Below are 72,089 nucleotides of genomic sequence, written 5' to 3' on the forward strand. Positions count from 1 at the left end.
TATTAAGAGCAGTGGTGCTATCCTGAAAATTAACACAATTCTGCCGTACGAAGAGATGTTAATTGACTGATAAAAAGTGCTGAGATGTGCAATTTTTCTTAATTGCCATAGCCTAGGACTCCTTGGCCTAATTACTTCGCTGTAGCAATTAAAAAGGAGTTGTTCCATGAGCAGTGGCAATATTGAAGCCTATCATTCTGTGATGTATGCCCTTTGTCCCTAACTGTATTCTCCCCCACCTTCCCCATAAATAATCTCAAGAAGCAGCGCTGTGGAGTCATTCTGCATAGTTGTGCATTTCTCCTTATAGAAATTAAAACCAACAGAGTTGGTTCTACTCTCCTTACCCAGCACAACCTGCAAAGATATAACTCAGTCTTAAGATTTTAAGTCTTCCAAAGTGCTCTGGAAGTGGATTCAGAGGTTTAGAAGCTTTGGGAGATTGACAGCTGTGGTCACAGCTCTTTTTCTGTGGCTTTCATTTTCAATTTGGCTTCCTTAAACTTCTCCTGGAATTCTGTATTTGCTGAGCAAATAGGAAATTGGTTAGCTTATCAGTCAGCATGGTAATCACTATTTCACACCAACATATCTGCACTGGGTTGTTGTTGATTTTTTGTTTTGTTTTGTTTTGTTTTTTTGTAGGCTGCTGATAGAATTGGGCTGAGCAGCCTGTCTCAACCAGTTGTGGGTTGATAGTGGCTGTTTGGTTCACTATGCCCCATGGGTGTATCTGTGACCGCATGGATGACATTGCTAAAAATTTCTTCCTGGAAGATTGCTTAGTGATGAAGACATCAGGCTGCAGCAAAGTAACAGATTTAATCTGCAGTACATCTACATTCAGTAAAAAATGTCTTGAAAGCCTGAATCAGGGCAGTTCAACATCCTTGGAGCAAATTATGTAGCAATCCTCTTCTATGGAATAATAAAAATAGCAGCAGGAGTCCGGGATACAAGGAGGAATCCATGAATCTTGCCAAAATCTTCCAGTTTAATTCAGTTTATCTTAAACCTCCATTTTAGTTCAACCAGGCATATATTACATGTTTTTAAAAAGCCAGTTTTTCATCTCTGTGTTTTCTGAAGGAAAGCAGGTGTGTGAACACAAGTTGATGGCTGATGGTTCTAGGTTCTTCCTGAGTCTGGCAATTAAAGTTTTGCTATCAGCCACTAACAGCCTTCTTCCTGCCCACTCCTTGTGCCACGTGGCCCTCATTCTGTCTCTTATCTCACCTTGTATTACCTGTGTCTAAACCCATGTTTATAATCTAACTCCTTTGGTCTGCTTCAGCTTCCTTCTTTCTGCCAATCTTAGTGCTGTGTCTCTCTGAAAAAAATATTACACAACCTTTGGTGAAGTTTAGTGTGTCAATTTGTTACGCAAAGAGACCTACTTGGAGGTATATGGTCCTTGACAGGTGTACTATGGAGAGCAGACTCTGTACTATAGATTCAATTATCTATTTCTGGACAAATCTCTTTGAAAAGAAAATAACCCTGTGAAGTGAGATAATGTTCAGCAAAAGGCTACAGCAAAAAAATGGAGTCATGTTTCACGGAAGTTCTTTCCAAGAAAAAGATTCTCAATCTGTATTCTGTCTTCCATACTAGCATTCTGCCTGAGCTTTGCACACCAGTTTGTACCGTGTCTCAGTGTGGGCATTTCCTCTGTTCTCCCCCTTAAAGAGCCATTCTGCATCCACATCTAGTGCCAGAGACATACCATGGTGTATCTGGAACTGCACACACTGCTCAGCATCTCAAATAAAATGCATGAGGGCTGGGTAAGGACTGTTATTCCCTTGGTGACAGCACTCACTTGGGACTCTGGGCTGCATGTGCACACCAGCCTTCACAGAAGCAGCATTTTACATTTGTTTATATCTTACACTGCTATCAAGTTTGCTTGGTGTTACCCAACAAATATTAAAGCAGTGAGGCTGATGGGCAATATGTTTGCATAAGACATGTTTCATTAGGAAAATAGACTAACAAACACCAAGTCAGAACTGTTGGCAATAAAGTGGAACTTGGATACAGTGCAGTCTCTACACTGCTATAAAAGCTAATGATCCATAGCATATAAGATCAACATCATTTACTGCTGGAGTCTTATGTTGTTTAATTACCAACTTCTTGCCATAATGTTATTGCTTGATGCAACATATATATTGATAATAATTGGTGGTAATCCAACAATCTATCATTTTTCAGTTTATAAATGCCTACTTTTTTTTTTCAGTAGAAAGGAAGATTATCAAGTAGAAAACTTAAACATGCCATGGGGCCTCTCTCTTCATATTGTATTCTGACAGACCTTACTTCACTCCCAGGGCAGGTTTCAAAGGAGTGATTAAAAGAAATGGGAACAACCAAAGTCCCACTTCCATTAACGTCCACTCCTCTGCAGATGACTCATTTGAACACTTGACCATTCATGCTACTTATGTCCTTTTTAAAGCTGACTAACTAACTTCTGCTTTTGGTATTAGATGGTGAGAATAAAGACTGCTACAAGTGCTGGAGGAAAAAAAATAAAAATAAAATCAAAATACTTCTGTCTCTAGAAAGGATAGATAAAAATACATATTTGTTATATATATATGTTATATTCAGTATAACAGAAGGCTTGTTTATAGCAATATCATCAAAATAGAAAGGCAGACCCCCAGGCTACACTTAATCTTTAGGCATGTTCATGAAAATAGGAAGTGTAAGTGAACTGAGATGACCGGCAGTCTAGAAGAACTGGCCTTGATTCAGCAGCTATTGGTAGCTAAACTGCATTTCCAAGTAGTACTAAGTGAAAATGTGCAAAGGCAGCTTGGGAGCAGAAAGGATTCTGATGAATCTAGAGTACACTGTAATGAGAAGGATGACATGGCAGTCATTTTGAGAAAACAAGCACGCTGCTGTTGGCACACTTTCTAATGCCCGAAATAGTAAAATAAGTCCTTGTAAGAGGAAACTATATCCTCAACAACTCAGATAAGAAAAAGCATTGAATTACATTGAATTACAAAGTGATCGTATGTCTGGGCTCTGTATCTCCATTACTACACCAACATCTAATGACTACACCTTTTTTTTTTTTCTTCACGAAAAATAAGGGGAAGGAATTTCTTAAAAATGTTGTCTATAAAAATACCAGGCAACATCAGAAGCTATGTGACAGTGCAGTCAATTTTACCTGAAAGATGACAAATCAGTGGTCACTGTTTAGGATTGGATGAGATACATATACACACAGATACATCACTTAAAGAGAGAACAGACCATTAAGTTTCAGTGATTGTACACAGCTGGGCCTAGATGCATTCTACCCACATCAGATTGCCTTTAAACACATTTTGAAGGCAACACAGAGCTTAGGTGGGTCTAACTGCTTTCACTTATCTCTACCACCTTCCCAATATGCCAGTTTGTGCCCATAGCTGCTTATCCTGGCACTGGGCTCCTCTGACAGGAGGAGGAGCTGTGTCTTCTGTGCACTCTTTCCTCAGGTATTTATGGACATTGCTGAGACCCGCCCGGAGCCTTCCCCATGCCCAGCAGCTCCAGTTCTTCCAGCCCCTCCTCACAGCAGAGGTGCTCCAGACCATTTCAATGGCCCTATGATGGACTCTCTTCAATATATCCATGCCCTGCTCGTACTGAGGAACCTCTATATAGGACTCAGCACTCCAGGTGAGGTCTGACCAGTGTCAAGTGCAGGGAAAAGACAACTCTCCTGGCATCCTGGCCTGCGTTAGAAATAGTGTGGCCAGCAGGAGCAGAGTTAATCATCCCCCTCTACTCAGCACTGGTGAGGCCGCACTTGGAGTGCTGTGTTCAGTTTTGGGCCTCTCACAAGAAAGACATCAAGGCCCTGGAGCATGTCCAGAGAAGGGCAACGAAACTGGTGAGGGGTCTGGAGCACAAGTCTGATGAGGAGCAGCTGAGGGAGCTGGGGTTGTTCAGTCTGGAGAAGAGGAGGCTCAGGGGAGACCGCATTGCACTCTACAACTTCCTGCAGGGAGGTTGTGGTGAGGAGGGGTTTGGCCTCTTCTCCCAGGCAACAAATAGGACCTGAGGAAACAGACACAAGTTGTACCAGAGGAGGTTTAGGTTAGACATAGGGAAGAACTTTTTCTCTCAGAGCGTGGCCAGGCACTGGAATGGCTGCCCAGGGAGGTGGTGGAGTCGCCGTCCCTGACAGTGTTCAAGAGGTGTCTGAATGAGGAGCTTGATTTAGTGCTTGTGGTAGCAGTGGTAATGGGAGGACAGTTGGACTAGATGATCTTGCAGGTCGTTTCCAACCTTGTGATTCTATGATTCTATAACATGCTGGGGCCACTTTGCTTAGCAGAGCCAAGAACGCTGTTGGTGTTCATGGTGGGAAACCCACATTGCTGACTCATGTTCAGCTTCATCTCTCCAGCTCCTCTCCTGCAGAGCAGCCTTCCAGCTGGGCGGCCCCAGCTGTTCTGCCAGCAGAACGACCACCCCTCATGCTCTCATCGTGCTCTCACCCCGCTCTCACCCCGCTCCCACCCGTACCAGCGCACCCGCAGAACCAAGCACACCTAAATCCCGCAACCAAAACAACCCCCCCCACTCTCGCGACACCTCCCCCTCCCTTTCAGTGTCTCACACATCACGTGAGGACGCGCGGGCGGGGCGAGTGACGTCAGAGGCCATATGACCGGCCGGGGCTGTCGCCTGCCTCCCTAGCGCGGTGCTGCGCCACCGCCCCCCGCTCCTTGCTGCCCTTCTGCCACCGCTTCGCGCCTCCTGCCCCGCTATGGCGCGGGCGCTGCTCGCGGCCGTTCTGCTCGGTAAGGGGGAGCGGGTAGGCAAACGGGCGGGCGGCCGTCAGCGGTAACGCCGGGCCCGGTAGGAGGGTAAAGGTGCACGGCGCTGAGAGGCCGCTCGCTCCTCCGTAGGGCTGGTCCCCTTATGGCTGCCGTGAGGGCAGCCTGGGGGGCCAGCAGCAACGGCAACAACAGCAGCGCGCTTCCCAAATAGCACGGCGCCCGGGAGCGCTGTGTCGCGGACTTGGGGATTGCGACAGCCTGGGCGGCGGGCAGCTGCGTGACTGTTGGCCGCGGCAGTTAGGCTGGGTGACACCCGACGGGTGTCGCTGAGGGGCACGGCTGCCAGCCCTGCTGCCTGCAGCCTGAGAGGCACAGAGCTGCTGCTTCGGTGAGGGCTTGTCGTACGGCTCCATTAGAGGTTCGCGACTTGTTTGCGTTCCAGTCAGACTGCAGTTCTAAAGGGATTCCGCCGCCGCCACTGCTGTGTTCTGGGGTTGTGATAACCCTCCTCTGATCAAATAGCAACTGTAAACATAGCTCAGTCTATTTAACTTCTTAGCATGTAATCTGTGTGCTCCTTCTGCTGTTGAAGCAACGGACAAGTTTACTTTACTACTAACAGTTTATTAACAGCCACGGCTTTATTCTAATGGATATACCGGCATCACTTCTCCCTAGGATCTTAGAACCACAGAAGCACAGAACGTCTTCAGTTGGAGGGGGCCTTAAAGCTGATCCAGTTCCAATCCTCTGCTGTGGGCAAGATCTTAAGGGAGAGCTTTGTGGTGTAAGCAGCACAGATAACATCCATTTTCCTGTGCAGGACAGAGGCTGGGGCAGTAGTGAGGAGCAGCACGGCCTTAGTGGTGCTCGTCAGGTGTTTGCACCCCTTAGTCATCAGAGGGAACGCTGATGAGGTTAAAGCAAGATCACAGGCAGCTGAGGGATTAGCATGGGTGGGTCCGGTGGGAAAGCATTCAGCAGGGCTTTGACCTGGGGATAAGAGATTGATATCTGCTCGATTTTTTTTTTTTTTTTTTCCTTTCTCCCTGCACGTTAGTTGCTCTTTCAGTTTCCTTTCACAGTGAGCAGCAGGCACTCAGCTGAATATTTCACGTGTCGGTGTTAAGCAATTCTTGATGATTTTCCTGACTGATAGTGAGATGGTGTTATGGAGAGATCTGTGCGCTGCTGAGCACAACATGTCAGCTGTGCTGTGTGTCAGGCCCAGCAGAGCTGCCTCTGCTTCTGCTATGCCAGAGCACCAGTAGTTCTTGTGCCAAAAAATGGGCATGGCAGAGAAAACGTTTCCAAAAAAAAAAAAAAAATCTAAGTTTAGTCAGATGTTGATTGATTCAGTGTCAGTGAGTAAATAATGTCTGAGACCCAGGGGGAAACAATGAGATAAAGGTACCATGATGCTGGCACAGGATTAGTGGTGCACAGTCCTCGTGCTCTAATTGCACAACCTTAGTCTGAAGGGGATTTTCAAACTTTGTACCAGTGTGTTTTGCTGTTTGTACTTGCATTGACTGTGCTGATTACAAGAGCTCTGGTAACCAAAGGAGGCCAAAACGCTCCTTTGGAATGGCAGCTTACAGAGAGAGAAACTTAGCTAGCAAATTATAGTTGCTAAATAATGTGGTGTTATACTGTTTTCCTGAGTCTTGGGTTTGCTAGTTATATGTGACTGTATATTGAGTGGTTTTCATGAAATGCAACTGCTTACGTGTTGTGCAACTTCTGAAATGTGGCTTTATCAAACGCTCCCTTAACTATTGTGCTTGCTTGATGGCTTCTTTGAGTGTATTGGCACAGTGTTAAGGGACCTGAATATGCATGTGGGTGCCAGGTCTGTCACCACGTGATGGCTTGCTCAGTCCTGACTCGTGCAGCTCTTCTGGCTCACAAGTCCGGGGCTCTGCCAGGTCTTGTCACACAGTTTGTCTGAGGCATGCTCCTTTCAGCTTAGCCTGGCTTGAAGATTTTACTTTTTGTATAACCTGCTTCCAGATTATTCTGTAGTGAGTAGGATGGTTTTTAATCGTGTTTGCTATGTGTCTAACTTCAAGATGCACTGCTGATGCTGCTGCACTCAGATTCAGCAGGACATCGTCTTTGCCCTCTTTGACACCTGGCAGCGCTGCTGCTTGCCAGTGCTGCTTTCCAAGGGTGAGAGCAGGGGCAGTGGCCCTGCCAGAAGTGGATGGAGTTTCAGACGTGGCTCAGCATTGCATAGGGGCATGTGGCTTAGCTGCTGTTTCTCCAGTGTGGGCTTGGGCATGTGATCCTTATTTAATTATTGGGGCTGTCAGCTTTGTTGAGGGACATGTTAGCTGAGTGGTGTGACATAGCAGTGCTAGGCAGTGCAAGTGCGAAAGGAACTCACGTGAGTGCTGGGGTGTCTCGCCATGGTAGGTCAGCCCTCCCGCAGGACTTGAAGCATCAGCTACTGTAGAGCTATCTCAAGACTTCCTTCCTCTAGACTGTAAACCATAAGAAGCTTCATGTGACTAAGCTGGATGCAACTATCTGGCCAAATGGCAAGTGTACAGATGCAAAGCATCTTTTCTATTATAATGCTCCTATGCTGTCATGTTTATGAATGCAGAGGTCATTCATCCACCTGCTTGTTTGAATTGAGAAACAAGATGTCAACTGTCTTAATGTAAATCAGCAATGCTAAAAAGATAGTTTGAGACTGACTGATGAATTCACCCCTGTAAGTTGGCAGGGATGTGTCTTTGGGACTGGGTGTGGAACTCAGCAGGTGCTGCGCTGCACAAGTGCAGTTTATCCCGTTCTCTCCTACAGTACTCACCCACATCCTGGAGTTGAACTCTGGTCTCTGGTCTCTCTTTTTCCATTATCTATTCTGAAGCATGTCAGAACAGCAGCTGAAGTGTGCCCAGCCTTATCTCTTCCTGTTGTTGAAACCCTGCACCCAGTCTGAGTCCATTGGTGGCAGGTAAATGCTAAGTCAGAGGTTTGTTGTTTATTTTTTTTGAAGACCAGCTTGTCTTGGGAGAAGCAATTCAAGCATTGAGTCTGCTTTGCTTTCATTCATTCCCTGGAAACAGGAGAGTGGGTAAATACTGTGATCTTTAAAGATAAATGTATTTTTAAAGTTCTTGGTTTTTTTTCCTGTACTCTCCTGAAGTTGTACAGGTCCAGGATCAAAGCAAGTGATATTGCTTGCTCTTCCAGTTGTTCAAGGTGTCCTCCTGGGATTGGTGGCTACATTAGAAGGTGTGATTAGAGGAAAGAATTAACTCCTCAGGAATTCTTCCATTCTCGTGTCTGGCATAGACATTACAAGTTCTGAAGAAGGAAGGTCACCTTTCTGCTCCCAAAATGGCACTGAGTTGACAGGATCCTTCCAAACCAGCAAAGGGAGTGAATTACTTGGTACTTCTGTTTGCTTCTCCAGTGAGAAATAAACCTTCTCTGGATAAGAAGCAGCATTCTTAGCTCTTCATGTTGGTGCCCCATGGATAGCAGGTACCTGTGTCACTTTGTGCTGGGGATGTGTCTGACTGAATTGGGATGGATTGCTGCCCTTTCCTCACACCCCGTAGCACAGAAATACTGAAGAAGGTTATATTTATGCAGGAGAACATGGTAGCAAGCCCCAAATTGTATAAAAGTAGTTTTGTTTTGCTGTCTTTATCAGTGGTCATTGTTTCTAGTGCGACTTGGAGACAGTGAATCATTAACTATTGTAACCGAAGTCCTCTTTGCAGGCAGCCAGTGTAAACAATTGCCATTAATAATAGGTGCTTGCTTTCTTTTCTAGAGCACAACAGGTATTCATCTTTCTCCTTTAATAGGTTTCCATTATGCAGGAGAGTAGCTGAAGTGTTGTTGTGCTTGACTAACAGGATTTGAATCATGAAAAGGTTGAGACCTGAAATCATCGTGGTGTGGGCAGGAATGGGTCAAGAATCCCAGCTTTCTCTGAACTGTGTTCAGAAGGCTCAGATTCAGATTGTTCAGCTGTGCCAGATTGTTTTGCAACTGTTGTAGTTTTCAGTTTAAAGCAAACTGTGGTAGATCACTGAGACAAATTGTTACATAAGAAAGGAGGTTTCAATTTTCCTTGACTTTATTCCATCTTGGAGTGTTAATATACACTGCTTGTTTTTTTTTTCCTCATGTAGGAGTGTTAGATAAGGATGGATGTTGGATTTAAAGCAACGTTTCATATGTTTCATAAACATTTCTAGCTTCAATCTTTCTTGCATGACAGGATAACCAGAAATGAGCTCTAAAGGGAGATATCTTATGATGTTTCAACTGAAAATACGCCGCTGGAATAAATGTAAACAGCCCTTTTGTAGGAGCCTACTGGGACACAAAGGAAGCATCTGGACTACGTGAGGTTTCTTTGATGCGAGTGCGTTTCTGGTGATTCTTCTGCCAGATACTCATACCATTTCCAGCTGAATGAATAATGAACTTCACAAAAGTGGCTTTTTTTTTTTTCTATTGAGATTCTGTGAGCTGTTGAGCTGTGGGAATCTGAAGTGCTGCTGCTGCTCTGGCACAGGTAGTAGTCAAGTAGGGTGCTGTGGTTGATTGAGAAGAACGTTCAAAGTCCAAAGAGAAGAAGCTGGAGGTTGTGTCAGATTTTGCACGACATATCAAATGGCAGTGTTGTTGTGAGAAGTACAAGCAATATTCCCAACTTGTAGATATGTTGTAATAAAATTGTGTGTTACTTTATGTGACTGAATAAGAAATAATCCCAGGACAGATCGATTCAGCATCAGTTTGCTTTTTTGTATTCTTGACATTTTGACTGTAGGCTCTTACTATATGTGGGCTGGTGATGATTCATGCCTTAATCACTGGTCTGCACTGAAGCAGCCTTCTCAAACTCAACAGCTGCTTTCCTCCCAAACCCCATGAGCTGCTCTGAGCTGGCTGGCTGGAGCAGAGAGTAGGCAGGAACTTCTTTCCTTCAGTGCCTTCATCTGTTCCTCTATGCTTTTGCTAATTTCTTTGCCCTCCTGTCCCATATTCCCTCAGTCTGTTCTGTGTTCCTCTGTACTTCTGCCCCAGGAGCAAGGGTGTGTGTCGTGCTGCCAGCAAAGTGCTTGCACTGGTCACCATCCTCATGAATGCCCATGTGCTTGCAGGGGAACAGCTTGCTTCACCCCTTCATCAAGGTCAGCTTGCTGTCTCGTGCCTGACGCATGGCTTTTGTTGCTCTGACACTGCAAATCCAGCAGCTGTTGAACAGTTCTAAGGAGGCAGTGAGGCTTTATGGTTTTTGTTTCGATCTAACCACACTGGGTTTCATATCATGGTGTGAACTTAGCATTGCAAAAATCTAGTAGCTATGCAGGTGGAATGTTCTAATGTTTGCTCAGACCACTTATTGTCTATTACTTGTTGAGAATGATTTGTCAGCTGTTCATTCCCACAATCTGTGCTCCACTCAGTGCTTTCTCTGATACCTTTGCATTGTCTTTTGTTCTCTGAATCATCTGGAACAGGTAGGACTCATATTTTCCTTTTGGTCAGCAGTGTTTCCTTAATGCTGTTTCAGTTCTTTCTTTCCACTGCATTTCTCTTTAAAACTTATTTTTTTGTTTGTTTGTTTGTTTCTTTTCTGCTGCATGTTGCTTGTTTTTAGGTCTAAAATCACCAAACTCTTTTAGTAGCTATCAAACAAGCAATCAGCATGCATACTGGAGATGTTCATTCTGTCACATTTTCCATCGGTAGTGTTAGTTTAAGCACAGTTCAAGCCGTCACAGACGGCTGTTTTCTGCCTCTGCTGTTTTCTGTGCAGTGCTAGGAAACTTCAAGAAAGTGTAAGCAGCTCTATTCTTGAGAAAACAAGTGCTTGAGTACCGTGTAAACAGTTCCAAGAGTAAATTCAACTTGAAGGAAACTTTGCAAAGTGAAACTGCTGTGTGGAGGAGCATCAATTATTTCTAGTACTGTACTGAATTGTTTTGGTCACCTTTTTTTTGTGGGAGATGCATTCCTGTCCCTGGAGATGAAGGGAACTGTTGCTGAGGAAGAACAACAAGGGAAAATGCTTACTGAGTGCCAGAGAAATTGTTTCCAGTGTGTCCTTACAACTGAAGTGCTTTCTATGTGTGCTGATGACCTTAGTGGCCTTTCATGATAGTTACAGCGTCAGTGGGTAAAGGAAGAGTAACTGATGTCATCTACCTGGACTTGTGTGAAGTGTTGACATTGTCCTGCACGACATCCTGGTCACCAAATTGGAGAAAAAGGGATGTGGTAGATGGAGCACTGGCTGGATAAGGACTTGGCTGGATGGTCACACTCAGAGTTGCAGTCAATGTCTCGATGCCCAAGTGGAGACAGGTGATGAGTGGTGTTCCTCAGGGATCTGTGCTGGCACTGGTGTTATTAAATATCTTTGTAAGTGACATGGCAGTGAAATTGAGTGAACCCTTAGCAAGTTTGCAGCTGGCACCAAGCTCTGGGTGATGCAGTTGATGCTAGAGGGAAGGGATGCTATCCAGAGGGACGTGGACAGATTTGAGAAGTGGGCCCTTGCCAACCTTATGAAGTTCAGCAAGGCCAAGTGCAAGGTCCTGCACCTGGGTTGGGTCAACCCCATGCACAGACACAGGTTGGGTGGAGAATGACTTGAGAGCAGCTCTGAGGAGAAGGATTTAGGGGTGTCAGTTGATGAAAGATTCAACATGAGCCAGCATTGTGCACTTGCCCCCCAAGGCTAACCACATCCTGGATTGCATCAAGAGAAATGTGACCAGCAGGTCAAGGGAGGTGATTCTGCCCCTCTGCTCTTGTGAGACTCCACCTGGGAAATGGCTTTAAACTGTAAGAGGGTAGATTTGGACCAGATATTAGGAAGGAACTCTTTACAATGAGGGTGGTGAGACACTGGAACAGGTTGCCCAGTGAGGCTGTGGATGCCCCTTCCCTGGAAGCATTCAAGTCCAGGCTGGATGGGGCTGTGAGCAACCGGGTCTAGAGGGAGGTGTCCCTGCCATAGCAGAGGGGTGGAATTACAGGTGGTTTAAAGGTCCCTTCCAACCTAAACCATTCTATGATTCTGCCCTGTCCAGATGATAAAAGCCCAGTTTGTCCTGATTGCCATAATGCTATTGTATGCACTGTAGTCCTGTAGCAAAAAGTTTTCAGGTTGTGATTTGCTTTTTTAGAAACCTCTTGAGAATGGGAAAGCCAGCTAATGGATAATCCCTATGCTGGATCTTTTTGCTATATCAGCAGTTGAATGGATTAGCATGTTTGACTCTTCAAAGCTTATTTGCTTGTGATAAATGGAGTGGTTTGTCTTACAGCTGCTTTTTTTCAGGCTTTCTGCGAGGTGACAAAGCACTAGCAGAAAACAGCGCAGGCGTGGTGAGATTTGTTTTGGGTGTGTGGGGGCAATCAGGAACATGAAGAAAAGGCTCTGCAGTGAAGAGCTTTGAGCAGGTGCAGTTGAGCACAGAAGCAGGAACACTGTCCATGGGGCTTTTAGTGCAAATGAAGTTGAGGATAACCAGCACTCTGCTGGTACACGTGCCCCAGGTGAAGGTCATCAGTGGCAGCCTGTGCAAAAGTCCCTCCTGCTGTCAGAGGATGATCCCATGCTCCTCCAACCACACAGTCCTTCCCTGCACAGGCAGTAGTAGCGTGTGAGGCTCCAAGCAGAGGAGAAGCCCTGCTTTAGTCAGCAGCTCTACCTGAGATTAGCTTAAAGGCAGGAAACTGTGACCTCTGTCTGTGTCAAGGTCTTGGCCCCCATCTTTCTCTCAAGTGCAGGGAGTGTGATGGCAGACAGGAGAGGCGTTCCTGGCAAACAGGGCACTCTCCATCATGCTGCCTTTGGCAATGCCTCCCAAACATCTGCAGTCAGTCCAAGCCCACTAACTAGTGCATTCAGCATGTGTGCAGCTGAGTGTCTTGGTGCAGAGGGAAGAGAGGATTTTTGAGGGGTGGCTGAGCAGTACAGGGCTGCAGGACCTCATGTGTTAAGTTGGTTCTGGCTGAAGCTTGCAAAACAGCTGCTGTGCAGGGTGAACGTGGAGTTGCTGCCTTGAACAGCATGACTGATGCACTTGTTACAAGCTTTTCTTATGCTTTGAGGATCCAGCATGTCAACAGCTTTGGTCTGGGCAGCTTTGTCTTTTATAAATGGGGTGTTAAATATGTTCTCTTGGTTATTGATGCTGAGGCTGCTATGGAAACTTAGTCGTTACAGTCTCTAAATGCAACTGCTGTTCAGGATATGTCTTCAAAATGGAGTTGTACATGCTTATCTTTGCTTGGATTGAAAAATCGAATCTTATGTGACCCCCATTTACTTGTCCCTCTTACAGGCTTTTTACAGGCTTCCTCTTCATTTGATGTGAGAGATTCAACAGGCAAAGTCTGCATAATTGCTAACCTGACAGTAGCCTTCTCAGTGGAATACAAAAGCAATGGGCAAAAGCAGGTAATGGGAGGCATCTCCCTTCTTGTCTTGTGTATTTTGTACCATGTGTGGGGTCTTTTTGTGAGTGTGCACTACTGAAACTTTGAACAAATATTTAAGCTTGAAAAACTACTTCTGCAAACATTCCCCTCTTCCAGTCATGTTGCATCAACTTCTCCTTTATTACTGATGTTTCCTGTAATTGAAGAACAGGCTGTCTGAAATTACCACAGTAAGAGGTGTGGAACTCAGACTGAAATTCCACACAAGTCCTATTGGTAGCTGAAATGGTTTTCATCGTAACTGTAAATGAAACAAATGCTACCAGTTTTTTTAGTTGTGAATGTGATCATCGCGAGTTACTTAGATTGACTAAATCTGAAGTGAAATGGCCACTAGCAAGGAGCTTTCAAACTCTGAAACCTGTGATCTGCTCCCTTAGCTGGTCTCTGTAGGTTCCAGTATGTCTGCAGGCTTGCAGTCTACTAACAAAGTTAAACTGAAAAGTTAAGAATCTTTATTTGCAAATATTCAGCTTTTGAATTTACTGACTCTGGCATCTTTACTACTAGGCAGGAATCGCTGATTATTTATAATCCTATTGAGGTGGTGTGTTTTAAGGCACTCCTGTTGAAATTTTTTCCTTTGTTGTCAAAGTTGTCAAGTTAATATGAAATTAAAACATCCACTGCTTTGCCAGTGTTGATACTTTTCTGTAAGTGATTTGAGTTATGTAGTCCATTTTCCAGCACTGATGGTCTGAAATCCTGCTGATGGTGCTGTACAAGTTTGCATTCAGAAGTAATTGCTTTCATAACAGGCTTTGGCTGTTTCTTGTTAAGCCATAAACTCAAACTTTCCAGTGAATGCTGTTTGTCTTCAGGTGTCAAGTTACTTTGCCAATATGTATTAAACTCAGAGAATTATATCCAAACTGCATAGACTGCCATTTGCTTTTGTTCTTTCTCAGTCACACTACAGGAAGCAAAACTTAAAGCTCTCCCACCTTTTGCGTGTCCAGAATTTGCAATTTGATTTACCTGGTGTGGGTGCACCTGCAAATTCATTGCCCTGGCTTAAGGGGGGAAGTCTAAGAGGTGATGTGAGGGCGTACAGTTTTTTGTCCTCAAATTTCAGAGAGCATGATTCTTAGAAATCTGAGTGCCATTAATATGCTACTTGCTATATACTGGGTAAGTAAGTAGACGCCTTATAATATATGTGAAAGTCACTTGTATGTTTTGTAGCAGGTTATTTGAAAAGCAGTAAGGAAAAGCTGTAATGTTGTCCCTTCTGTGTGTTCTGTTTTCTTACCCCACAGTTTGCACATTTCTTTCTTCCCCAAAATGCCACATCACAGTCACACAGCTCGTGTGGTGAAGGTAACACATCTCATCCCATTCTAGCATTGAGTTTTGGAGCAGGACACTTGATAAGTCTGAATTTCTCAAAAACTCTGGATGAGTACCAAGTTGAAGAGCTGACTTTCCACTACAATCTGTCTGATGAAACTTTATTCCCTAATGCATCTGAAGGTAAAATGAAAACTTCCTGTTCTTATTATGTCACCCTTGCAGATGCAATACTGATTTGTTTCCATAAAATCTGTTACATACTAATGCCATGTGATCTGTTCACAGGAAGAGTGATGGAAGTGACACACAAATCTGTTATTCAGGCCCGTATTGGCACAGAATACAGATGCATCAACTCCAAGTACATCCATATGAGGCATGTGAACGTTACTTTCAGCAATGTTACTTTGGAAGCCTATCCCACAAATGGCACTTTCAGTACAAACAGTAGGTATCTCATAACAGAAACTTGTACTTGGTGGGCTAATATTTCCAATAGTAGGTGTTACTTTTGAGTCTTGATTCTACCTATTTAGGCAGCTGTTGTCTTGAAGCTGGGCCTGGAGCATCTCTCTTATGAAGAAAGGCTGAGTGAGCTGGGTCTGTTCAGCCTTGAGAAAAGAAGACTGAGAGGGGACCTGATCCAGGTCTATAAATATCTAAGGTGTGGGGGGCAGAATGGCGAGGACGGACTGTTTTCAGTGGTGAGTGGAGACAGGACAAGGGGAAAGGGCTGGAAACTGCAGCATAGGAAGTTCTGCACAAACATGCGCAAGAACTTCTTTACAGTGAGGGTGACGGAGCACTGGAACAGGCTGCCCAGGGAGGTGGTGGAGTCTCCTTCTCTGGAGATGTTCAAGACCTGCCTGGATGCCTACCTGTGCGACCTGGTGTAGGGAACCTGCTTTGGCAGGGGGGTTGGACTCGATGATCTCTGGAGGTCCCTTCCAACCCTTACAATTCTGTGATTCTGTGAAGCTGATAGCAGAATCTGCTGAAATGAATAAACTTGCTTCAGGTTTCCTCTGGGTGTGTCAATGTTCATGGCTTACAGATCCAAGCACTCTGTTTCTGGGAGTTCTGTGCAGGCATCAGGGAACATTTCTCCTGCTTGTGATCCCTTCAGGCTGTAAACACCTGCTGCTGTAGGAAGTCAGCTGGGCACGTGGCCCAGATCCTGGTTTGGAGAGCATCTCATCCCTTCGAAGAGTTACTCTTTACCCAAGTAATGTGAACTGGTTACTGTGTGCCCTGGGGAAGATAGGTGGTAGAGGACAGCTGTGAGTTGGTCTGTAGGGAGAGGGTATCTAAAACTTCCTGTAGATGGGTTTATACAAGCTATGGAAATGTTATGTCAGCCACAATCCCCAAAGGCTTTTTGTCCCGATTTGCTTGTATTAAAAAGCATTACAGAATTTAACTTTCGTAATGAATAGAAAACAGGCTACTTCACAGTGTGTTCATGCTCTGTTTTTGTGGCAGCGTTCTTCAGTTTACAAGGCTCTTGTTGCCCATGGCGTTTTAGGGAGCAGTAAGTCTTTTAGGGCAAGAAGCCTTCATGTTCTCAAGGTAGCTTGGAACTCTTCTTTCCTATGCTGCTAATCCCATTTGTGCACTTGTGAAGTTGAAGGAATCTTAAAACCAGAGTAGTCAATGCTGGCATACAGTGATGCATTGAACAAGTGCCTTCTATGGGAGTATTTGTACTTTGTCCCATCTCTGCAAAATACTTGGTCTGATGCATGGTAATACTAGAGTTGACTTTTTTTATGGCTGTCTCATGTTACTGAGTTGGTTTTCAACATGTATCCTTTCCTCAATCAGAATTTTCCCTTCAGTGAGCTAGTCTGCAGCACAACTGTGGACATGTTTGTAATTTAAAAAATATGGTTTCTATTACTCCAGTCTTCAGAACGATCCAATTTTAAGTGTCTTGGTGCAGTTATCCAGGCATACTGGGTAAGCATGTGAGCAGTTACAAGGAGGCTTCAACAAGAGCCATGATGTTGGGAAAAGCTACTTCTTAACTTCGCAAAACTTCAATAAAATCTCCTTCCTGCCTATTTGGCACCACCTCTTTATTGTCTATTCTTACAGTCCTTCAGTTAAACTGCAAGGCAATATTGTATTATCTTGGGTGGGTGTTCCTTATGGAACACAAGTTCATCAACATCTGCTTTACTAGTTACTTCATTTTCTCTTTTTTTCTTTTTTCTGTCTGGTAGTATCACTGTCTTGATGAAGCCATCGATGTTTGGCAATATGATTTCATCATCTGGTGATACTGTTTGGTTTTAGTTCATGCTACTGGTTTTGGAGTGTGGTTTTTTTTTTTTTTTTTCCCCTTCCACATTACTGTAATCCACACTGCCATGCTCAGCTTTTTCTTTTTAATTAATATCTTCCTTTATTTTCTTTTAATTTCCTGAGACTGCACACAGTACTTTTGTAGTTTTTCCATTCGTACTGCATCATGAGCTATCTCCATTACTTATTTCTAATTCAGATAGTTAAAGAGTTCTTTATCATTTTTGTCTTGATCCTGAAAACAACTTGTTCTCTCCAGGTCAGTTCCTTCTTTCCACTCTCAGGCTTGTGACTTCCCCATGCCTTTTGGCAGCTCATTATTGATCAACTTGCAACCTTGAATTCTCCTTTAGCTTTCTTTTTTTTGTTTTATCAACAGTTCTTTCATTAGTTCTTTCATTCCTGCTAGTGATCTGAGCAGTGATCACTGAAAGGAAGTACAGTCAGTAGTCAGTGCATCTGTAATAGTAGTAGTTATTTCTGGCAGCGTATCTCCAAGTTAATGTCTGAGGTTGCTGCAGTGATTCTCAGCTCTGAAGAAAGAGAGCTTTAATTTTATCTGTTGGTAGAATTGTCAGCTGCTTTCCTGTAACTGTCAGAAAAAGACAAGAGCATTTTGCCTGCACATCTGTTTTGCAGAGCTAGTAGGAGCTGTGCTGTAAGTTAGTCCAGTAAAAAACACTATATCAAAATTCCACCTAGAACAAACTACCACTTGAAGTCCGTGTCTGCCAAGTTTAGTAAGAGGCTGTATATGTTGAGGCTTTGCAGACAGTAGGAAATTGCCCACTGAAGTAGCATTTAAACTGGCTGCCTGGTTTATTTGGACATCACTGCGTTCTGGGGCCTGAACAGTATCCGATGAACTGACAGAAGGTAGAGTCACTCCTCCGTTCATCCTTCTCTCTGCTCTTCTCTCCTTCCAGAAATGGGAGTAGAAAGTGGAGTAGGAAATAGAGTTGTTCTGTGATGGAGTTCGTGTGAGTTCACAAGATGTAGTTAGGCTATGTTTAGAGTCATAATGAAATGCTAAGTTGCTTTTAAGTACAGAGGCTATTCATTACTTATCCATTATCTGCAAGATAGGTATGGACTGTGAGGCTGTTGCAGTTACTGACATCCTTACAAAGTTGCAAGTTGTTCTCCCTAAAACAGGGAAATGACCTTGACTTGGAAGTCAGGGAAGCCTGTGCTACAGTAATGCCTTTGCTATGACCTTTGGTTTTGGCTTAGATCCTCAATGCAGGAAGCTTTTTGGCTATCCACAAGCTCAGTTCCTGCTGCCAGGTATTTGTGAATACTCTGGCAAATGAAGCCACTGTTCTGTCTCTCCTTTTACTGTGGAAGCTTATACTGAAGCTGGATGAGAAGTCAGGCAGTCATCTTCACTCAGCCATGCACTTCAGGTGGTAGGTAGCTGTAAATACAAGAGTGCAGGGAAGGTGGACGTGAGACCCAAATGTAAAGGATAGAGGAGAGCCCTTGCCATCAGAACCAGTGTCTTGCAATTACATTGGAGATGGAAGTGTCACAGCTTTGCTGAGTGTCGAGTGAGAACTTGACAGGTCCAGTATGGTATTTCTTATGTTACTGTGAGTATTGACACAATGAAAGAAGTAGGGTTCTCATGACTTGGTAGCATACAGAGGGAAACAAGAACAACACAGCCCTGGGAGACTGCTTTTGATGCTAGGCATGAGAATTACTCCTCTGCTTCTGACACACGGCTGCCTAGGATGTCCAACAGGGGGAGTCGTTAAAGCCTCGCAGTGAGCAGACAGCAGGAATGCTGGCTCTGTCAACATGGAATCTCTTGTTTGTACTGATTTGATTGTGAAGTAAAACTATAGAAATCAATAAAACAGATGCAGGCACCGTGAACTTCTGTAAATAAAAGCAGAGGTATGATTTTCATATGCTAGGTTTTAAGAGATTCTTAAACTTTGAAACAGAGTTCAAGTAATGTTTTTGTTATTGTTTGTCACCTTTTATTACCTTTTGTTAGGAAGAGCTACTTGAAATTGTCCTCCTTTCCCTCGAGGATGAGAAAGGCAGATAATCCTGTAACTGTTCGGTGGTGACTGTATGTTTTCCTTTCTTTTCAGAGACAGAATGTAGTGAAGATATGGTCTCTACTACCACTGTAGCACCAACAACTCCAAAACACACTACTAGCCAGGTTCCAGTAACTAGCCCAGCACCAACTGCAGCACCCTCGAATCCTGCAGTTGGTAAATACAACGTGACTGGTGCAAATGGAACCTGTGTCCTTGCCTCCATGGGGTTACAACTTAACATCACCTATCTGAAAAAAGATGAGAAGGTACATTTTTCTTCACAACCTTCAGATTCTTTAGAGAACACTTGCCAAATTATTACAGGGTATTTCTTTTCCGTAAAACATATTTATTTTTGTTTGTTTCTTCATAGGGTTCATCCATGATTGCCCTCTATTTGAATTGCTTAGCTTGGCTTACGCTTGGGTCTGGTTAAACTCAGTAGTGCTGGAAGAGGTCATTTAAAGATTTTTTTTTCTTCAGTAAGAGTACTAAACTTGTCTGTCAAATCCAGTTTAGTGTACATGGCCATTCCACAGGAACAGTAAAAATGATAAAAATATGACTAGGTGGATCCTATATCAAAGATTCCATCTAAACAAGGCATCTGAACTGTGAAATACAAGAATTTAGCCTGAGGTGCCTAAGTGAAACAGTGAAGCAATGTTAGAAGGGAACATAATTGCCATTGTAAAACAAGACAGTTGACAAAATTTTAGGGGACCCAGAACCACCTGAAAATTACTTCTTTAACTTGCAGCTGATACCAGCAGAATATTTGACTCAACTGTAATGATGTAATCTAGCGGATGGCAGCCCTGCCCACAGGTTCCAGTGTTGGAACTGGATGGACTTTGGGGTCCTTTCCAGCACAAGCCGTTCTATGATTCAGAGTTACTTAATTTCAAGAACTAATTTAATTTCAGTGGTGAAAGTGCTGCATGGATTGCATAAGTTGCAGCCTTGGGGTTAGGCTCCTTGATTCCGCTGGTGTTACAAGGCATGGCTTGCCAGCCTTGTATACGAACCTGTTTCCCATTAGCCAGTAAGGCAAAGTTATGAGCCATAATCCCAGGGGTTGCTGAAGGCCTTGATAGGAAACAGCAACAACCAAGGCTCAGTAAACCTACATGTTTACTGTACAGAGCTTCTGTTGTGTGCTTGTTCCCCCTATCCTGTGGCTTTAATCTGAGTTGATGTTGGGTGACGGTGGGCAAACAAATGAAGGCTGCAAATTTAAGTTGGATCCCAGCTGATGTGTGGCTGTACAGTAGATAGCTATGTTGGCAACTGTGTTTAAGCCACGTGGTGCCACGTTCCCTGAGCTGCTTCCCGTTGCATGGCATTCTCACACAGCTGGACTGGCTGATAGCTGATCTATCAATCAGTGAGGAGGTGGTAAAATTGATTTTCCAAAGTCACGAGAGGTTTAGCTAATGTCTCAGAGCTGCTGCTGATTTGTTTCGTTGTTCAGCAAGTGCATTTAACGTGTAGTTGTCTGCAGATGCAGGACAATATAAAATCATTTACTGTGAGCAAAACTAAAGCATTCTGTGCAGAAGTGACTTGCAGGGTGGCAACTTTTAATGGCAGCATTTTGTAGCTTGTTGCTCCCACTGTAGTGGTGGTAACTGATGTTTCTCTGTGCTGCAGGAGCAAAGAAGTTTAGCGTGGAGAAAGCAGCAGCTGGGGCTGTGGGGAGCTTCAGCAAGAATGCAGATATGCCTGCTGTTCTATGCCAGCCCGGTAGCTCTAGCACAAATTATCTCAGGTGTAATTTACATGCATATCTGCCCTTTTGCCCTTAAAGCATGTAGGTCAGTATAGCATTGTATACATGTGAGTGCAGGCAAACTAGAAGTTTCCTAATGATGTAGTGGTGTGCTAGTTTCTTAAAGAATAGATATCATGATTGGTCCTCTTTTCCCATAGATGGGGTTGGATCTACTGAATTTTGTACCACATAATACAAATGCTTCTGGAACATGTGACAATACATCTGCCTTCTTGAATCTGGCTTTTGAGAAAACAAAGATCACCTTCCACTTTGTATTGGTAAGGATCTCTAGACAAAGCACGTAAGATCTCTGCAGTATTTCTGATGTGGGCATATTAACCTGGGCAATTACTATAGCAAAAAGCTCCAATTATGGGAGGGGGAATGAGTAACGACTTTGGTTTTAATACTACAATAGAGGGGATTTAATTCTTAGTAACTCTTATAAGGAAAGAATGTACAGATATTCTGCTTGGATCAGGAATTTCTTTCCTTTGGATTGATGAGCCTGTAAAGGTTTTTTTACCCAAGCTGGGAACAGTTCTGGTGTAGCAGATGAATAGCCTCACACAACAAAGGTTGGGTTGAACAGCACTATTTTCAATGAAAACTACTGGTGTCTTTTTCTTTGTTTAAAAGAATGCAAGTAGTGAGAAATTCTTCCTGCAAGGTGTGAATGTCAGCACAACTCTGCCTTCTGAAGCAAAAGGTAGGGACTTTTTAAGTGTATTTTCAGTGACCGCTTCCTTAAATATTAAAGGCTGCCTGCATCAAGGAACACATTAGGAATGCTGGGGAGGAATGTCTTTTGAATTTAAAGCTCAGTGAGCTCCCAGCTTCTGCTTTTCAGGATTCTTTAATAAGACTTTCTCTTACACAGCTCCAATGTTTGAAGCATCAAATGACAGCATGAGTGAACTGAGAGCTACGGTGGGGAATTCCTACAAATGCAGTGCAGAGGAGAATCTCCAGGTCACAGACAAAGCTCTTGTCAATGTATTTAATGTTCAGGTCCAGGCTTTCAAGGTTGATGGAGACAAGTTTGGGACAGGTAAGAGGTTTGTATTTTGATACGTGGGTGGAGGGAACTGCAATCTATGAGAAACCCAAGTCTGTAGTCAAGGAAGAAGGTGCTATGCTTAGTCTGTGTGCTGTATTGCAGGTGCTGTGGGAGTTGATAAGGTGTTTGAATTGAGGCTAGTGTGACAAGTCTGTAAAAAGCAGCTTTGGAATAACTGGGACTCATTATAACGAGTTAAGGAGGAGCATTAATGGACCTTCCTAACAGTGCTCAGACAGTTGTGTGAGAGGGGAAAAGGTCTGGGAAGTTCCTTGGTGCTCTGCTTAGTGCTGTTCTTTGTGACTGTGGTTAAAAGAAACAACTGGAGGTAGGTGTCTGCCTGGACTGGTGCCTAACGTAACTCTTTCTCTCTCTTCAGTGGAAGAATGTCAGCTGGATGAAAACAACATGCTGATCCCTATAATAGTTGGTGCAGCCCTTGCTGGTCTGGTTCTAATTGTCCTGATTGCTTACTTGATTGGCAGAAAGAGGAGCCACGCTGGGTACCAGACAATTTAATGACTTGCACTAAATTCCAGTGTAGGTAAAAAGCAATTGCAAGAAGCTGGAAAAACAAACAAACAAACCACCCCTATCTCTCCCTGAGCTAAGATCGATATTGTAAGGGAACACCTTATCTTGCAAATTGCTTCTAAAAGTCTGCTTTATTAAATGTGAAATCATCTTGCAGCATTTAACTATGCACAAAAATAACTTCTGAAAATTCTGGTGTTTAATTTTGCTAACTAGTTGAAATATTTACCCACTTAGAAACAAGCTAAAAGTTTTTGGGTTTGTTTTTTTTTTTTAAAGGATGATTTATTTTTTTTTTTAATTGGAAGGTAAAGTCAGCATAAAGATGCTGGAAAGAGATGCAACTAATCTACATTGACTCAATTTCAGAGCTCTTAACAAAGGGAAAACATTCACGATCGGCACTGCTGCCATCCAGTGATGATAACAATACTGATGGTGCATTGACAGGAATTCAGTAACAACTGACAAAAACGAAATTGATCTAAACCCCACCTCATCTCTAGGGTGTGTATTTTGTATTACTAAGCTTTAAACACGATGCCTGGCATATGCAGGGTGTGAACAACGCAATACTCAACCCTTACAGGAACTCTGTGCGATTGGACAGCTCCCCTGTTTGATATTTCCGATGCTCTGCCAGCTCCTTAGGAGCTGGTCCTTTTTTAAAATGGGTGTTATTTTTATTTACATTTTTTTGTAAAGTGATTTCAGTCTCTTCTGTTGGAAGGTCCAGAGAGATCCTGTTACTGCACATGTGTACAATATAGGTCTCAATCTGCTGATTCTCTTGCTTTAAACTTGGCTGGGGGGTTGTACACTTTAAGGATCAGTTCTTATGTATGCATTGCCTGTAACAATGCTAATAAAGACACTTTTTTTCTGTATACCCTTGCGTTGCTTGTCAGTTTCTAAAACACAGTTGGCCACTTAATGTGTGCATGGTCTTGGTTTGGCTCTACTTCTGGAGCTCTTAGTGTGGGATTGTTAAACCAGAGCTTTGTCCCTCCTTCTCTGTCACCAACCTGTATACAGTGGTTTGAAATGGCACTTCCTGCTGCTGTGGAGGTTGTCCTTGGCAACAGGGAAGGCTGCTGCATGTCAGTAAGCTGGGGCCCGGAGAGGATGATGCTTACGTGAAATTGTAGCTTGCTGAGAGACATCAGCACAAAGGCCTGCCCTGCTCAGCACTGCTTTCTGAAAATGGTGCTAGGATACTCAGTACGAGCGCTCCCTGCGAAGCCAGCTTCTTGCCAGCTTCTTACCAGCTGCTGGGATGTGTGCCTGCTCAGGTTTTGGTGTGCTGAACTGTATTCAGAATGACACCTTTCCCTTTAAAGCAGGAAGGTGAGGGAAGGGATGTGGCCACGAGAGGGCTCTGTGAGGACAGAGCCATTCAGCAGGGGCAGGGCTGCTGCTTTGCTTCTTCCTGCTAGGAGATAGAAGGATGCTTGGACTTGCGTTCAAGTATGGCTTTGGAGCTGGCTGCTGCTTTGTCCTGTTAAGAAGGAAGTCTGTTGACAGCTGGCTGGGCAAGTGCATCCTTCCCAAGGGCACAGCTATGTGAGGATAGAGCATCTGTAGTGTAACCTTAGAATAAAGCAGCAGTGTGGAACAAAGCAGAAGTACAGTGTCTGCCTACAGCCTCCCCTACACAGAGTGAGAAATGTTACTTCTTCCACATTTGAGTCAAATCTTTTATTATGCGCTGTGCCCTTGAAGCTTTTGAGCCAGAAAACCTTTACGAGTATACAAAACACCAGGAAAAAAAAACAGGCTCTGACAAATTAAATTAGATTTATTTTGTACAAATGGAAAGAGGTGTCATAGTTAATACAATACGAAGGATATGTAATTCTATACACCTGTTTCAACATTACAAAACGCCCTGAAAAGACAAGGACAGTGACTTCAAGAAGAGTGTCCTTACACTGATCACATTCTACTCTGAAAACACTTGAATTCTTAAAAAATAATAATGACAAATTCATCAGTTGCAGTAGTTCCAGTTATCAAGTCTGACATACAGTACAAAGCGTTAAAAACACTTACATGGAAGGCAGGAAAAAAATTGGTCAAGTGTCAGTTAACTCTTGGAAAGCTTAAAGTGTGCTTTAGTCGGTGCAAAAAGAGGAATGTGTCCATTTCTGGAGTCTGAGCGCCTGGTTCCTGCTGCTGAGTTATCCCTGAGAAAGCACCTTCTCTCTGCACGTCTCTCGGAGTTTGTCAATTGTTGCCATGGACAGACTGCCAGGTTCTGTGAATATTTTCTAGGGGCAAAAATGAGAAAATCCTGTTAAAATGGAGCCTTTAGCCAACGTGCAGGAACTCTCACAAAGCCCCCTGTGAGATGTGCAAGATCTTTCCTTTGCTGGTAGCCATGATATGAAATTGCTTACTGCTGTTTGGCCTCCTCAAAACAGGGAAGAATCTTTATCTACTCCTTTGTAAAGATATGCTGGAGCACTCGCTCTGAGCTGCTGCTTTACAATTTATGCAAAAACAATGGTACAAAGGCTAGTTTGAGTGTAAGCCTCCAGTTAACCTTCTTTTAGAAGGTATTTGTAGCACTGGATGCTATGCATAGTCACAGACAGAGTCCTGAGTTGGAAGGGATCCACACAGATCATCCGGTCCAACTCCTGGCTCCACAAAGAACCACTCCAAAGTTAAAACACCTCTCTGGACTCAGAATATATGAAGCTATCCTGGGTAATTCATTTTTCACATACAACAGTCTGTTGCCAACAGAAAAATGCAGTGTTACTCCCATACTGTGCTACCTTTGTCCTGTTCTTAGTAGGCTTTTGGGGGTAGCGCATACATGGACGCAAGGATTTGAGACAATTTAAATGCTATCAAAAACTTCTATAATTGCTCTTGTTATAGCTTGTGGCTTTTAGGATCTCAAGAATAATACATTTTTCACTGCTTGATTTAAAACCTCTGACTGAACAGAATGTGAGGCAAGCTGCAAGTTTATGGGCTTAAGTCTACAGCTGAGATGTGTGGGCTCTCTTCTCTGTACTTATACTGACAGCTCTGAAGATGAGGTTATAAACGTGCCAGTTCTGAACAGCATCTGATAACAAAGTCTGCGTAGCTTTAAATTGAAAACGATGAGCTTGTTCAAGAGGGAGACGTAAAATACCCACTGTCATCACCACCTCCTGTACTACTGTCTGTACTTCTGCAAGGAACGAAACCAAAGCACGTGCTTCAGTGGCACACAGGAACCTGAGCTATGCTGGTTATCTGCCTGCCACGAAAGCCCGCTCCTGACATTCACCACTTCAACAGGAAAAGAAAAAAATGTCCTTCAGGGACAGGTGTTTGCATTGGCCTCTGAGCTGGTATTCTCATGACGATTAACATTTAACAAACCTCTTATTCTAGACTCTTTATGGAAGGGAAAGTCCTTCAACCATCTGCCTTTTAAATTAAGCTACCCCTGTGATTTACCTTTCCACTCAACTCTCTAATTAGAAGACTCATAAGCACTCATAGTTAAATTTAGTTTCCTTATCTATAAGTGAAAATGAAACCTACCACAGCCTTGCTAGAGCTGTGCATGGAGCTCTGAAAGGGGCACCGAACTTCAGGGGGCAAAAAGCCACCTCCTGCTTTGTGCTCAATGCACTGCAGTAACAGCAGTGGCAGAGCTCACTGAGTGGGTGGTGGCAGACCTGCTCCTGGTGTCCTTACATTTCAGTCTTCTGAGTTCAGCTCTGAATCTTCTATACGCACCTGGCATTCATTCTATTCATAACTTACAAGAATAGTTCTTAGTCTGCAGGTTGCCATAAGGCTCTGGTAATTAAGGCTTTCAGACTGGAGGTTAAGAGCTGGGTGCTGCCTTTTTGTTCTGACAGTGCTTTAGATCCTTCTACTACAAAGATTTATCCATGCACATTTAGAGTTCACTTGTGTCTGTCCTACACCCATCTCCTGCAATTCACCTGAGGAAAACCACAGGAACGGGCAATCCACAGTTCACCAAAATTCTGTTCTTGTCAAGATCCCTTCTTACCTCAGCTAGTAAGAAGGATGGGAGAGTATGAACCTTTTTGAATGCAAGAAACATCTCTAAGTCAGTCCCATTCATACCTAACTAAAGGTTGTGGAGAATTTACCTGCATGAAAGTGTGACACTCCGTTACAAACGTTCCTTTGGTGATCTGCTTAAATTTGTCACAAATGTCAGGGAAATTCGTGGCTTCCAAAATAAAAGCTTGATGTTGCTTAATTAATGTTAAGGCCACGCGGAAGATGATCTTTGACCCTTCGTAGAACAAGCAATCCCATATTCGGAGCACAGTCTGCAGGAAAGGGGAGAATCCAGATTACAGCTTGTAGGTAATTACTGCTAACGTGCTACAAAGGAAACCACATTGAGATGAATGGAACGTCAGGAATTACCTCTACTGGAAGGATGTCAATGAACAAGCAGATGAACCAGCGTGACACCACAAGGGTCCACATGACTCCGTGTCTTTCCATCAGCTCGGCCACAGCTGGAACTTTCATCTTCACCAGCTCCCCCAGGACTTCCTGGTCGGTTTTCAGGCCCAGCATTGCAGGACTGTAATAATCTTGGAGAGAAGCAGCCATTGTTCAGTAGGCAGTAGAAATTATTTTCCACAGAACTGAAGAGAATGCCCACATACAGCTGAACGTACAAAGGCACATCCAACCCATGTGTCCCAAGTTCCAGTAAATTAAACCACAGAGTGAAGATGCCTGCACTGTAGTCATACAGCTCTGCTCTTAGCCAAGGATCATCTCTGTACACAAAACAACATGCATGCCTACCAAATCGTCTCCTATTAAGTTTATCAGAGCTCAGGTGGCCCAGCGGAGGACAAGAGTCGCATGGATGCCCAAGGAACCCACATGCTGAAGTGTCCACCAATACAATGAAGGCTTGAACGGGCAGCTTTTACCTCACGAAGCAAACCTGGAAGGTGCCCTCGTGCTGTGCTGGCTGCCTCAGTACGAGCCAGGAGAACTAAGCGGTACTGCACCATCCCAGCTGCAGAACATGCACTGCGCTTCTCATGGCACAAAGCAGCATTACACTCAACCCTCAGGAACTGGAACTCCGCTGTCTGTCTGCGACCCTTACTTTCTTTGTTCTCACTGAGGAGTGACGAGCAAATTCTGTCCACGAACAGGAGCCACTGCCACAGGATGCACTGCTTCACCCGCCTGCCTCTGACATGCTCCACAAAGCAACGAGGAAGTACACTGAAAACAAACACAGAGCTACACCCTGAGCTCACAGCCAACACCAGAACTCTCTGCACACACGTTAGTGCTGTGTGCATTTGTGAACTGGAGCACAGGAAGAGTAATGTTGACTCGTGAAGTAAACTTTGCTTAAAATGCTGCTTTCATGCAAGAAAAAGGAAAGGAATCCAACTCAAGACAAAAGAACAAGCCTGCTGCTCTTTGCTCCCCGTCTTGCTCCACTCATGCATCTGCAAACTGTTTATTTTTGGTGTTCCTGAGACAGGAGCACAAACTTCTTCACATCGTCACCAGTGAGTGTCCTTGGGAGGAACAAGGACCCTGTGCCATCACCTGATACCCCAAAATCAACAGCAGCCGCTATTTTTAATCAGTGCAGCAGAGCAAATGCCAGCATCGCAGTGAGAATGCAACCAGACACCACACTGTGCTCCAGGAGCTGCCCAGCAAAAAGCTCACAGCCAGAGACCATGTGTCCATCGCTCCTTGAATGAGCAGAGCTACGAGCAGCTGAGAAGCCTCAGCATAAACTCCAGTTGTGTTCAGGTTTCTTAGATGGAGGCCAGGCAGCTGGGCTGCATGCAGCGCTCAGCTGGGATACTGCTGCCAGATCACAGCAGGGAGAAGTCACGTACAAGGGGCAGCATCCACAATGGCTTTCTATGCATGCACTTACTGTATATTAATTAGAGCTACCAGGGATATTAATATCGTTCTCTATATCATGGTATGTGTATTTGTGCCTCTGAAATGTCCCCTCAGCAAAGCTCTGCAGTTCTGGCTCTCCTCCCCCATCGCTAACGCCGCTCTGTGTGCCTCCTTGTCCTGATCTTCTGTAGCTGGCTGCTCTGCCCAGTCTCTCCCAGGCCAAAATGCACTTGTTTATAAACAAGCCTACACAGAGCCTTTCTGCACAAGGATGCTGTGCAGCAAATGATTTCCACTCACCTGCCACCCAGACACCCCAGCTTTATATCCTTTTGCGTTGTGCCACAAACAATTTGAAATGTCTCAGTCTGCATTACCCAGACACAATTAGCATATTCATTAGCATCCCCTCTCTGGGGAGCACTGCACAGTTTATGACCTGGAACGGACCTAAGCCAGCATCTGCTCCCAATCTGCCACTCACTAATGAAAAATAAATAAGTAACCAGCAAGCATAGGTCAACAGTGTCACCCATTGATCTGGGCTGCTTTGCAGGAGTGTCCTCAGATGAGAGGTGATCTCCTGAGAAAACACAGTGTCAGATCACTTCCTTTTATTTCTGCACTGAAAGATGGAAGTGATTTAGGCAATCACATGCTACATTACTTTTCACGTACCAGAAGGCAACAAACAAAATACTCTACTAGAAATTATTCCTCTAATTTATTGTTCGTTACTAAATTCCAGAAACTCATCTGGATGAAAACCAACTTTCCCAATATGAATCGCAGAATATCCTGAGTTGGAAGGGATCCTTAAGGATGATCGAGTCATAGAATGGCTTAAGGCTGGAGGGGACCTCAAAGACCATCCAGTTCAGGCTTCCCATTTCCAAGCTCTTTGGGCAAGCCGCCCATAGGCTTCCCTTGCTTTCCCCACATCTTCTTCACCTGCTCTGCATCCCTGGAACAGCACACAGCGAGCGGCACCTCTCCGCATCCCGCTCCACATACGGCTGCCTGCCAGCGTCCCCCAGCAGTAATGAGATTTGCAGGAAATAAGGATTTGTGAGGACTGCACGTCCTTGTGAGGTGTTACAGCTAGATTAAGCGGTTCCAAAAATAAAAGTTTAAGATGCAATACTCTGCTAGCCTTGAATTACCTCCCCGAGTCAGAGCTGCAGAAGTTATAAAAGAATCCTTCGAGTCTGTCGTGCATATGTCAGGTTAAATATAAACACTCCTTCTGCAAGAAGCAGCCTAGGAATTATTCTTAGTATTGCAGAAATACCCAAGGCACGACCTGAGCCCTGCTGCACGTCTTCCAGCATTTCTAACTATTATTTCAAGAGCCTACATAACTCAGCCTGGGACTAACCGAGTGATTTGTATTTATAAGTGTATTTATAATTGTCATGGGAGACAAAGAGGAAAAAGATCGACCCCTACCATTTTAGAAGACGAAGTTCTTTGCAAAGTGACCTCTGCAGTACAATAATCTGCAGCTCCTCAGTCTGCCCACTGATCCCATCAGCAGGTAAAAGAGCGGAAGAATTGCAGTGTGCTGTGCAGCCACCACACCTACCCATCTAAAGCTGCACTCTCCTTTGTAAAGTTTTCTCTCTCCACACAGAACCAAAACTGGTTCATTTTCACACCATTCTGCAGCACTCTTACATGGCTCCTTGTTGCAAGAGCAGTGGGTTTGTAGCCAGACTTCCCTCAAGGCCTGAGCAGATAAGCAGAACAGGCTTTGGGCAAGAGCAGGCTGCCAACTGCAACTGGCTGGCTTCACAAAGAGGATTCACTTCTACATTTCCAATTGCAACAGAATCAAATTCTATTGCAAGCTTTCGTGGAAAAAGAAAAACCAAACCTTTCCAGCATTCTTTCACTGTTTGCTCCCTATTGGCGACGCTCAGCCTGCTTTGGCCAGAAAGGCAGGGCAGCGTTCTGCTCTTCTGTTACCACCATGGGATAATTCAAAAAGGTGAGACAGGTCTTGTAAGAACCTGTTTTGTGAGACTCTGAGTAAAAAAGCTGAACAACACATGTTTGGGAGGAAATCAGAAAATCACAACAGGAAAAGGAGGAAAACCATGAGTACTGCCAACTCTTTTTGCACTATCGGGTCGAAGTGACCCCCTGCAGATGTCCTGGCCACAGTGATATCCTGCAGATACGTGCTTTAGTGGCAAGTTGAACTCTTACACTCATGTCATTTTAAAAACAAGATCCCCAACCTCCATGGGAAGATGAGCAAAACCCCCAAATAGGCTCAAGCCATCATTTTTAATTCATTGGGTCAAAGCAAACAAGAACTTCTGTTCTGGAGTTCTGAACTGCAGCAGCAGCAGCCATCCGCTCACCACTGAGGATCAGCTCCAAAACAAACACAAATATAAGCAAGTCCAATTCATTTTAGATGGCTACCACCTTAAAATAGGGAGAATACAGGCACTCTATAGATGCTTACTGGCTGTGATACTGGCGTTACGCAACAATTTTAGATTATGCTGCTCTGAGATATTATTTAACACCTTTTCAGCAAGCACAAACAGGCGGTGTTTTATTTTTCCTGCATAACCCCATTTGTTCATATTCTTCTCTTGCCTCTAATCCCAAATTTGGGAAATGGATGCTAGGGTATAGAAAGAACTGTCTGGTTTCTTTGCTTTTCAGGCAGCACAACGGGATACTGAGCAGATGTGGCAGCTAGCGTTTAGAAACAGAAGAGAGATGCTCTTAAAAATAAAGACTGCAGAAAGAAAAGCAAAGATGATATTGTTCTTGACTTTACAGTGAACAAAAATGAAATACGAAGGAGCAAAGACTCTGTATGCAAGCTCAGAGAAACAAAGCAAAGTTGGCAGCATGTTAGAAAGCACAAACACAGTTCAGCCATTCCAGTTACAAGGAATGAAACAGGCTGGGTTTGCCTTTAATAGTAACTCACTGTTGTATGTTTGATGCAGCTGTGCATCATTAGAAACCAATCTAGATTAAAGACGTAGCTATCAAAGCACACTGCACGCAGCAGAACAAAATGCTGTTGGTCAGTTTTCCTCTCTGACACAGGGTTCGGATTTTGGGTGGTCTTATGTGGAGCCAGGAGCTGCACTCGATGATCCTTGTGGGTCCCTTCTAACTCGGGATGTTCTGTAATCGTGATTCTATGAAATTTCTTCCATTGGAGAGGAACTCATGACCAAACACAGTAGATTACCATGACTGCTTGCTCTACCCGTAGCGGAAGCAAACACTTACAGCTCTATCATGAGTCTTACAGGACTGGCAAACGCTGCTGAACAAGGACTCTGGATTTCTGGTTAATTCCTATATGGGATTAGGAAGAGGAACTACTTTATCAGTTCCCTGCACTGACAAGATTATTCTTTACCTCTCAGCATAAAACACACACTTGTATTATCTTGCACTTAAAAATAACCTCACAGCATTCAATTTTCTTCAGCTCCTTATAACAATGCTAAAAATCACAGCGGGAACTCCCTACTAAATCACTTAAAAGACCTGGACAGATGCAGGAGGCTTAACTAGAAAGCTGAGCAGACACACACGGTTCTGGCCTGATACTTGGAAAGGAATCCACACGTCCAACCCTTCAGCTTGAAGAGAAAGGGAACAAAATCCACAGTTCTCTTACTTCAAGTCCTCTTCTGATGGAGCCCAGGATCCCATTTGCTTTCCGAGCTGCAAGAGCACACTGCTGACTCATGTTAAGTTTTTTCATCCATCAGGACCCCAGGTCCTTCTCTGCAGGGCTGCTCTCAAGGACACTCCTCCCAATCTGTATGGATGCCTGGGATTCCTCCAGTCCAAGTGCAGAACTCTGCACTCTGCTGTGTTGAACCTCATCAGGTTCACCCAGGCCCACCTTTCAAGCCTGTTGAGGTCTCTCTGAATGGCATCCCTTCCTTCTACAGTGTCAACTGCACCACTCAGCTTGGTGTTGTCAGCAAACTTGCTGAGGGTGCGCTTGATTCCATCATCAATGTCATTGATAAAGATGTTAAAGAGCACCGCTCCCAAGACAGACCCCTGGGGAGACGCCGCTCTTTACTGGCCTCCACCTGGACATAGAGCCACTGATGACCACCCTCTGTCTGCGGCCTCTCAACCAGTTTCTTATCCATCGAGTGGTCCACCCATCAAATCCACATCCCTCCAGTTTGGAGATAAGGATGTGATGGGGGACCATGTCAAAAGCCTTGATCAAGTCCAGGTAATTGACACAGGTCGCCTTCCCTTTGTCCACCAATGCCGTCACTCCACCAATCTTGAAGCAAACTATAAAAGGCACAAGTGAAAGAAGAAGCACATCCCTCTGCTAGCCACAAACTGAGAAGTAGGTAAAGCATTCAAATCTTCTGAACATAAAACATATGAAATAACCACGCATCTCTCAAAAAAAGATGCCACTTCTATACATTCAGGTGGACAAAAGCCACTATGGGCACTGCTCACAATTTCCTTCATATCATTCCTTTACTTCCAAAGCACATATCCTTCCACAAACACATTATGTTATTACTGATGCTGTAGGATACATCATACTGTGTTTTGATATAACGTCCAAGCTTGCTGTAGCCAACCAACTTCAAAACAAAACAAAAGCACTCCAATATCTTAAGTTACAAACAAATCCACAATAAGCAGGTTTTAGCTCAGGAAAAGCCCAAGTAATCCTTGGATACATTCACTACTGGAGGAGAGAGTATGTCACTTCACTCTGTGACATTAACCCAACCTACATCAGAAACCTGCAGCTAGGTTTGATATTCGCATTTAATGCAGAAAGTTGACTTGAAGGCACACAAAAGAAAGGGTTATCAGCTCTACTTACAGAAATGGAGCTCTGTAAGGAACTTCTGTTTGTGGTTTTTATCCAAGGAATAAAAAGCGACTTTGACTACTTCACAGAGAAAATACCCCATAGATCTCTATGGGCTTTTCAACATAGTAAAACGAAGTCTTAAAAGAAGCATGAGCTGCAACCATTTGGATGTGGTGCTCAGGGACGTGATTTTGCAGAGGGTTGTTAGTTAGAGTAGTATGGTTAGGTTGCAGTTAGATTCAATGATATTTAAGGTCTTTTCCAACCCCAGTAATTCTATGATTCTATGATTTAAGCTCTGCTCCCACAGGGTAAATACAGCCATGCTGAGGAATACAATGTTCTTCAGCATTTTTAAATATGTTGGGTCCTTTTGTTGCGCACAGCCAAAGTTTAGCATGTTCCCACACAAAAGCAAGACTGAGAACATGAATACTTGGTCACACACAAGAGACCTGCGGCTTAGGCAAAACTGCAGCATTCCTACCCAGCCACCTAAAGCACACATACTCAACAATGAGCTTGCTCTTTTACTGATGAGTCTTGCAATTTGCAAGGGATGTTTCAAGGAAATATTATTCCAAAGTATAAGTATACTTATCATTTGAATGAAGAATAGCCCCAGTTCCTTGTTTCCTGCTGTCTCCCATCTCCCTCTTGCCTAGCAGTTCAGATTCGTAAGTAATAAACATTTCAGGCTTATCAAGGTTTCTAAATATACGCACACGATGACCCCAACATTCCACTTTCAGCTTATCAGGACACGGCATGCTTAACTTCTAGATAAGTACAACTGACCTCTAACGTTCAGAGATGAATCCTTTCATTGTGCAGCTGACTAGCAGCAGAGTATGTCCAAGTCTCACATTTTCAAACTCCTGACTACTCAGCCTCTCTCCTTGGGGCAGATGTGATGTTGTACCTCAGAGCTGCACGTGAGTATCGCTTCATGCATGATCAGAGGAATACTGTGTGGGTTTGTGAGGACTTTGCCAGCACGCAGCCCTGCAGCTGGGTGCTACCTGTAGAGCATGATGAGGAAGCAGCCGAGAAGCAATGCTATAAAAAGGATTACTTATCAAAAATGACTTTGCAAACATGACGTCATGCACATTATGCACAGCTTTGCAAGCTCTCCACACATGCTTGCAGTGCTCAAACACTCCCTCTGAAAGGACATGTTTTTCATTATGTGACAGTCTCCTCCTAAGCTGCAAATTCAGCTCAGCGTTACTCCACTCAGGTCCCACAGTGCCTTTTACCTGCACAGCTGACTAAATTCTCCATATGGAACCAAGTTCCACTTCCCCCTGGAGAAGCAGGTCTTCAAAGACATGGCTGTCTTGCCAGCTCTGCATTCTGAAGTTCCAAAGCAATCCCTCTGGGTATTCATTCAGTCACCAAAAGGAAACAAATGCACGCTTACTTGCAACTAAAAGAAAAACAAGCAGTCTACATAGAAATACTTTATAGGTAGTAGTGCATTCTGTATTCCTTCAGTGGCTCCTTCCTTAAAACCTGAAGCCTGTATGACAGGACTTCTAAGAAGGTCATAACATTGATCAGAAGAAAGATGAGGATATGCAAAAGCTGGATGAGCAATTACGGTTCTGTTACTCAGTTGAAATACTCTCGTCTCTTGCATTATGCAACAATACCTGCAAGCCTGTGATTGATACAACTGCAAACCAGAAACGTGTCAGATATCACTTATCCAAACACACAGATGTTTGCCTTAACCAGCAGTGGCTAAGCTGCACACCAGAGCAGTATCTTGCACTGCACTTTTTGTCCTTGCAGATAATGCCCGTTAATGCGGTCTGCCAGTCTGGTGGTCATCATTCAAAACTCTGTTCTTACTTGACATTACTTATAAACAACCAGGCATCATAACAGTTAAACAAACCAACCATTTTAAAAAGCACCAGGCTGAAGGAAGGTCTCTAGACTGACCCCTGAGGAGTACTTGCAGGCTAAACCTAAATGAAGAACTTAATTATTAACAGTGTTGGGGAAAGAGAAAAAGGTGGTGTTTGTTAATGTGCCCTGACATGAGATTGCCTCATGTCAGGGCACACAAAAAAATGTGTTCTACATATATTAAGTCCTGATACCTGCATATGATATATGTATAGCAGAGTGAATAACCGCCATATTTTTCCCCTGTTAAATTCCCAATTTATTCACAAATACATAAAACATGACTACTATGCTCCTTAGATTACATACCAAGGTACCACATTTGAAAATTACTTCCTACCTGCTGCTCTCTAAAGTAATCCAGCCTCCCCAGTATTTCCCCAACTGAACAAAAAAGTGTGCCAGCAAGCACAGTTGTAATGAACAGAAGTTGCAGACACTTGAACTCTCGATTTGAACTGAATTCTTACTGGTTCCTGCGGGCTCCAGCATCTTCTGACTGAACCTGGGAATAAAAAGATCTTGGAAACCACCTACAACTTCAGTTAAACAATTCAATTCTCCCATACTATGGGGTGGAGATGTATTTCTAATCCTTCCAAAGCCCTTGCTGAGCAGCTGGCAGACACAACAGGCTGTGGGACTGCCTTCAGCAGAAGAATGACTCTCTCTGGCTTCATTCAGCTGTATCGGCTGATGTGTGGCACACAACCAGCTCCAGTCCTGCTAAACTTTTGCTGAGTCAGAAGGTTTTTGAGGGGTATAATAAGGTAATTCAGCCATAAAACCTTTACTTAAATTGCCCCATTGCCAAACTGTCCCCTTCTGCCAGGGCAGAGGAGCTGCACTTCCATCACACCCTATGGCACATGCGTCCCCCTCATCCTAAAGACCAGTAACAAGCAGGGAGGTGAGCCCTGGTTTCAGGAACATGATCTGTGGCTGGTTGGCTTCACCTGCTGGCCAAAAATCCTGCCAGTAGCCAGATACCAGTGTGGATGTTGAGTGCAATTAAATGTGTGTGGGCAGGGGCAAGGAAGCATTCATTTTAACACTGCAGAGGGCAGAGAAGGGATTTCCAAATTGTCCTAAATATCCACCAATTTAATCAGCAGTGACAGGACGTAAGCAGAAATGAGGACATGATTTGGAGGTATATCTCTTGCAGTGAAAGGGGAAAGCATAGACTGTAATTGAATTGACCCACAGAAGAGAAACGAAACTAAGGGAAAAGATTGGCTCATCAACCTCTTGGCATCCAACAAAACTGACTCTTCCCTCTAAAAACCTGGAGAATGTACAGTATTTCTCTTCTTCCCCAACAAGTAATTATATGGCTTTAAACTGAAAGGCACTGTACTCAGCACTACTAACACAAGGGAGGTGCTCACCTGAGCAAGTTTCCTCATGGACATAGTCTGCCTCTCTCTCTCTCATACATACATAACATTTCACTGAAATTATGCAGCTGTCTTACTCACCACGCTATGAATTTTATCAGATGTTTTTACTATACAAAAGCTTCACTCTGCTAACTTGGGCTCTTGCTGAGTCAGCCGAGGTGGAAGAAGCATCTCAAGCTCACTCAAAGGTGACTGTGAAGAAGAGAAGGCCTGCCCAGCATAACCATTCTGAGCAGATATCCCTTTCCCAACTGGAAGTTGAGAGCCTCTGCACTGAATGTCTAGAGAAGAGGAGGCTCAAGGAGACCTTATTGCTCTCCTGAAGGGTTGTGGTGAAGTTGGAATCACCCTCTTCTCCCATGTAACTAGTGATAGGACTACAGGGAATGCTCTCAAGTTGTGCCAGGGGAGGGACTTATCCCCCCCAGGGACATCAATGGCATTCAGGCAGTGACAGGTCACATGGCACAGGGCAGCTTTCAGTCCCCTACTTGTTGGCACAGCTTACAGTTCTCAAGGCTGAGCCAAAACAAGACAGTTGATTTCTTCAGGCTATTCTTACAGCTTGAAAGTAAACTTTGGGGCTGTAAAATCTCAAATATTTGCAAACTGATTCACAAGTCAAAGTGCTCCTCACCTGTCTCTAATCCAGCAATTTGCAAATGAAGTCCAACCATTCCGTCTATGTTTAAAAAAAAACTCAGCTCCTATATGATGTATTCAGTGTAAAAGTTATTTTCTTACACTTGGTCAAATAATTTTAAAAACTCTCACAGCTTTCTTCCCCAGAGTCTTTCTCTTCTGTTCAGAAGGCAGCAAAAATGAAAAAAAAAAAAAAAAAAGATACATTAAAAAAAAAATCTTAAACCAAACCAGAGAAACATGGTATCAGTTTTGATGCCTCTGACCAGCATTTAGATGACATTGTCCTACTGTACTCAGCCTCCAACCACCTGGGAAAAACATCAGTTCAAAAGCAAAACTGGGCCAACAGCGAATTTCAAAGCTTCCTTATAGAAAAACAAGTTTCTCAACATGGCTTTACACTGAGGGTGTAGCTGCAGTCATTCCCATGCAATGCTCGTGGGAATTCCTGACAAAGCCATTCTTCCTCTAGAACTAAATTCCTAGAATGTATGTTCCCAAATATATTTTCTAAGAGTATAACACGTAACTGTGTCCGATGTCTGCTCGTGGTTATAAGCTAGTCCACACACATGGTGAGATTCAGCTTATATACAAGGCAAAATTCAGCAAGTAAGCTCCTGCTGCAAAGCCAGGCAAGCAGGCAAGAGAATGTAGGGAGCTGCTGAGCTGACCAGTCGTAAACGCCATGTGTACCTTACGGTGTGCTGTACTGCCCTCAAGGCTCTACTGACCAGCCTGGCTAGATCCTGTAATTGTTTATAAGAGCTGTGATAAGAAAGTCACATGCGCACACAGACAGGGCGACATTTGTTTGCCTTGCTGTGCAATACTGCTGCATGGACAGTGCCCAAGGCACGCCTGCTCAGAGGTCTCCTGTCTGGCAGAAACCCACACTACCTTGCAGCTACTTCTGAAGAAAGGTCACGCTGCCTCCTGCCAAATCACTGGGAATCACTGCTGCAGACTGAGCACTCGAGCTGTGTGCATCACCCATCTTCGTGCTCTGCAATCACTGCTTCTTCTGTGCCTCAGCTCATATTCCTGCAAACAAATCCCAGACACTATCCAAGCCCTGTTCTCCAACATCACACTGGCATAGGAAGACACCTACCAAACAGGTATAGCAGGGAGTGAGAAATAACAAAACCAAGGCTGAAGTCTGACTGCAAAGCACGCAAGTTTGGCCTCTGTGTTGTCCTTGCCTTGTTTCCAGGTCCCTAAAATGTCTTCAGTCCACATCAGCCAATTTAACATCTAAAATCTTGAAAAATGGACTAAAAAGCAAAGATCAAAGAAAAGCCAGGCTTTGGTATACAAAGATAACTGTGTAAGCTCTTAGCATACCAGGCAATATTCTTCCAATAAGGGCATCTAGCAACCAAAAGGACTCCTCTTCATTCTTTGTAATAAGAATCAGATATCCAGCTATGAAATTCATGCCCTGAAAGAAAGAGAAGAATTTTAAGATGCAGGCATTTACCTTAAGACTTTCTATGTAATTTCTTTTGATTATGGACTAACTTACTGCCATTCTACACAGTTGGAACATTAGGTGAAGTTCAGTAATAAAAGGCACTGGTTGAATAAGCTGTTAAATCTCCATGGTGATGGCTACCAAGAATTACTTTAAAAAGCTCAGAGAGAGAAAACTGAAAGAAAAAACTTAGTAGTATATGATTTATTTCCAATTTTCCCTTAAAAAATAATAATCCCAAAGCCCTGTCCCAGTGTAGTCAATGAGTGCTCTGGCCAGAACCAAAACATGGCTGGTGTGGATGTGCAACACACCTGCAGGTGGACCATGAATCTGCAGTAGAACGTTTGAGCCAAAGAATCATGAGTAAAAAGTTGAAACTCCAGTAGCTTTAATGAGCTGTTGCTCATATTCACCATAACACTGCTATAGAAATATCACTAATCTACTTTCTTTCTATTCCTCAGCTTTCAGTTGTCTCAAGTATGCCTGTTCTACTGCAAACAAGACAATACTTACAACAATACAGAAAGCAAACTAGCGCAACAATTTACAAAAGATGTCCCTGGGGTGCAAGCTCCCCTGGAAGTCTTCCTAGGCTAGCAGAAAATTACATTATCTTTAAATATTTACAGGCTATGAAAGCCAGTGCTGGTTACATTGTCTTCTTCAGTTTCACCCCTTTATTTGTCTTTCTCCCTGCTGTCTCCCATTCTAAGCTCAGCTTCTGCAGCATTGCCAGTGGCTACAGGCAGCAGCGCTGTCACGGCTCTGAGGAGGATGACAGCCACCAAGAAGCCAGAAGCCTGTATGGAAACCAAGATCTCATTTCTTCAATTCACCTGCCCCACTGCAGCACTCCCAGAACATGGAAATATTAGGACACTGCACCTTACCCAATGGCTCATTTTCAAGCTTTGAGTCACAGCAGCTCAGACAGACCTTGCACGGCCTTACACGGTGCTTGGCCTCCTAGCCAGGACATCAACTATTTGTTTCTAGGCTGATAGCTTAGTAATTGCATCCATCTATGGTGACACGAGACTGCTTGGCATTTAGCACTGCACACACAGAAAACTTCTCTGAAGCGTAAATTCGCAGGGCTCTGAACTTCACTGGTTGTACCAGGGCAAGCAGTGCCATGCTGCTGTCTCAGCAAATACCAGAAATGTAGTAGCACTATGAAAATGCTCCCCCCCAGAGAATCTGAGAGGGCAAAAATTGCAGAGTTCTACTTATTTATGTCATGCCTCAGAAAGCAGTTGCTAGCATTTGGTTTAAGTTCTGTTTGCAAAGCAGACTCTTCACAGTTCTATATCTTCTGTTGTTCCCATAACATTAAACATTTTAATAAATATGCAATACCGAGAGCAATAACATTGAAAAATCATGCAATTTTTTAATTGCCATGTTTCAAACAATCTCTGTGTACAGCTGGTTAGCATACATGAGGGTTAGGGTTGCATTTGTGTCTTCAGTGCAGAAGGGGAAGAGAACAGAGGACTTTATGAAGTGAACTTCAAACAAATTTTCTTCCCACTTGCCACCTATACTAGGAGGAGGCACCAAAAAAAAAAAATAGTTATCACATACCTGACAATACCCTACTGCTTTATTGTGATGTCCATAGGCCACTAACACGTTGTAGAGTGTGTGCTGCAAGCAGGGATCAGCCGTTTTACGGAATTTCACATTATCTGGAAATGTTCTGTTCATGTCTAGACAGAAGGGGAAAAAAGACCAAAGTTAAGAGCTGCTCCTTCCTTTGCCTTCCAGAGAAACTTTTGCAGCTTTCCAGAAGTACAATCAAAACCTCATTAAACCGTGGTTTTGGCGGATGAATTTTAACAGGAGCAGCTTTACCCCCATTTTGGCTAAAAGGCCATCTGCATTTGCAGATAATCTATTCCTAGAAAGACTGATCTTATTAGTGCACAGAAATCAATTCCAGGAGCACTACAGGAATTCTGCAGAATGGGTTCTCTCATGGTGTGACTGCAAAGGCTAAATGAGAGCAAACCACTCAGGTCAATAAAAAAAACAATGTTATTGAGCCAAACAGCACAAAATGAGCTGCAGCTCTAGGAAAGCATATTCCATAACAAACCAAATCAGCTGACTTATCACCCAGGGGGCTTCCACCAAACATTCCCAAACTATTAAAAAAAAATAAACAAATAGAAGACCTATTCTTGCAACTGATCACTTTCACTTGAAATCACAATTTCTTTGTAATTTGGTTTGGTTTTGATTGTTTGGGGTTTTTTTTATGATTTTTTTTTCCTCTAGGAGGTGACCATTAGACAGTCTGTTCCTTCCTTTGTGCAAGAACACTGAGAAGGAGACTACACGCATCCCACATGCTTAGCTCAATGCCGGACCAAGGACTGTGCAATTATTGGCATTTCAAAACTCTGCTTTCTTCCAGATCAAACACAAATCTTTACAAAGGACCAAAAAAAGGCACGCAGGTTTGAGCCAGTCACCCCAACACTCTTTGGTGCTTGGAAAGAAAAAGGCGGAGTTAAGTTTTTAGCCAGCTTCACCCTGTAGAGGGGTGAGCAAAGATCACCCAGTCCACTCACACATCTGATCTGTAGAAGCACAAGTTGGGGAGAAAAATTCTATTTAAAAGCAACGTTGCTTTGAAGATTTTCAAAATCTGAGACATTAATAAACTAACAGTTATGTTGGTTATATGTAACAACAACATAACAGTGACAGTCAGCAAAAAAAAAAAAAAAAGTTCAGTGTGAACATTACTGCACAGATGTTTGTGTTCTATGAGTTATCAGATCTTATCAGCTGTTTCTGTATAAAGGACAAAGTCTATCACAGCCTTGACACGAGCTGGAGCTGCACGCAACTAAAAGCAGGAGTCCCTCAAAATCTTGTTTAGTCTCATGGAAATCGAAAGCATTAAGAAATCATCACACAAATCACCATTTTTTTTTTTTCCTTTTAAAGTCAATAAATCATTTACAGAAATGGGAAGGTTAGAAAATATTTCACCTCCCATGTGACCTGCAAGAAAAGCAAAAGGAAAAAGATAATTTTAAAAGGACTTGAGCAGCGGCCAGGCAGTTATAGGATAACTATGTTTGTTTCCTCTTGGTAGGAAGAGCAGCATTGTATTTGCATAATCAGAATAATTTGTTGTTTATTCAAGTATATGCTGGACTTAACAGAAAAGATGAAAGCTGACATTCCAGCTGTGGCTCTTCTCAACAGCTGTGCAGAGTAAGGATGAAAAAGGAGTAGGAAAAGTCCAAAGAGAACAGAGGCTGACCAAACTGAAGTCATCTTCAATTTCACAACCTGGGGAAGGTCTGTAGACAATCAGTTCCTATTTGCTTTCTGATCCCAGAGCATGTTTTCTTTGTAAGTAGAGCATGAATTGCACAAACTCCATTCCCTCTCATCTCATACAGGCCAAGGGGACTGTGAGTTTCTCACCAATACAGCTCCTCTTCACTCTTGAAATGCAAGAGTACAAATGTGGCTGCTAGCTGTGTGTGTAATGAGAGGACTTGCACACACTATGGGCTTACCTGCAATTCAACGGCCTGGTCTAGAAGTGGAATATTTTCCAATGGCACCCACAGCAAGCAAACATTAACTTACAGCCAGACCTCTCTGTAATCAGCACATAGCCTTTGTATCAGGAGGACAGCCACGTTTTATCATACCAACATCACTTGTCCTACAAGATTTACTATAATAGGGCATGAACAACAAAGCTCAGTAGGAATGCATTCCCTTCTAAATATGTACTAACGCTGAACTATGAAAATTTCCATCAGAACTTCGAGACAGGCATTATTTAAGCTCTTAAACTGAAGATGTCTTCTCTCTCTTGTACTTCTCCTGTTCCAACAGCAAGTGTCATACAGCAAAAGCAGCAATAAAGCTCATCAATTAGGAATCAGCAAGTTGAAGAGGGGAAATAGTCAAAAGACAGTTTAATTGCTATCAGTAATCAGATTTTTCTTCAAAACTAGACCATTTCTCTGTACAGCTCTGCATCCGTGCCATACTGGGGGCCCCAGGCCTGGACGCAGTACTCCAGATGAGGCTTTACAAGGGCAGAGCAGAAGGAAACAAGCATCTCCCTCTCCCTGATGCCACCCTTCTTTTAATGCAGCCCAGGACACCACTGGCCTTCTGGGCAGCAAGAGCACACTGCTGGCTCATGTCCAGCTTTTCATCTATCATGACTCCAAAGTCTTTGTCAGCAGGGCTGCTCTCTAGGAGTTCGTCTCCCAGTCCTTATCTGTAACTAGGAACAGCCCAACCCAAGTGCAACACCCTGCACTTGGCCTTATTGAACCTCATTAGGTTCTCATGAGCCTGCTTTTCAAGCTTGTCCAGGTCCCTCTGGCAACTTAATTGATGGCAACTTAATTACATCCCACTGAAGACATTTCCAGACTGCAAGTAAATTCCAAATGTAAACGAAAATTGTTTTGAGCTTCTGGGCACATAAAAGGAACAGGAAACACTGGCTTTTACACACTTTACAAAGAATTTGAAGGAAAGTCCACGGTTGGCTGTGCCCTCTCATCCTCCTCCTGAAATAAGAGGAAAATATGGCTGCTCTTCCCTTGTTTCTAAACCTCAGCATTGAGCTGTCCTATTACATTACAGCTAGACTGCAGGACTGCCTGAAAATTTAGGGAACAGCAAACATGAGAAGCGAATGACAAAACAACTCCACACCTTAATTTAGTTTTCTCTTACAATGAACCACTCTGAGGGGAAACCAATGTAGGCAAAACGTACTGAATGTCAGGCAACAATTTACATTGAAATAGTCCCCAACTAAAGCCCACAATAATAAAATTTATACAGTCAAGATGATTACTGAGTTAAACATAAATTTTCCATTCACTTTTAATACTTCTCTACTTTAGCCCTCATACATTCACACTGCTGTTTCATCTCTAAAGGAAAATTATCACTCTGAAGTACCAAGTTCTTTTCCCCCCCCCCCCCTCTTCAAATAAAGCCCTCCACCCCATTTTTCCTATATCCCATTCCCTCACTTGTGCAGCAGCCAGGCAGTTAAAAGATAACTGAGAAAAGAAATTGCTTCATCTCTCTCTTGCAGCAAATACTCTTGACTGAATACATCTTGCTCCTTCTCCTGGTCCTTACCAAGGCTGGCTATAGAAACTCAATGCTGTAGTTTCCTCTGTATTCACGAAATTAGAGTTCTGCTGTTTCCAGCTCTGAGCAGGATATAAACCAGAAGATTTCTGGCTACTCTTTGCTTAGGCAGAACATGAAAGATTATGTTCCAAAATGCCTTACTAATGTGTGCAGCCCCAAAAGCTCGTGGTGCTGCTGTTGAGGGGAACATGGCATAAAACAAGAAGAGCTTCAATGCTTATCTAACTCCAGATAAAAATCAGTAAAGCCTCAACTTTAACAACCTGGCTTTTTCAAGATGGAAAAAGGCAACAGCAACCTCTTCTGCCATTTTCATGAAATATCCTCATCACTGTGCTTGCTGCTCTTCCAGGTCCTTTGGGGAAGGAAGTAACAAAGGCAGGTGTCACAGTAACTCATCATTCACCTAGGAGATGACATAATACTTTCTAGTTTGTTCGCTGTTCCTTCCCAAATAATTTCTAATCTTCCTTACTGTTTTTGACCACACGATAATCCTGGCAAGAACTGTACTGTTAAAGAGCTTATGGCTAATCTAATTTACATGTTAGTTCACCACTACTACCAAAACCTAAGTTTTCCATCACATACTTGATCTCCTACGTTTGAAGGGCACAGCACAGCAGACAGACAAAGGTTCTGTTATCAGGACAATGACCTGTTTTGATTGCTTCAACCAGCTTGTCATTTTTCTCTCCTTCAAGCAGTGTCTGGTAGTATCCAGGGTTTTGCTCCATGTTGGTTTGAGCCCCACTCACGATCATCCAGATCAATGCACGGTGTTCGTTGGGAATGCCTTTCCTGATGTATCTCTTCACTGCAAAACAAAACGATTTTTTTTAGTTTATTTATTTTTAAAATATTTCCACTTATACTTTTCTTTTGGAATGACCAAAAGAGTTTCTAAGTCAAAGGAAAGCTCTTGACTACAGATTATTATGCTTTCAAACCTACACTACCAATTAGGACAAACGTTTTCTTCTCAGCTACACAGTATGTCTTAGACTCACTTCTAAGTTGTTGCCACTTAGACTCCCCACACTGATCTTCACTCCCAGCCCTCTGTCTCCCATAAGGACTTTGAATCTTTTCCAGTTTTCTGGATGGAGATATAAACAGCAATCTTTGTCCTTCTTCATTCAGGAAAGCCCATCTTTGATCTCTCCCTAACATCTTCCAGTATGATACCACTGGTTGCTTGCTTATGCTCTAGCACAAACGGCTATGTTAACATAACACTGGGATTTCAGCTTAGTACCTAAGTGCTGAAACCACAGCAGACAAAGATACACATGAAATGGGATGCTAGTGTCTAAGCTTTAGAAGTGATAAAAATGTGAGTGCGCAGCAGGTTTTTCTTCCCAGAATAATGGGGAAGTCTTTTCAAATCTAAAATAGCTGTTATCACCTGCATCGCACCATTCTTTTTGTTTGTTTGTTTGTTAATTCAAGATGATGATTCAGTATGAACATCCAGGATGCAAGATTGCAGGAAGAAGCATCAGGCTATTAGCAGCCAAAGCAACTTCCTCCTGGGAGTGGAATGACAGACATTAACACAGAGGCAATGCTGGTAATTAATTCATAATCCTAAACCCTAATGATCCAAAAAAGATAGCCAAGCACTTGAGATTTTCTAGCTTTTTCCAGGGAGAAGAAACTGACAAAAGCATCAGATATTTCTTACTAACAGAATGGGACTTGAATGACAATGAGGAATTCTTTGTTGTTCCACACAATAGCATCACCTAGCCTCCTTACATCCAGTCACACAGATCTGTAACTCAAGATAAACAGTATCTGAATTAAAGGCAACTGGCCTTAAAAACAGCACAGTGAAAGAAGAGTTTACAAGAACTCAACCAGTGACTTTCTATATGCATTCACCTTATTTTAGCCCATTATCTTCCAGAACTCCAAACTGCTTTCTCAGTGTCAGTGGAGAGATCCATGCATCTTTAATGGGCATTCCAGACACTTAAAATCTGGTACCTTCAGAGAAATGTTCCTGCCCTTCACATTTGGAAGAAACACTCGACCTTCAAGCTGCAGTTTTTGTTTAGTGATCCCATGAGTGTTTATAGCACAGGTAATAGTCTCTCCTGTTCCAGCTATAATGTAACTAGCTACAGCCTTCTACTAGATAGACTGGAAATAATTCTTAAGTTTCCATGTTTAATAATCCCCACTTCATCTTTTTTACAACATTTTGATCTCTGATGCTCAATAAATCCTATAGACAGGCACAGCAAATGCAGGAATGCATCTGAGGAACCCCCATCTTAGTGAAATGTCCAGATGAGCCTGCAAATGCTCCTAAGAAGCTCAGTGACTGAGCAAATTACTGGGTTATCATGCTGTAACACATAAATTTAGACGGTACTTTAACAGCTATCAATTCTGAAGGGAGAGCCAGCATCCACATCCAACAACACCACACGTTAAATTCAGAGTCGTGGGGATGAGCCTTTGACCTTGGCACAAGGGGAAAGCAGCCCTGCAGCTCTGCATACACTCATTATCCCTCAGTGTCATCATCCACATGACAATAGGTGGCCAGAGGCTCAGCCAGGCAGTTGCCTATCCCAGCTTCCCCAGCTTGTGAAGGGTGGAAAAGCCCACCAGGAAAACGATAATTCTTGACCTTTTTGTCACAAAATAAAGTTGTATTTACCTTTTTTTTTTTTTTTTTTTTTAACTTCCCCTTTACACTGCTTTGCTCTGCACCACAGACAGACTGAGCCTGCAAATCCTCCAAGCATAGCTGATGAGCACATTACTGGGCTATCTTACTGCAATACAAATTCAGATAGTATATTTTTCTGGAACAGCTAGCCATTCTAGAAGCAGAGCCAGCATCCACCTCCAAAAGCATTGCACATTAATTCATAGAAGTGGGCATGAGTCTTTGACCTTGGCACAAGGAGAAAGCATAGCAGGATGCTCTTCAAAAAGGCCCAGGAGAACTCAAAATGAGATGGGTTCACAGATAAGTCTTCTGGGCCTCAGTGGGAAAGTGGCAAATCAAATTATGCAGGAAAATACCAGCTAAAAACAAAAATTATCCTGCTGATAATATTCCAAAAGTGTAAAAAGCATCTGCATGTTACAGTTACGATTCAATGCTGAGGAAATTAACTCAGACCCTAGAGAAAGATTCCGCAGCAGAGCTGAAAACAACTTACCAAGAAGGAATTGAAAGTTTTGCTTTATGAACACACTGCAAAAGAAACAAAACAGATCTGTGCTGTAAGCATTCAAGTTGCTGTCAAACATACAAACTGACTTTCTAAGATGCTCCTTACTTCCTCCAAGCCCTGCACAGGAACAGAAGTGCTCCTGTTACAATCACGGTTTTGTACCATCTCTTTCACTTTTTGCTGTGTTTTACCAACCTCCGAGACCAGAAAGGCACCTTTTGCTACTGGCCAGTTTTGTCCAATGCACTCATAAGAGAACAGACAGTTCTCTTGCACAGCATACTTTTGGCCAGAGTTACGCTCCTTTGGGTGATTAGGTTTGATAGTTTGTCTGTCTTTTGGTCCTAGAAAGATAGAAGTCAAATGGATGGAAGCAATAATTAATTGGACCTCAGCAATGAAGGAGATCGAAATAGTTGTTAAGGGACCAAATAACACCTAGAAATGTGCATGTGTATAAAAGTCATGTAGCTAGCTAGGGCAGAAAGCGAAACGAAATGCCACCAAACAATATGAAGGAAGAGACTGGAGAATGAGCAAAGGGAGCTATCAGCCTAAATACCCGTGGCCCGCCCTGCCAGAAGGCTGTAATCCAGAGCAACAGGATACACTCCTTAATTATCCTTGTTAAAACGAAGTCTAATTACTTTTATTTACAGTAGAAGCACATACATACCACACAGGGCATGACAGCAGCACGTGAACACACCACATTTCCAAACTGGAAAACTAGCACAAGTCATCACTTCTTCCTGTTCACTCAAGTCACCCTGCTCAGAGGAATTCTAAGCTTCTCTGCATGTAAAGAGAAATGGGTGTGGAGCTGCAGAGCTGCCTCACTCATGGCTAGCCATAGCAGGTTGCCTTTTAAAACAGCCCCAGGAAAACTCCAAGTGAGAATATGAGTTTGCAGATACATCTGTTGGGTTTGTGGGGGAGAAAGCACTCTTCAGGTACCTGGAGTACTGCATCCAGGCCTGGGGCCCCCAGTACAGGAAGGATGTGAAGCTCTTAGAGTGGGTCCAGAGAATGGCCACTAAGATGGTCAGAGAGCTGGAGCACCTCTCCTATGAGGAAAGGTTGAGGGAACTGGGCTTGTTTAGCCTGGAAAAAAGAAGGCTCCAGGGAGACCTTATTGTAGCCTCCCAATATGTGAAGGAAGCATATAAACAGGAGGCGGAATGGCTTCCAAGGGTGGACAGTGATAGAATAAGGGGGAATGGTTTTAAATTGAGATAGGGGAGGTTTAGGTTAGTTATTAGGAGGAAGTTTTTCACACAGAGGGTGTTGAAGCCTTAGAGCAGGTTGCCCAAGGAGGCTGTGGATGCCCCATCCCTGGAGGCATTCAAGGCCAGGCTGGATGTGGCTCTGGGCAGCCTGGTCTGGTGGTTGGTGACCCTGCACATAGCAGGGGGTTGAAACCAGATGATCATTGTGGTCCTTTTCAATCCAGGCCACTCTATGATTCCTGCTTATGGCTGACTTCTGCAGCAAGGAAGTTGATCAGAATCAGCTCCTGAGCAGAGCCTTAGAGCAAGGACCCTCATTCTGGAGGATGAAATTCAACAAGAGTACAGAGACCTCCTGCTCTCTGGGTTCCCACAGGGTCCTCCTCCAGGTCAGGGTGCACACCAAAGCCACTACTTACATGATTCTCTGTGCATCTGCCACAGACCTTAATACCAGTATCAGAGGGGAAGTATTTAAATCAGTAATGGTACAAGTTAATCTGCTGCTTTTCTCCCTCAAGGTATCAGCTGAAGATAACAAGGGAGGTCTTTTTTAACAGCTTTACATTTACACTCAGACCACATTTCCCCAACACTGCTTATTCCAGTTGTTCTCCTTATAGTTATGCACAGTTGACAAACTGAAGTATCTTTTGCTAAAATTAATATTATCAAAGATGACACACCAGCACAAAGGGGCTTGCTACCATCAAGGCTGCCTGCACTCTCTCAGGGGATTTAATACATCCCATTTCTCACATACTGCTGCAGACCTTTAAAAAAATACAATACTGTTACTGAAGACTGACACAACATTAATGATCATTAATGGTTATTAGTGGAGAGGCAGCATGGCTATTGTTATTGAAGTCTAATGGACAAGCTAAGAGAATTAGTCAAAGTTTCAGCTCTAAAACAATGCCAAAGGCATTCACAGTGCTATGTCACAGGAGTGTGACAAGGCTGGAACAGGCTATGTGAGAAGAGAGAGATGTGACCAACTCACAGATATTACTGAAGGTTGCATCTGTCACAGTTCACACATTTTAAGAAAATAAGGAAACAGTTTTTCCACAATCTACACCAACTCAGAATACTGCATAGTTACCATTATATAAAATGTAACGCTTTAAGTAAAAGCTTCTTTATATTTGCAAGAAAAATAAGAGAGCAGTAGTTACTTCCAGGTAACTGGGCACTGGAACAGGCTGCCCAGGGCAGCGGGCACAGCCCCGAGCTGTTGGAGTTCAAGGAGCATTTGGACAGCACTCTCAGACACAGGGTTTGAATGTTGGGTAGTCTTGTGCGGAACCAGAAGCTGGATTCAGTGATCCTTGTGGGTTCCTTCCTACTTGGGACATTCTGTGACTCGATGATTTAGCAACTATAGCTTAAACCTACATTTTCTGGTGATCCTCAGCCTCAAGACTGACATCGCTCCATACACTGTTCCACTTAAGATGTCTAACTTGTTATCACTTCATTATTGGTGCCAAGGGAAGAAGAAAAAAGAAAAAAAACAACCCCCAGATTAGCACTCAGACTGTACCTGAGGCAGAGCTTTGAACATTCAACTGTATTTGTCCTAATTCCTTCACTCTGTGAAGCATTTAGCTCCAGTTCTCTGTACACATCCTTTGAGCAGCAAGGTAAATGTTGTTTTACAAAAGGAAGAATTTGAAAGCTGTCAGCAATTGCTCTCCTGGCAGAGCCCTCACACCCTCATCCTGGGGCTGGCAGACTCTGCAGCACTGCACATCTTTTCAAAGCATGCCATGCAACAAACAGCTGCACAACAGCATCTGGAAGTTCCCGTGGCTGTAATCTCTGGGTTACAGATGTAGTAAGATATTATAACGTTTGCCAAAGAAGGATTAATCCTTTGTAAGCTTTAAATCAAACCAATGATCTCCCTAACAGCAGCGTATTCGCTTAGGTATCATTACTGTTTATAATAAGAAAATAGAATACAACATTCAAAAGCCCAAACCAATGCAATTTATACAGGTTCCACCATAATGCATTTTTACCAACAAGTAACCACACCTTTTAAACCCTTCTGTATGCTGTTTTTCCCCTTCAGGAGCTTGGACCATTTTATTGCTCTTCTGGTGAGCACCACGAGGTATCTGGAAAAGAACGCTTCGTAGGACGCGTAATCAAAGTCATCTGGCCTCTCAAACCCATACGGATCAACCCTGCAAAATAAAGCACTCTTGCACAACCGTTCCTACATACCTGCAGTTGGGGAAAATTAATGAACAAATAAAAAGCTACAATGCTTCAGATAGCTTCCAGCTGCTATTTCCAAAAGCAGCCAAAAAATCTCACAACCCAACAAAACCCTGCTGTACACACGTTGTTAAACGCCTTTGATATGCAATGTGGAATGTAAGTAAGCGAAGTGAAACACGCACTGCTCAGCCAGTTTTACAGATTTCACTGCTTCTAGGAGTTCTTAGAGCAAAGGATCCGTTCTGTGCAAAACTGACCCAGATGACTGCACAGAACCTTATCTCGGGTGCTAATGGAGTCTCAGAGCCACCCCAACCCGGCCGAGTTTCAGCCGGACGCACTGCGGGAAGGCAGGTCGGTGGCACTTTCCCTCCCACGCCGCTTCACACCTGCTGGTGCTCACACAACGACGGAATTTGTCCCCGCGGTGGCACCTGCGCAGCGCTAGGTACACGCGAGCACACGGGCATGCAGCGGAGTGAAACGCTGCACCAGCGGCCCTCGATCTCCCGCGGGGTAGAGGGGAAGCCCAAAGCAGGGGACGGCTATGGCACCTCCTCCTTCCAACCCGCACCTGCCCCGGCTGCCAGCCCGCCTCACACCTGCGCTGCGGGCGGGGGGGCCATGCGGCTCCCTCTGGCCCTGGTCGCGATGCCAGCGGGGAAAGGGCTATTTTAAGTCCGATAAAGTCCCCGCCGGGACCGGGCGCCGCCGCTCCGGCACCCGGCTCGCCTCCTCCCTCGGATGGGCAAAAAGTTGTCCAAACGGCGTTCCCCAGGGCCGCCGAGCCCCTCGCCCTACCTGTACGCCCACTCCCGGCCGTCCTCCAGCCCGGCCATCGGCCGTTAGCGCTCGGCCCCCTCCGGCCGGGAGCCGCCGGCGGGCTCTCCTCAAGCCGAGCAGCGCCGCCTCCGCCGCCCCATTCGGAGCTCCGGCCGCCGAGCGCAACTCCCCGACACGCTCCGCCGGTTGAGGGGCGGGGGCGGCCGCCGGGTTCCGCCTCCCGTGTGCCAGGGGCCGGGCAGGGCTGCTCCGCGCCCGAGGCGGCCTCAACCGCCTCCGCGCGGGCGGGTGTCGTTTCCCGGCCGCCCCCGTTCTGTGCCGGAGCGGCGGCTCCCGGTGCGGCCGGGCTCCTCGAGGGACCCCCCCGGGGCGATCGGGGCGGAGACGCGGCAGCTCCAAGCCGGAGGGTCGGCTGCGCTCCTCCGCCATTTCAGGGTGCGCAGCTCCTGCGCTGTGTCCACTCTTGGCGTGGGAATCCTGGCCCTGTGTGCTTAACTTTATGTATAGTTCTGACTTGACTGTCGGTTCTGAAGTATGGATGTATTTATATGGTTGCATCTGAGCATCAAGTCAGGTGGCTGGTTCTGGAGCCTGTTGGGAAGATCTCAAGATGAGTCTCACTCTCCAATAGTGTACACATACCCAAATTTCAGCGCACATCAGTGTGCTGAAAGTCCAGCTAACAAGTCCTCTATCAAAACCAGGATTTGGCCCTTTGGGTAGATACAGTCCTAAAAGCCAGTCCTGTTGCTCTTGTGTACTTCATCCCACACAACTGCCACAAACAGATGTGGCTCTGATGCTATTTGGGATGTATTTCCCCTTTCTTTTACCTCCTGAACAAATGTCAGAGAGCTCGGTGTGAGTAAAACATCTCACTGAAACACAGCGAGAAAGTCTCCAACTGCCATCATTCCGACCAAAGGAATTTCCCCATAACCAGTGAGAAGTGGTTGTGTGTTTGGATTCATTCAGTTGCTTCGAACTATTTTTTTCTCAAATCCTCAATATGCTCTTCCATTTAATTTCAGTTCCCCAAGTCATTCATTGTTGTTACATTGAAATCCTATTAACTTTAGCTGCTGCTGGCTTTGTTTCCACCACAAACTAACCATCTACAGGAGCAGATTGCCAAAGGCGTGTGAAGTTATAATAATACCACAAATATTAATCCCCAGAAGGGCTTCCCTGTTTCCTGGGCCCGCCCCTACCATCAGCACACTGATCCTCGCCATCCAGGCGTGGAGCAAACCCAAACCTCACACAGACACTGTGCTGTCTGACTGCTGCAGAACAGGGCGGAGACGAGAAAATTATCTTCCTGCTTGTCCTTATTTAATCAAGTTCTGACTTTGCACCAAGCAAGTGTTCGGAAAATTACAGCCACTGCCAGGGAAACATTATCTAGTTCAGACAGCAAATCATAGTTGCTGAAGACAACAGATGGGATTTCAGGAGGGAGATCAACAGTTGTTCCTTCCCAAAGCGCTCCTCAAGAAAGCTGTGTGGGATCAAAGGCACTCGCCCACACAGCAGTGTGGATGCAGCTCAGCTCCAGCAATGGGGAAAAACATACAGCTTTGTACTTCTTTCATCTGCCATCAGAGCAATGATTGCTCAGCAAAACGTAATGATTGTCGTGAAGTCTGGGAAAAGCGCTGAAGTGGGGCTGTGACCATTCTGGCAGGAGGACGATCCCCCAAATGGCTGTGGCAGTTGCCTTGCCCAGCAGCCAGCTCTGCCCATCACTGGTCACTGGTTCACAGAGAGCTCACAGGGAGCTGGGGTTAGATGGAGAAATGCTGTCCCACCAAGGGCATGGAGACCTGCTGCTTTCTCCCCCAAACCTAAAACCACAGGCTCGGTTGGCAGCTCAATTATGCTTCGTCTGACAAGGTTGGGCTCTGCTGTACATCCTCCTTCTGAAGTGGTTCCAATCAGAAACTCCCCACAAACTACAGGTTGTAGCTTTGATTAATTAAAGGCACACCTGCAGCACATCAAGGATAGCTTGTGTATACGATGGGACGTTTTACCGCCAGCAAACTTTAAATATTACGTATGTTTCCTTTTGCTTTGATGCAGGCTATGTGGTGTGCTCAAATGTATGCTGGTTTCGCATGAAAGCACCCATTAAACTTCACATAACTCCTGATAGAGAAGCTATGTAGAATGTTAATTAATAGAAATAATTACTACATTTCAGTGGTAAGTCATAGCAATAATTTCCTCTCCGTACCAAATATGATAATATGAAGCAGTCTGCTGTCTGGCAAAAGAATACATTGGTTTTCCTTTGTAGGATGTCAATGCTGCTCTCTTCTGGGCGGATCATATCTCACTGTTTTAAAGGTATCCAAAGGAAAAAAAAATACATAAAATCTCAAATCTAAAAACTGCACCTGCTTGGTTCTTATCAGCAGGAAAGGAAACCAGAGACATTTTATCCCTGACTTCAAAGTTTGCTGCTGACAGTGGCTGTGTCAGTACAGAATGGCAGTTACAGTGCAATTAACCCAGTGAAGCACGTTCTTCACTGCCACTTGGCACGAGGGGAATGATGTTCCTATTTTTTTTTTTTTCTTCTTTAAACCTCCAGAACCATCCAGTACTGTATTCCTGAGGTTTTTACATTGTGGTGTGTTTATGTGTTAGGTAGAAATTCCCATCTTGCTGCTTGCCAGAGTAAGTCCTTAAAATAGTCACTTCCCTGTAAGGCTAGGCATGTAGGTCTGCTCCCTGCAGGGCAGACAAACACCACCGAGTAGTGTTTCATGGGCATTCAAAGCTTTACTTGCCTGTATTGCTCATGCCCTGTGTTTTAGCTAGGACCACTTTCACCATTGCATTTGTAGAGCAGTTATTAAATAAAAACAGCAGCAAAATTTTCAGCCCTATCAGGAATAATTTCAGGTAGCTTTAGGCTTTGCAGACCTGTGAAATGGACCACATATATGGGATTCAGCCCATAGCATATGCTGTTCTGTGTGTTCACATGGAGCATATGTTGCATATCCATTTGGAAGGAGCGATTTTGGATTGTCTCCTCAGTTAGCAGGCTGAAGGGATGGGTAAGTGGGTGACCTGGCCTGGGGAGGATCTTGTCCCTTGGAAAGAGTGCGGAGGGGAGATCAGCAGTTCACCATGAGATATCACATGCAGCACAGCAGGGAAACTTCATGGGATAAAATTACCCCTTGGCTATGAAGGATAGCATACATCTCAGAGAATGAGGTTGTTCTTTTACAATACTTAAGTATCTGATAGCAGGAACTTGGGACAATAACATGTTTCTGAAATAAAATTTTAAAGTGCCAGTTCTTAATCAATACATTGATAGTACAAGTCTGTGGCTATTAATGCAGGATTCTGTAGTAACAAAGCTGGCAGAACATACTAGAGTAATGCAGTCTGCATTCAACAAAGAGTGCAATAGCTTTAGGCAAAGTCTCCAGAAAATGTGACTACCTCTCTTTGCCATCAGCAAATATACATATTCACACCAAAAGATAGGTCTTGTGGGTAACTGGATGTTCTAGAATCCTAAGGAAGTGGTGAAACTCCAACAGCATATGTGATTTGTCATCTCTGTGTCTGTGTTTAGTGAACCATTCTATTGAAAGTGTACCCTGCCTTGTTGGAGCTTTGCTCTGCACTGATTTGGCTTCATAAAATCCTAGAATCAGATAATGGTTTGGGTTGGAAGGGACCTTAAAGATCATCTGGTTCCAATCCGCTTGCCTTGGGCAGGGACATCTTTCATTAAGTCAAAGCTCTGTCCAACCTAATACCGAACACTTCCAGTGAAGGGACATCCACAACTTCCTCAAAAATTTGCTATTCCTTACTTGGTGAAAAATGTTTAAATTAAGCATATTTGTCCATATAGAAATATCCAGTAAGAAATGGAGATATATATATAGATTTTAATCACTGGAGGTGTACATAGCCTAAGCACGACGTGCTCCAGAATGAGACAACTCATCCAGCTGGCCGGGTTAAGGAGTGCCAATTCATCCTGACACCTTTGGTTCATGTCTAACCACCTGCCTACCCAGTTTTGTCAACCTTCAGCCCACGTATGGATGGAGGATCTGGACGGGTAATGAAATGCTGAACTTGCTCCATATATCTGTCCCAGAAAATTGCGTCATGCTTACATAACTAGTCTGTGGGCCTGATTAAACCTGCTCATGTGAACTGTTCCAACAGCAATCGCTGAACTTTGGAATAGACTGTATAGCAAGGAGAGAAACATAGCTAAAAAAATAACTTCCTCTCTTCCCTGAAGGCTTCACGGCTTCACATCGATGCAGGTTACTAGCTGGTAGGACAAGCTATAGTCAGTCCCATGTGCCGTCTCAGACGGCCAGTCTTTTGATGACTCTCACTGTGACTGTGGCCCCGGGAGCCAAAGCATGCTGATATGAGCAGCTATAAAAAGGAGCTCTAACGCTCGCTGCATAGCGCCACAGCCGCCTGGAGAATCAACATTACCCATGGAAATCTCTGTGGAAGAGTTTTTGCACTCGGCTGCCATCCGCCAGCTGCGTCAGCCAAGAGGGCTGAAGGCTGTAAGAGACAGTGCTGAGAACGGTGGGAAAGAGAAATAATGTGGCAGTACCCTTGGTGTGAAAAGCACTGCAAAAGCGTATGTCAAAGGTGGTATGGAAACCATACTTGAACGTTAGGAAGTATTCCTAGGATGTAGAAAGAAAGTAGTCAGTAACTCACAGAGCAGTGATCATCTGGAGTGGAATTAAGTGATCCAAATGAGAAGTTTATGATGGCTCCTTACTTAGTGAACCCAGCTTAGGTCAGGCCACTACTTCAAAAAACATGATTGCAATTTGGACTGACAAAGTATTTTCTAGATGGCTTTGTTTTGTTTTGTTTCTACCCAACAAGGCAGGGTACACTTTTGTTTGTCTGTGACTTGAATGGTCATGGGCAGCATGCTGAAAGCACTTGAAATCCATGCTGGTGTTGTTTAATTTTCTCTGTTGGCACGAGTGCAACACTTACAACTGAATATTGAAATTCCTCAGAGGACAGTGACTCCCTCTTATTTCTCCCACTTCCTTTTTCTTTCCTGTCCCTGGTGAGTTTGTGAAGGTACCATGCCTGGCAGTTCCCAGATCTGCTGGCTGGGACAGGGCTTCATCTGAGTGCTCCCTCACTGCTTACATACCGTGATATTACACTTGGCCATGTCTGTGACAAGCAAAGGCAAACCTCCTGGCTTTCTGCTGAGCTAGGACTCCTCCAAAGATTCTCATTACAAATGCTTCAACAATAGCCTATTCCATAAACATAAACCAGGATTATCATTACAGGCATTTACATGCAATCATTTGATGTACAAATTTCTATCTGATGCATTATTAAAATTCAAATGGCTTAAATTTCATTTCATATTTTGGGCTTTTCTGATATTGTTCTTTCCTGTCACAAAGTCATCAAACTGAGAAGGGATATACAGCACTGAAAGCTATTTTCAAACTATTTTCAACGCTTTGGTACTTCCACGGTTTGCACAATACACATATTGTTACAAAAATGTACTCAGCCAGCTGTTTGATTCTTTTCTCCACTGAAAGTGTAGCTTAGTGTCAGCAATACACTAGCTATTTTTTCACCCAAGAAAATGTATCTTAGTTATGTGTGAATTTAGGAAAATAGTACAATTTATTTTGCTGTTAATTTCCAGTAAGCCATAGCAATCATTGTGCATGATGGTGATGCACAGTTGAATAGCTTCTGCAGCAGGTACATTGTATTTCTATTTTTTCATATTTCTCAGCAACATTTTTTTCAATAATTTTATTGTCAGTAACTACAATACCATTATTTTGTATAATAATTTCCTTTTCTATGGCATCTCGTCACCAGCAGTCCTACATGAGCAATTGAGAAATATCTGAGCACAGTTAAACATGCTTTAGGCTAATTAGCTTTCCTGATCTATGCAAAGTCGAGTTTTTCACATGGTTGCAAAAGTGTAAGCATCTTCTTAGTAGAAGCTGATGAAAAATTGACCATCACTGCCATAGTTACAATCCCTTTATAGATGTAAATCAACTTACCCCAGTACAAAAATAATATAGCCTGAGTTAGACCACTACAGTTTAGCCTGCTGTAGACAAGCCTTAGAGGGGCCAGTAGAACCCATAAGTTATGCCCCACTCGGATTCTACTTCCCCATTGTATCTACATGTAAAATCATTTTACATGCCAAAGAATGAATACAAACGTAATTCCAGCTGCAATTCTCTTAGCTAACACTGTTCTGGAAATATATCTCAACCTTAACTTCATGCATTTCAGTAAATGCATATATGTCCTGTACAAAATTTGCTGAGAAACATAGACATCTGGGTATTTAATCTTTCTTTATAGAATCATAGAATTGCTCAGGTTGGAAAAGACCTTAAAGATCATGGAGTCCAACCACAAGCTAACCATCCTACCCTAACTCTAACAACCCTCCGCTAAATCATGTCCCTGAGCACCACATCCAAACGGTTTTTAAACACATCCAGGGATGGTGACTCCACCACCTCCCTGGGGAGCCAATTCCAGTGCTTAACAGCCCTTTCTCTAAAGAAGTGTTTCCTGATATCCAACCTAAACCTCCCCTGGCAACTTGAGGCCATTTCCCCTCATCCCGTCACCTGTCACCAGTGAGAAAGACCAATCCTGCTCTCACTGCAGTCACCTTTGAGGTATCTGAAGAGAGCAATAAGGTCTCCCCTCAGCCTCCAGTTCCCCAGACTAAGCAGCCCCAAAATATTTGTGTGTAAATGAAACAGCTTTCACCAAAGAAAGGTGAGATTCAGCCTCACGGAAGCCGTGGGTGCCAGGAGGCCGAGGCTGAGTATTCATCATGCCTCTCTCAGTCACTTTTAGTTCTCTGCTCCAGACTGACTCAGTTCTTGGGGCTGAAACAGCCAGAGCAGCACAGGACCAGCCAGTGAGCAAGTCACTCAGGGAGAGGAGATGGCTCTTCTACAGCATGCAAAAATCTTAAGGCCTTCACCTAAGCTGTGAAGGTGATTTTTCTCTTCAGCTCCAATGTGCAGCTCCAAAGCCAAGTCATCATTGCTCCTGCAATGGAGCTCTTCAGGCTACATGCTAAAGCAAGACAGATTTTGAATGTGAAGATACAGCCACAATTATACTTTGTATTTCAGGAAAGAAGGAAATCAAGGACAAAGGAGTTGCATGTTGTACGATATTATTCTGTGACACGTGTAGAGAAACTTGTTCAATTTGCTGTCAAATAGAGAAGGTGCTGGTGCATTGGATATTGCACTACAGAGCACTGGAGAGGTTCTTCCCTGTGTATTATAGAATCAAACATAGCTAAGAGCAAGCTTTGCAGGTCTCGCACCTGTATTCAAGCTGAGAATGAAGTGGTCAGATCCCAGGAAGACAGACAACATCCTGAGAATTTCCTGAGACTGACCGAGTGCTTCAGAAAAGAAAAAGAAAGGGAGAGTTTCCACAAAGAAGTCTGCAGGGAGTCCTGCACTAGGGAGGATTCAGCCTTTCAAAGTGCACCATCAGTATTCAGTGGGGTGACTGGGACCTCCTCTGTATGGAAAAACACGAGTAGCTTTTCTGGTTGCGGTGGCTGCCTTTTCGATGTGTGGTTACTGCAAGAGGTGGTTAATATTCACACTGTGTTTTCTATTGTGAAACAAATACCAGCTTAGCAAGGTGTTGTATTTCCCACAGCAGCGACAGCCTGTCTCTGGCAGTACTGAGCATGTTCCCACTGTAGAAATCTGTCACTGATCCTTGCAGTCAAGCTTATGTGGTGATAATAAACAACACTTTGAAATCTCACAGTTGCTGTAGGGAGCCCTCGCCAAGAGGACACTTGTACCAAGACAAGAGACAGCCATGATGTACTGTTTTCTGGGAAGAAATAACGATTAGGTAACACTTACATAAGCACCAATAGCTGTTTTTAGCTTTCTGATGGTCTATTTCTCCTTCTGAGCACCCTTTGGTATCTTTTGTAATCATGTTTCTCTGTCTATAATTGGCTTTGTCGACTCACGCTTCGCTGACATGCAAAGCTACCTTTGGATGCTCTGCACCAGAGTACATCTGGCATTTCTTGCTGAGCACTTTTGAAAACCACCAGAGAAACATCAAATAACATTTGGGAAATTTGCAGCAGATGATTGCAAAGGGCATAACTGCGGATGCTGAAAGTTTGATTACAAGGACACGCAGGATGCATGTCTTGCCATTTCTTTTTTAGCACTTACCTTTAATTAAACTAAAAGACCAAAGGCATCTGGGTCCCCCTCCCTGATTGCATTTCAAGAGAGTGACTGAGCTAATGGTCTGTACTGTTAGAGCGGGGTAGCGGGGTAAGAGTAGTAGAAGCTATTCGTTGAGAGACAAAATCCCTCTGTGACAAGTGTGAGAGCTGGTGAGTCAGAACACCACAGGGAGCCGTTGCATCCGGGGTTTGCAGCTCTGAGTTGAACACTGCTATTTTTAGGGGACCTGATGTGCACACCAGAGGCACTAATGGCTGCCAACACAGACAACCAAACTTCTAGAGCCAGCGACATCATATGCAGCTCTCAAGGTGTTTGCCAAGTAGGCATTCAGCAATTCACAGTTTTAATTTCTATCAAACTGATGGGTGAGGATGTTCATAAGTGATAACACAGACTGGTTAAAGCAGCTCTGAGCACCTGTGGTGGCTGGAGCACGCAGACTCCACGGCAAGCAGCGTGGGACAGGGAGTGCTTTGATCAATGTCTGCAGCTGGAAAACTACTGAAGACATATGGAAATATCAAAAAGGCCTTAAAATCACTGTGGATTTGTTTGGCAGTTTCAGCAAAACATCCTCTCATCATTTCCAGTATGGGAAATGGAAAGAGAGAGCCAGGTCCTCTGAAACACAGGGGGTTGGTGTTTGACAGAGTCCCTTGGTCTCTTTTGGTTTGTGGTCAGCCTCGCCTCTGATCCTACTGCACCAAAAACCCTTGCCCTGAAGCAGCAAGCTGTGGTGCTGTTCTCCTCCCAGGCCTCTTACCACACTGTGGGAGTGACAACAGACCCTGGGATTATTCTTATGAGCAGTAATCTTGGGCAGCAGGTGAATGATCTCCATCCTATAAAGCATAAAAGAAGACTGATCCATGTGTTGATGACTCTAAGATGCTGGGCTCTTGTACTCTGAAAACCCCACAGTATCTTCATTTTCAGCTGAGCCAGGAAGCCTTACATATGCTGGGAAGGTCATTGGTAATGGCACAGTGAGCCTTACAGCAAGGCAAGTGGGTTTGGTCAGGCAAAAATGCTTTTTTTTTTTTTTCCAGCCCAACATGCTATGCATGCAAAGGGATTTCCCTTAACACCCTTTGCTTTTCCCCTTCTCTGTCCACAGACAGCTGTGGGGTCAAAGACAAGCTATGAACTCATAGAAATGAAGCAGAACCTGTGCATAGCAGGAGGCTTGAGGATGCTCTTTGCAAACAACATGACCTTCTGAGCAGAGACTGAAAAGCTGTTCCTTTTCCTCACCACTTCACATTTGCTGTGCACTTATCCTGTCATGGTGCTGCAGAAACTTCCAGCCTCTTCTGCCCTGCAGCTGATTGCTATGGGTTTATGGTCCAGAAGCTGAGAGACCAATACTGCATATCCAGTTGTTCACTGGAGAACAGAAGGAATAGAAAAAGCCCCCCCCTCCAAAATGTTATATGCACATGGTCATCAAATTGTCATCAAGTTTGAAATTTGCAGCCAGAACACAGTATTTATGCTTATTTGGGAAGCTGGTCAAAATAGCACATTGAAAATGTCTTTTTGAATGTCTGCCTTTTTCAACAGTGAAACTTCAAAATGGAAACACTACTGTGTTACTGAATGTTTTGTTTGTTTTAGGGGTTTTCCCAGGAATTAATGACTAGCCACATATTGGAAAGACACTCCTGAACATGTGGCTCTTGGGAGGTCTCAGAAATCTTTATGGAAAAGTAAATGGAAAATCTGACCCATGGAGCACATTCTCTATGCTTCTTGGAAATATCTTATTCACATTCCAGCCTCATTTTGTAGCCTTTGGACAGGACTGAAATATAAGAGAAAAGGTAGGAAAGTAGAAAGGATGAGAGGGAAGCCAGCAATGGGAAATGCGTGTGTCAGAAGATGAGATTGGGCAAGCAGAGTTTCCATTTGGGCAGTTGGGGAAAAACATGCCTTTTTGCATGTATTAGAAGTACTTTTTTCAACTTTATATTTTTACTAGCTATTTGGTGAATTAGATGAGATTAAAATACAGACGTAGATTATGAAAAACAGATATGGAAACCATGTTTTCCTAGGAATATTTGGTGACCAGATTCAACATTTTTGACCTCCTGGTGGAAAATCACTCCTCAAATCTTGGTTAGCAAGTTGCACCTTGGTGTTGCTGTGGAGACTTCAGGTCAGTCAGTCAATATGAGTACCTTACTTCATGTTGGTGGATTAATAAAAGCCATTAAGGGAACAAGAAAACGAAATTATATTGGGATGATCATACACCCTTACTGCACCTCCTGGAAAAGCAATCTTAATGATTCTGTGCTATGTAGGTTGTAGCCTGTAGATGCTGCTGAAGTAGGTGGTGAAGTTCCCCCTTTCCGTTACAGTCATGTTTCATTTGCAGCCAGTCCTTTTATTGCTATCTACAGAGCAGTATCCTATCCTATCCTTTCTCATCCTATCCCACATCCTTAAATCATGAGGGAGGCATTAGGGAGGGCGAAGAGTTAACTCTTCTCGTTACTATCTTGTCTTCTGTCCCAGCTGAAACTAAGACACAGGATTCGGTTCTCTGATTCCCTTGAAGACACAAGGATTTTGCTTTTCTCATCTTCAAATGGAAAACCTGCCATCTGCAGGTCAGCGAGACCACTTGCATGGAGCAGCCCCACAAGCTCGGGGACACTTTGCTTATGATAGAAAAGATACCAAAATGCAACGTTTCAGGAAGTTTGAGCTTTCTTTGCCAGGCTGGAGGAATATTACTAAAATGCTTCTATCTATTTTAAATAAATCCCAAGGAGAAAGTTATCTTATTATGGTGATCAGGAATCACAGCCGCATCCAACTAGTAGTGAAAGGTCAAATCCAAAGTTAAATGTCTCATTTTAATTTTTTTTTTTTTTTTTTTTTTTTTTTAACATTCAACACCAAAAATTGAGGCCACTGAGGCAACGTCAGCTTCACTCAGTCTTGAATAGAAGCTCTCTCAAAGTTGCTGAAAGGAAAACATGTGTAATCATTACAGAGGAAAGAATCTGTAGCCCTGACTTCATCATGCTTGTAAACTGTGCCTTAAATGCTGTCATTCAGCATGCTAATGAGAAACAGCCTCTTGCCCCCAATTCACCTCGCATTCGGCTTGTGAGCACATTTGGCTGGTCCTAACAACTATGAACGTAACCCACCCCCATGGCTTCTTCTGGCTTTTATCAAGGGTTTGCTGGTGGCCATGCCCCCACCTGTAGCTTCTGCTACATGATGACACCAAGGGCAGCCACCTGGTGAGGTGCAGCCCAGTGAGAGCTGCCAGAGCTTCAGGTGGTGTCATACTGGTTGACTTAACAGACTCTTACTGTCCTTCATCAGTCACAAGGCACTCAAAGAGGAATTTTAATGGACTGCAGTGATCTCACTGCCTTTGGAAGTGAAGACGAGCCAGTTTTTCAGCCTCTAGGAAGTGGAAGCATGTCTCATCGTAATTCAGCCTGTAAGACTCGCCAACAGCTGATTTTTGGTTTGTACTTGTGTTTCTGAAGGAGAAAGCATTGAACTCCAGCAGCTTGAGGCTATGCCCACGGCGCTGTGGTGCAGCCCCTTTCCCTGACCCCCAGCTGCCCTCCCCTGACAGCTCCATGCCGTTCCCTCGGGCCCTGTCGCTGTCACACAGAGCAGAGCTCAGCGCTGCCCCTCCGCTCCCTGTGAGGAGCTGCAGCCGCCATCAGGCCTCCCCTCAGCTCCTCTGCTCTGCGCTGAGCACACCCAGGGGCCTCAGCTGCTCCCCACACACCTTGCCTTACAGACCCTTCTGCACTTTCACAGTCCTCCTTTGGACATGCTAACAGCGTTGTGTCCTTACGTGTGGCACCCAAACCCACACGCAGTGCTGGAGGTGAGGCAGCACACACAGAGCAGAGCAGGACAGCTGCTCCCTTCGCCCGGTGGCAGTGCCGGGCCTGGTGCACCCCAGGGCATGGCTGGCCTTTGGCTGCCACGGCACACTGCTGCTCACATTCAACTTGCCAGAAGCCTCAGATCCCTTTCTGCAGGGCTGCTCCCCCAGCCCCTCATCCCCCAGCCTGATAACCTGGATGGTGCAACAAAGTGAACCCTCAGCTAGAGCCCTCTCTTCTCTCTGCAGGAGCAGAGGAAGGGCTCAGTTTGGGCAGGAGATGGAGTAGCCCCAGGGTTTACTTCTCACAGGGCAGCCTCAGACTTGCCTAAAGGTCACCCTAGAGGGCAGAGGTGGTTGTACTATGCTGCATTTTCAAGGCTCAGATCTGAGGAACTGGCGGGAAACAGGAAGCGAGGTGTACCATGCTCTTTTCAAAGCCTCTTTGCAAAGCATTTGCATAACTAATGCTCTGTGCTTTATACCTATTCCCAGCTGTCCCATACGAAACTCGGCTTGTAGCAGCTCTCTTGGGCAAAAGGAGAAAGGTTTGCATACTGATGAGGAACGCACAGGCACTCTTTGTATTTGTTTCTCGTGCCCCTTCCTTTATAATGACAGAATGCCGACAAGATTGGCAGTTGGTATGGTTTTATTATTTTCATCTTCTTGACACACAAATATGACTGAGTGGTACAAATAAATAGCCCGTATACAAAGGAAAACAGTTTTATTAAGGAATCCGTATGACATGGCAATGGTACAGGCTTTCTTGTTACATGAGGGGTATAATTTGAATGAGTTAATAAAGAAGATGCCTTTTGGGATTTTCCGTTCTTCTGCGATAATTTCCTTCAGTCTGGAGGTATTTAGAGTTGAGACACATTCAGTGGGACCCCATCTGGACTCTTGGATCACTGCTGCCCACATCGTTCCCATTCTTTAAAAGAATTAAAGATCTCAGTAGCCAGAACTAGCAAGCCAGAGCTGTGTGCTCACAGCCCACTGTGTCTGCACAAATCCTATTTGTAGTTCACTCTGGTGATGTAGCTTAACTAAATGTGGTTGTTTCCTGATAAGGATGGACTGGCTCTGCAGCATCCAGCAGTTTTATTTCTTTATTTCCAGAAGCTCTGGGGAGCACAGTGACAGGAAGCACTCACTTTCTCTTTGGTTTGCATCTCAGCTGTGTCAAAATTCTCTCATTGCTCTGCAAGGGCCAGAAGGACTGCTGCAATGATTGCTGGGGGGCAGGCCAGAATGCTATGAGGTCTGTGGGATATTACTGTACTTCTTCATGTTAAAAGTAGCCTGCTTTGTCTGCATTCACCCACAGGCTGGTTTCTGCACACCAGTTCTGTAGTTTGGAGCCTTTTTATGTAGGTGTAGGTGACTGTATCCCATCTGGGACATCCATATTCACTTGCCACCACTGAAAACATCATACCTGACAGCAGTATTCTGCATCGCACACACTCCAGAAGCCTGCTGTCATACTGCTTGTCAAGTGAGGATCACACCGTACTGCAAAACTGTTCTTGCACTTGCAGCTCAGCAGAATACAAGCAATGGAGGCAGTTAGGGGCAAGTCGGAAACAGTGACAGGAGATGTGATCCTTTTGGATAGTGCGCAGTCCTTCAAGTGATGGGAAGAAGAGAAGAAATGCTTCCCTCCAGTTCCCTACTCTTACTACTACCGAGTGACTTTCACTCCGTGCTCCTCCATGCTCGCTCATCACTTGCTGCACAAATTCAGCCACTAGATGGAGCGTTTCCACAGCCGAGAGATGCATCTGTGGCATCAGGGCTGGAAGGGATGCTGCCCAGAGGCACTGAGTGACACCACTGTGTTATTACCTGCCGACTACAGATGGACAGGAAAAAAAGCTAAAAATGGTGTGGGAAGTTGCATTTTAATATGAGATTTTCGATATGCTTTTCAGTACTTCTATTGCTGGCTCCACTGACAATACAAAAATGTACAACTGCAGCTTTAATTCTCAGCCTCTATCTTTTTTTGTTGTGCACAGTCTTTTAAAGATTGAGGCAGAACTGTAGAAGAAGCTGCTAAATTACCAAGCTGCTTCACACCTTAGCCTTAAGTGTGGATTTGTCAAATATTTGTTGCCTTTGAACAACCTGGAATGAAGGAGAATCACTGAGACAGTCATTTCTTCTCTCTTTGGAGGTCTGGAGAAAATTAAGGGCACATTTTCTAATTTTGAGGGGGCTTGGCTGTGTCCTGTGCTACAGCATTAGTCTTAGTCATTAGTTTCTCTGTTAACAGAAAAAGAGAGAGAGAGAAAGAGAGAGACAGAGAAGGAGGGAGAGCAAGGGACATATCCAGAGCAGGACTTGACCTGCTTCTGGTTTCGGGGACCAAAGAGAGTTGTTTGTTCTTCAATCAGAAATGTGAGAGGATGAGCTAGAGATGACGGCCACATGTTCAGCAGTAGGAAGCACACTGACTGTGTGACCACTTCAATGTGGAGGTGTTTGGGGTCCAGCCTTGGCTATTCAAATAGCTCAATATCCAAATACCCAAGTCAATCTTTTGTGATTTCCATACTACTGCTCACTACTGGGAGGTATATTGCTGAAGTGAAGTGCTGGGGAAGCTTTTCACTGTGGTCTACTTAGAGAGGATGTAATAATCTAAAATGATTTACTGAACTCTGCTGCTGGTGGGAGCCTGCATGGTTTCTTTGCCTGCCCTGATCTCTGCCCTCCACTGACCATGAACCCTTCCTCTAGAACACTGACAGGCACAAGGCATCAGCCACCTCTCTAGGAAGCCTGTCCCAATGTGTGACTACCTTCATAGTAAATAAATGCCCAGTGCCCAGTCTGACTGTCCCTGGTGCAGCTTTTTGCCATTCTTTTGCATCCTGCCATTAATTCCCATGAGCAGAGCCCAGCACCTCTGTCTGCTTCCCCTCCTCAGGGAGCTGTGGAAAGTAATCAGGTTGTCTCTTGGCCTCCTCCAGCCTGGACAGCCCAGTATCCTCAGCTGAGGTCTATTTAGTTGACACAATCTATTGCTAAGCCAGGGCTTCAAGGAAGCATTATCAAAAATGGCAAAAATATTAAGAATAATAATACCTTTCTACATTCAGTGAGAGCTAAGGACACAATGCCCTCAGTGACCACAAGGGATGTTTGCTTCCACTGTTTTTTAGTTGAGCAGAAAGCTGTTGTTTAGTGTGGAAAAAGAACTGTACAAATTACACCCATCACACAGAACTGCAAAAGCCAGGAAATGTGCCTGCAGGAGCTGCAGCACTCTTCGATCCTGATTAGACATGGTGAAACCCTGGAGGGCTCCCTCACTACCTCTTCCATGAACAGGGGCACAGAGCATCACCCACATGCTGAAGGAGCCCTCCAGGGGACTGGAGTCAGGAGTGGGGAATAAAACTTTTACCTTCTGTTGTATATTGCTTTTGGGCAAGGGTTGCAGCAGGGTTTGAGCCTGCCCGTTTGCAGTTTCTGCTATAGCTGATGTTGATGTGCGTCCTCCTCCTATCTTTCTCTTTCTTAAATATTTATGTACTTAAATACTCAAATACTCATTTCTTAAGGATGCATTTGGTGCCAGTCCGTCATGTCTGAAGTGCAGGTGGCACGTGCTGCTCACACAGTTAACTTCCTGCTGGACAGAAGCCTTTGATTTGTCACAAGGCAGCTGTCTCTCAGGTGGGAAAAAAGGGCAACAACAAGAAAAAAGCACTTAGATTTCTTTTGAAAGATTAAAATGAGAATAATAAAAATGGCTTCTCTTGTACCAACAAGCAGGTCTTTCTGCTGTTGCAAAAGGCCAGCTCACAGAATATACTTGCTGGTGCAAGGGCTTGTTGTAAGGGCTTTTCTCCGATGGGAAATGAAATCATGTGCAACAAAACGTAAATCAGAGCTTAGGCTTAGCACAAAGTCCTTTACGTGTGCCAGCCCATAAAAGCTGCGAGGATGACATACACCACCATGCAGAAGGGCAGCATTGTACAAGTGATAAATTCCCTATAGCCTCTCTTTTGAGGACCAGTCTCTTATACAAATGTGATTCTCATTTTATGAGCCTGCAGGTGCCAGGAAGCCTAATTTGTGGCATGTTGTGGGCAAGAAATCAAATCCTAAACCATTCTGGTAGCCAAGGGACATGTGTCCCTAATCCCTCCTGATAGTGTCCCCTGGACAGCCCAGTTGTCTGTCACCTATTTGACTTGAGTGCATTACACTAGCAAATGGATTTGCTCCTTGTGTGCTACCAGCTCACCTGCATCCTCACTGCCTTACTGCTGCAGGTCAGGGCACCCTGCCAGCCAGGGACAGAGCAGCAGCTGTGCTGTTGGGGCTACGTGCTGCAGGATAGCATCTGAAAAAGCCAAGGGGAGGCACAGGCAAAGGGAGAGGGGCTGTGCACATGAGAACTCTCTTCTTGACCAGCCCTGAAGCTTGGTTTCACCTAAATGATTGGGGTTTGAATTGGCTTTTTGAGCACGGATGACTGGGGAAAAAATTAATTGACTCTTCAGGCCATGCCTTTAAATACCCCAAGTTGCCACTACACTAAGCTAAAAGCACTCCTGGAGTGCATGGGGGAGTTTTGTTCTAACATCTCTCTGTCACAGCTTTCACAGAATCACAGAATCACAGAACCAGCCCATCCCCACCATGCCCACTAACCACATCCCTCAGGGCCACATCCACACAGTTCTTGACCACCTCCAAGGACAGTGACTCCACCTGCTCCATGGACAGCCTGTGCCAATGCTTTGCTACAACACCATTCACCAGATGCAGAGGGGCAGTGAACCATTCCATCCTCATTTCTCCATAATACAGTCTGTCCCACACACACTTTACAGAATCCACTGATATACATTAAACATAGAAAGCCACAGCCCATCAACAATGTCCAGTTATACTGGCTGCTTCCTGTTGCTCCATGTCACATCAACCTGTAAAATCAGCACTTGCTAAGACTTTTGGTGCCAGCTGCAGCGCTGGCAGTGTCCACACACCCAAGGGCCCAGGCGGGGACAGAACTTCAGGTGAAGTTGAGCTCCCCTGTCAGGGCCTTCAGCCCCTTCTGCTGACATGGCCCTCTGGAGTGTCCCTCAGCCTTTCAGCATTGAGCTTTCCACACTTACACTAGTTGCATGTTTGTCTGCAGTTATTAAGAATAACTTGAAATGGTTTATCCCTATCAACAACAATGCATGCTGTATAAGACTAAAGTACAAATAACTTCAGAGAAGGCTAAATCATTATTTTCACAATATTCGCGAGGTTGAACGTTTGCATTCACAGTAAATCCCATTGTAGCATCAATGTCCTTTCAGGATTTTTCGCAGACATTTTCCCCTTCCTTCCCTCCCTACTAGCCATTGAGTGGCTAGCAGTGCCACTCAATGCAGCCATAGACCAACAGCCCCTATTAACTGGTGAAAAGGCAGAGCCAGGAACAAGCGCTTTTTGACATAATTAAAGCTGACACCGCTTACCATCATTCCTGGAAGAAGTACGAGCAGGTTTTCATTAGAATAAGTAAATACAGATAGAGCTCACTCTGAAGAGTTGTCTTTGTTACAAACAAAACCCACTAGTTAGTACAGGGAGTCTGGAGCAGGACTGAATTCACACCGATCTCAAAGCCCCTCTCATATTTAATTTATAAACTGATGATTAATTCAGTGATTAGCTAATTCGCTTGCAGTGATTAATTTAATTCATGTCTTCAGGCTAATGTTAGGAAAGAAAAAAAGCCCAGCTCAGACAGATGCACATCAATGTCCTCATGATTAAAAAGTGATAACGTAATGCCCCAGAGAGTAAAGGAAAAAAGAAAGATTGAGCAAATCAGTGGCACAATTAGTTGTAAGGTCTCACTTAAGCTGCAATGGTATTTTTTAGCTGTGATGTTTAAACGTGTCAGTTACTCTAATGATCAGTGGTTTAAAAGAAGAATCTAAGGGTCCTTCACTGTAGCTTTCCACTGTGTATTTGGAGAATGGTGCTGCTTTGGAGCAGTCCTCCAGCTCTGCTTTTCTGCCACTTGCTGTGCCAGCTGCCTGCCAGCTAGCCTCCCTTCCAGCAGTGCCTCCCTCATCCTTCACCAAGCCCTTTGATGACAGTACTCGGTACTTCTTGAATCCAGGCTGCTTTTTTCTGTTTTCAGTAGGGCTGTCATCATATTTTGACGCGCCATGCGATAGGGATGATTTGGAGGACTTCTCTGTTTTAGACAAATTGGTCTTCTTGGGGACAGAATTGCTTTTAGATTCTACACCATCACTTGGCAAAACAGTTCGATAGTTCTCAGAATCGTCTCTTCCTGAGCTATCAATGCTGTGCTTCCCTATCTTATCTGAAGGCTGTTGCTGGTATTCCTCTGCTCCCCGGGGCCCACTCCTTTCCTCTGTACTACCAGTTCTATCCATAATTTTTTTATCAGATGGTGGTGTTGATGGTTTCTTTTTGGCTGTGACATTCTTCTCTTGGCGCTTCAACAACAGATCTGGGGATGAGACCTGGCGCATCCTAGGACCTGGATCTTTGCTTTTATCTTTTACAGCCTTTACGTCAGGCTTTCTATAACCTTCAGTTACAGTTTCTTGTTTCTCTTCCCACGGAGTCTTTTTCCCAGGCTTTGCTGGTTTATTCAAGGGAAGTATCTGCTGGTTCCCAGAGCGCTGGTGTTCATCATCCTCTTTTGCAACCTTTGTTTTGGGTGGCATGACATCCCCTGCTACTGGAGTCTTCTGCTTCCTATCTCCTGAAGAGTTTTTTTCTTTGAAATTCACCTCTTTGTTTGAAGGAGGTGTCAGGAGCTCAGAATTTGGCTCTTCATCTTTTTCTTTGACAACATTAGTTTCAGGCTTCTTAAAGCCTTCAGTAGCTGATGTTTGTTTCTTTTGATCTGGAGAATGCTTTTCTTGGGGCAAAACCGCTGTCTCTGATGATACTGATCGGTACTTCCTGGGACGAAGAAATTTCTTCTTCTCTTTTGCATTGCTATCAGGCATTGTGAAATCCTCAGGATTTTTTTGCTGTTTTTCTCCTCCTGGAATGTTTTTCCCAGGCTTTGCTGATTTACTTGAAAGAGGTAACTGGTGCTGCCTCCGGTGCTGGTGTTCATCGTCTCCTGTTACAGCCTTTGTTTCAGGTGACTGGACATCATCTGCTTCCGGTGCCTTTTGCTTCTTCTCTGGTGAAGAATTTCTTTCCTGAGGTCTCTCCACTGTGTTTGAAGAAGGTGACTGGGGCTTCTCAGAGGTGTGTTTAGTCTTTTTTTCAGCCAACTTAATCTCAGGCTTTACAGAGTCACCTGATGCTTTTTTTTGCCGTGTGTCTAGAGGGGAGAATTTCTTGTCTTGTTTTACCAGAGGACTTGATGATGGCATTTGATTTTTAGGATCGTATGAAGTATTTCTCTCTCCTTCAAAACTCTTTTCATGCTGCACTGTATTATCTTTCATATCTCGAAAGGTATTCTCCTCATCACTGGTCTCATCATCATGTCTTGCTGTATTTCTTGGCAGCGCTGAATAATCCTTGAAGTTCAACTTTATGTTTCTTTTTCCCGCAGTGTCATTTGTGTGTCTCGTTGGTTCGCTTGACAAGGACAGCTGGTGTTTCTTGTTATTGCTGCAGATGTTTCCATCTACTGTCATATCATGTTCACGTTTAATGAAATCTCTAGAAGGTGTTCGGCACTTCAAACCATGCCCAGAACTTTTCACTCCTTGAATGTTGGTGTCATGCTTTGAGGGAGGCCACTGGGATGTTTGAGGACTATGAGCATTCTTCCCACTTGAAAAGTTATTTTTGTGATCCATCAAATCACTTGTTAATACTTGTTCCTGCTCAGACTTATACAAGACATCTGGCTCTTCTCTTTCCTCTGTCTCCATCCTATCATTGCCATGCTTCGTGTCATTGTCTGAAGACAAAGGCTTATGCTTTTCATGTTTGGAGACATTCTCAGTACTTTTTGCACACTTCTTTTGGCCTGACACCAATTCAGATGAAGGAAACAGGTTCTCTTCCAACACATCACTTCCTTGCTTCAGGGTATCATCTGAAATCTGCGTTTGATTCTTCTCCAAGGGTAACAGGGGATTTCTTGCTAACACAGTTTTATTTGCATGTTTTCTTATCTTCTTAGTTGAAAATGAAAGACTGTTCTCAAGGCTCTGACAAGTAATTGTCTCTTCAGCTGCAGCATATTCGTTTTCTGTTGAGTGATTTGGGGTCAATGGTTGGTTATTAAAATCACAGGCAGTTTTCTTCTCCACTGCAGCATTGTTTTCATGTACTGCTGACTCATCTGAAGAGGGTGGTGACTGCTTCTCAGAGCCACGACTGGCATACTCATCATCTACACCACCAGCTTCCGGTGTTACCAGACCAGTAGGTGGAAGGGCTGGGGGATTTCCAAGCGTGTAATGGATTCTTTGTCCTATAATCCCACTTGTTAGTGTTGTTACAGGGTTTGATGAAGGTGTCAGCCATACTTCAGAGTCAGGCGATGGCAGCTCATCTGCAGTGGTCTCTTCACATTCAATGAAACTGTTAGATGGTTTGTAACACGTCTCCAGGTCAGTGAAGGTACTCCTGTCCAGGACTCCATTGTTTGAAGGACTCATCATCACATTTGAAGAAGGTAACTGGTCCTCCCCAAGATCCTCATCTACAAAGTACAATCTGTGCCTCACAAACTCATTTGGCAAAGGGCCTTCTTTCTTATCCCAGTCAGAAGGGATGTGTTCTTCT

The 72,089-nt window shown here is 44.1% G+C and overlaps 2 protein-coding genes across 2 annotated transcripts; one reads left to right on the forward strand and one right to left on the reverse strand.

The window, feature by feature from the left end:
* Window positions 1-4,786: 4,786 nt before the first annotated feature.
* Window positions 4,787-22,308, forward strand: LAMP1 (lysosomal associated membrane protein 1; the record flags this gene model as incomplete). The annotated part of the gene is made up of 9 exons (XM_079532816.1): window positions 4,787-4,820; window positions 13,139-13,254; window positions 14,555-14,768; window positions 14,874-15,035; window positions 19,001-19,218; window positions 20,885-21,007; window positions 21,369-21,438; window positions 21,610-21,780; window positions 22,169-22,308. The coding sequence occupies 9 exons, from the start codon at window positions 4,787-4,789 to the stop codon at window positions 22,306-22,308; spliced, it is 1,248 nt and encodes a 415-aa protein (XP_079388942.1).
* Window positions 22,309-24,503: 2,195 nt separating this feature from the next.
* GRTP1 (growth hormone regulated TBC protein 1) lies at window positions 24,504-51,196 on the reverse strand (the record flags this gene model as incomplete). Its single annotated transcript, XM_079542955.1, has 8 exons — window positions 24,504-24,593; window positions 26,457-26,642; window positions 26,743-26,915; window positions 38,392-38,488; window positions 40,115-40,239; window positions 44,352-44,510; window positions 50,169-50,320; window positions 51,159-51,196. 8 exons carry the CDS (start codon window positions 51,194-51,196, stop codon window positions 24,504-24,506), a joined length of 1,020 nt encoding a protein of 339 aa, XP_079399081.1.
* Between the last annotated feature and the right edge of the window lie 20,893 nt (window positions 51,197-72,089).

This window comes from Tetrao urogallus, assembly GCF_951394365.1.
Source record: "Tetrao urogallus genome assembly, chromosome: 1".
Taxonomy (NCBI): Eukaryota; Metazoa; Chordata; class Aves; order Galliformes; family Phasianidae; genus Tetrao; species Tetrao urogallus.